This window comes from Salvia miltiorrhiza, chromosome 1, assembly GCF_028751815.1.
Source record: "Salvia miltiorrhiza cultivar Shanhuang (shh) chromosome 1, IMPLAD_Smil_shh, whole genome shotgun sequence".
Classification (NCBI taxonomy): Eukaryota; Viridiplantae; Streptophyta; class Magnoliopsida; order Lamiales; family Lamiaceae; genus Salvia; species Salvia miltiorrhiza.
In genome coordinates, this window is record NC_080387.1 from 29028593 (window position 1) to 29100681 (window position 72089).

The 72089-nt window shown below is 37.0% G+C and overlaps 2 protein-coding genes across 3 annotated transcripts; both read left to right on the forward strand.

Annotated features, from left to right (window-relative positions):
* The first annotated feature begins 20401 nt into the window (after positions 1-20401).
* Positions 20402-23335, forward strand: LOC131018632 (pentatricopeptide repeat-containing protein At2g06000-like). 2 transcript variants are annotated; one of them, XM_057947356.1, is made up of 2 exons: positions 20402-22483; positions 22922-23335. In XM_057947356.1, exon 1 carries the CDS (start codon positions 20739-20741, stop codon positions 22389-22391), a length of 1653 nt encoding a protein of 550 aa, XP_057803339.1. In that variant the 5' UTR covers positions 20402-20738; the 3' UTR covers positions 22392-22483; positions 22922-23335. The 2 variants fall into 2 exon arrangements, with proteins under 2 accessions (XP_057803339.1, XP_057803333.1); XM_057947350.1 differs by having other exon boundaries at positions 20423-22483; positions 22925-23335.
* Positions 23336-24867: 1532 nt separating this feature from the next.
* Positions 24868-27337, forward strand: LOC131018644 (COP9 signalosome complex subunit 8). The gene is made up of 5 exons (XM_057947362.1): positions 24868-25087; positions 25169-25248; positions 25396-25577; positions 26561-26668; positions 26974-27337. Exons 1-5 carry the CDS (start codon positions 25004-25006, stop codon positions 27111-27113), a joined length of 594 nt encoding a protein of 197 aa, XP_057803345.1. The 5' UTR covers positions 24868-25003; the 3' UTR covers positions 27114-27337.
* The last annotated feature ends 44752 nt before the right edge of the window (positions 27338-72089 follow it).

Consider the following 72089-nt stretch of genomic DNA (forward strand, 5'->3'; position numbering starts at 1 on the left):
AAGGTCCTTGAAATCATTGAGGCAGCGTTTTAGACGCCTCAACAAAAATGTAACCTTGTGGGTTGCTGCATATAAGAAAGCATATGAGCGAGGAACGAGCAACTGGTCCAAAGAGGATATTGAGAAAACAACTCAAATAATTTATGGTAAACTAAGTTTATGCACCATGAGATGTTTGAAAATGTTATGCGCAACAATCTGAAATGGGAACTGAACTTGGTTAGTACTGGTTTTATAAGCGTTCTCACCCAGACGACGAAGATAGTGTTGACGAAACTCGCAACAGCTCAAAAAAATCAAGGACAGATGAAGATGCGGATCCTCCAACCGACTCCACTCCAGAAACTCCTGGAAGTGATGCTTCAAGATTTCATCATCCTGTTTAGACATGCCAAGGGCCAACCAGAACCGACGGTTCGACCCTGAACCGGCCCGATGGTCAACGGTTCTGGCCCGGACCGTTGACCACCGGGCTAGTTCAGGGCCAAATCGCCAAATATTAAGGGCCGGTTTAGGTTCACGGATATTTCGACCCTGGCCTGGCGGTTCGACCCTGAACTGCTTGTTCCAACACGGCAACCGAGGTCAGCAGGCGGCAGGCTTAGGGGTGTCGGTTCACCGCCCAAACCGGCGATTTCAGCCGAAAATTCTATTTTTTTTATATTTTTTTAAATTCAAATTCAAATTTCTCCCACCCAATTTCATCTATAAATAGCCCCCCTTCTTCCACCTTTAAACTCACCCCATTGTGTTAACAATTCTACACTTTCTTCTCTTCTACTCGTAATTCTCCTCCATTCTTTAAGTGCTATTGCTCTTGCTCTATAATTCTTTTGCTATTCTCTTGCTTAATTGCTTTACTTTATTGTTCTTGCTTTACATTATATTACTACTTGTACTAAATACTATACTATACCATATATTTCAATTACACTATCACTACACTCACTTGCTCCTTTACTTTATTGTTCTTGCTTTACATTATATTACTACCAGTACTAAATACTATACTATACTATATATTTCAATTACACTATCATTACACTCATTTGCTCCTTTACTTTATTGTTCTTATTTTACATTATATTACTACTAGTACTACTACTAAGTACTAAATACTATACTATACTATATATTTCAATTACAATATCACTACACTCACTTGCTTCTTTACTTTATTGTTCTTGCTTATTATTCTCTAACCTCTATTATCTATATACTCTTCTCCACTTGTTTATTTGTTATCATGTCTCATGGTCGTGGTAACTGTGGCAAGTCTATCAATGTCGACCCCGAAGAAGATATTGATAGCACTCCCACTTCTCCCGTTTTTACTCAAAATGTTCAAGTTCCATCACCATCCTCTAGGAGTAGGTGGAAAGTTCCTGTTGAACGAGGACCTTACTGCGCACGCCGGGAGGCTGCCGATTTGGCGGGTGAAGCATATGCTAGACACCTTCAAGAAGATGAGGATAAAGCCTATGCACGTACTTTACATAGGGAAGAGGCGGAGGAGGAAGCCGAGCAATCACGTCACAACGTGGATGAGGAAATCCCTCCTTCTAGAGGTAAGGGTAAGGGTAAATCACTTACTTCTAACATTTTCACAAAACATTTTAGGAGGGAACCTGCTCCTAAAAAGCCAAAGGATGGTCCAAATGCTCCCGAGAGGTTCGTTGCCTATTGCAACTATTGCAACGCTACTTACCAATGGCAAGCGGGAGGGGGTTATGGCACCCTCTCAAGGTACATGGAGAGTAAGCAAACCGTCCAGTATGAAATCCATACAACTCAAACTCAACTACATCCCGAAGCTTTCCAAGGCCAAGGTAATGAACAAGGTAATGTTTTATGGAAATTTGATCCACAAAATGCTCAAAATTACATGGCTTGTTTTGTTTCTATGGAGCATTTACTTTTTATGTTTGCCGATAAAATATCTTTTGAACATACCATGAAAAATGCTAATAATCCTTCCGCCAAAAAAATTGATCGAACTACTATGTGCAAGGTTATTTAAGAAAAAAAACGCGATTTAAGAAATTAAATCAAAATTTTTCTATATGTTCCGACATATGGAGTGATTCTTACAAAAAAAAAACTCTTATATGGGTGTTACTTGTCATTGGGTTGATGGAAGTTGGTTAATTCAAAAACGTTTAATTGCATTTAGAGATTTTAATGAAATACATAATGCTACTAATATTGCGCAATTGATTATTGTTGTTTTAAATGAGTTTCACTTGTTAAATAAGATATTTTCTGTTGGATTTGATAATGCATCCGCCAACACCGCCTCCATTCCCGACTTAGTTGCCGCATGCTCACCCTCTTTTAATGGTAGGTATTTTCATGTTCGATGTATTTGTCATATTTTAAATAGATGTGTACAAGATGCTTATTCTCTTATTAATGGTGTTGTTGATCCTATTAGACAAGCCGTTAATATTTTGCATAGAAAAGCTAGTATTGGTAAAAAATGGCAAAAATATTTTCGTGTTAAAAAAATTCGATATACGAATTTTGTTAAAGATGTTTCTACACGTTGGAATTCAACATTTGGCATGCTTGCATCTTCCATGGAACATATTGATCATTTATGTGATTTTTTTAGATCAACTCCCGAGGCTAACTTGCTTTTATTACCCTCTTATTGGAAAAGATGTGGTAGTTTATTTCAACTTTTAAAGGTTTTTCAAAATGCTACTACGGATTTATCCGGTGTTTATTATTGCACTAGTATTATAGTTTTAGAACATTGCATGTATATTGGTATTGCTTTAAATGATTATTATAAAAAATCGATTTGAAGGACGTATCATATCAAATGATCCTTAAGTGGCTTAAATATTTTCTTGAAATTCCCGATGTTTTTTTAGTTGCTAAGATTTTAGATCCTACAATGAAAATTGCCGGTATTTATCGCATGTTAGAAATTTATTATGGTACCTAGGATATTTATGAGTCAAGATTAAAAAATAATGAAGTGCTAGAATGGTACCTTCCCACATTAGAATAGATAACACAGTTAGGACCTTGTTTAATGACTATGAACAAAAATATATGCATGCAAACCCCTCATACTTTTCAAGTGGTAGTAGTAGTTCACAAGGTCATTATGGCTCCTCCAGCTTAGGAAGTAGTTTTGATCAAAACGAATGGGCTCAAGCCGCTTATTCATTTATCCATACACAAATAAGTTATACTACTAACGAGTTAGATATATATTTGTCTAGTACATTTGCTTTCAAAAATGTAGGTGGTCAACAATTGGACGTCTTAAGATGGTGGTCTACGCACGAGAGGGAATATCCCATACTCGCCACCATGGCCAAGGAGTTATTCGCGGTCCCAGCCTCCACAGTCTCCGTCGAGCAAGAATTTAGCGTTGATGGGCTTGTCTTGGGCGAAAAAAGAAGCAACATGGAGGCCACCATGTTGCTTAATGATGGGTCCAAAGTCGAGTTGCGAGCTCAAGAGAACCAATGAGATCAAGCCGACGAGAGCCAAACGATGAATTCACCGAATCCGAACGATCCGAGGCCGAGGTGGACTACGATTAGGTAAGTTAAGGTAAGAGAACTACGTGGGCTTTGATTCTTCATTATTCAATGAAGATACGTAGGCCACTCAATTTTAATATTTATATTAAAATTGAGTAATATTTATATTAAAATTGAGCTCAAGCCCTTAATTATTATTTCCCCCCCCCCTATAGACAACTTTCTTTTGGAATTATTATAATGAATTAGTTGTTTAGTTAGTACTTAGTTAGTTTACTTATTCAATTTTGAAGATTGTAATTTGTATCCTTGTAATATTTTTTTTGTACATAGAATAAATTAATAAAGATATCAATTTTTATGCATTATTTTGATTGTCAATGTGTTAGAATTATTTTACTTTTATTGTATTTCAATATTCAACACAAGTCATTTAATTTAAAAAAATATTTTGATTGTCAACTTTATAAGTTTATAACTTGTTATAAATTTAAAAAATAGACATGATATTAATTAGGATGACACAAGTATTACTTAAGATGACATAAAAAAATATTATTTAAAAAATATATTAATTGTCATGTTTATAAATTTTCAACACAAGTCATTTAATTTAAAAATATGACATAAAAAATAGGGTTAATTGCATCAAAATACCTGACCTTTTCCCAAAATTTGGTTTTTTGACAACTTTTTAATTGTAGCAAAAATTTTAGCTACGTTTCAATTTATTGCAATGTCCGTCCCGCGTATATTTCCGGCCAAATCCATGCTGAGGTGGACCTCCGTAAAGCTTAGGTGGCATGTTGTGCCGGGTAATGAAACATTGTCGTCTCAAATCCATTGCAATAAATTGAAACGTAGCTAAAATAAATTGGCCGAAAATGAATGGATTTGACCGAAAATATACGCGGGACGGACATTGCAATAAATTGAAATGTAGCTAAAATTTTTGCTACAGTTAAAAAGTTTGTCAAAAAACCAAATTTTGGGAAAAGGTCAGGTATTTTGATGCAATTAACCCTAAAAGATATTACAGTATTATATTTTCAACACATGTTTATATTTTATATTTTAAGTTGAGTAAAAATTTTGAAATTTCATCACAAATCATTCAATTTCATAAAAAAGAATACAAAAAAAGGGAAAAAGCTTGGAAACCACTAGTTTATAGCCCAGCCCAGAATCGGCGGTTCAGGGCCCGAAAACCGGCCCTTCCACCTAACCCCCGAGCCGGTTCGGGTTCAACATTTTTTCGGCCCGGAACCGGCGGTTTTTGGCCCGGTGGCACCACTAATCCTATTGGTAGAGATAAAGCTAAAGTTAAGGCTAAAAGAAAATAAAAACAAATAGCATCACAATCTTCCATAGTCTCATATGCTTTCACTGCTGAACTACGTGAAGTGAGGATTAAACGTGAAAAAGAGATGAAAACATCTACGTTGAATACGTTCATGAAATAAATCCAGTTATCACTAGAAGAAGAGGCACTCAACCGTCGTCTCATGGAAAAAATTTATGGGATGTAATCGTACTTTATTTGCTTGTTTTTAGTTATTGTGTTATTTAAATTATTGTTCTAGGGTTAATTTATGTTTGTAATGTAAATTAACCCTAGAAACGTTTGCAAATCCGAGTTTGAACGAGAAAGATATGGTCAGAACGAGAAAGATATGGTCAGAACGAGAAAGTCGCGTGCAACAGTGAATAGTGTCCTACGGGAATTTCCGAATTTTTGAAAATTTTGTGGATTTTGCGGGATTTTGAGATTTTATCAGTATTTTCGAGTTCTACACTGTATTTATCTCCTATGCCTATATATAGGTCGTTTTCCTGACCTATTAGACAATTCTTTTTACCTCTTTTCACCTCTCTTCTTTTTATTTTTATTTTTAGACTTAGAATTTTATTGCTTTTATAGATTACATTTCTTTTTCTCAAGATTGAAGAATTCAACATACAAGCTGTTGTTCAGATTTCTTTCCGAATTTTATCAAGTTTATTTATTTTATTTATTATGCTTTTGATTTATTTTTTGATGTCTGGCTAGTTTCTCTATCTGAACCTAGGGTTTGTACATAGTTGATTAAATATGTGTGTTTGATTTATTGATATTAATTTTCCCTCCAGCTTGTGATTCATGATTCCTGCCTTTCTGGTGCTTGATTTCTTGTGAATTATCTGGCCAATAATTTGCATGTCTAGTTGTTCAGTTTGAGTCTTGAATGTGCATGATAATTGTTCAGTCGATTCAGAAATGCATGATATAGTGTTAGCCTTGAGTCTTGAATCCTACAGGTGAAGCTATAGGAAGCTATTCTTTGTGTGCTATTGGGAGTTAATTTATTCCTTTGAGTCTTGAATGCGACAAGGGATTTATTAATCTACGTTCATAGGTGTTCGTTAGAGAAGCTTATGAATAGTGTTGTGATATTTCATCAGGGCTGGATTACATTGGTAATTGAATTAATAAATTGAATGCATGTGTTTGATTAACGATAGTACATCCCTAGGGTCAGAGCTTTTTATTATTTGATTTATTCCCTTGCATGCTTTAGTTACTTTGCGTAGTTTTAATTTTAATTAGTTTATCATTATTTTGCTTGCCTGAATATTGTGATAGTCTAAATTGGAATTACTTAAGGTAGTTTTGCTTATCAGTCCATGTGGATACGATACTCGACTTACTGTTTATTATTACAGTTACACTGCGTCAGTTGCAGTATTTTTGTTGCTAATAAAATAGTGATCAACTTTTTGGCACCATTGTCGGGGATTGTGTAGAACTTACTTTGATAATACTGATAGGACTTAGCAGTACTTCAGGCATTTACTGTTTTAATTTTTTTAGTTCTCGCCGTTTCTATAGCTACTGCTGAAGAAGTTCGTGCTCTATAGGAGTAGCTGCAGAAATTGCTGGATGCTCAACAGCACCTGGAGAATCAAAAGCAGCTTCCGATCGATGAGGCATTTGTTCCTTAATATTAGTTTCAGGAACCTCCCAGAGTCAATGCAAATAATTTTGAGTTGAGTACTGGACTGATTACTGTGGTGCAGCAGAACCAGTATGAGGGGAATGCTGTGGAAGATCCCAATGCACATCTGGCGTAGTTTCTGGAGCTGTGTAGCACGGTGAAGATGAATGGAGTAACAGATGGCATTATTTATCTTCATTTTTTCCTTTTCTCATTACGGGATAAAGCGAAGTCGTAGTACCATACGCTGTAGCTGGGAGCGAATCCTACATGGATGGATATAGCACACCTGTTCATACGCAAGTTTTATCCTCCTGGCCTCACCCTGAAATTGAAGATGGATATTGTGCAGTTCCAGTAGTTCGAGGGAGAAACACTGGCAGAGACATGAGAAAGATACCAAAAGAAGTTAAGGAAGTCTCCATCTCATGGTTTTGATGAAGGCGCGATTGTAGTCATGTTCTACAATACTTGCGGAGAACGCACAAGGATATTTATGGACACAACTGCGAGTAGTTCTCTGCTCAGGAAAGAAAGCTCTGAGGCGATGGACATCATCGAGAGTATGGCTGCCACGAGTTATCAATGGCCATCAGAAAGAGTTCACTTGAAGAAGGTGGCAGCTGATTCCAGCTCTGATCCTATGGTTTTGATTTCTACTCAGTTGGCAGAGCTGAATGCGAAAATCGCTGCTTTAACTGTTGGCAATCCTGAGCCAGCTGTGAAAGACCCGACTATGGTTTTGATTTCTCGATGGACATCATCGAGAGTATGGCTGCCATGAGTTATCAATGGCCATCAGAAAGAGTTCACTTGAAGAAGGTGGCAGCTGACTCCAGCTCTGATCCTATGGTTTTGATTTCTACTCAACTGGCAGAGCTGAATGTGAAAATCGCTGCTTTGACTATTGGCAATCCTGAGCCAGCTGTGAAAGACCCGACATGCGTAGAAGACGTCAATTACATCAATGGTAGAAATTATGGGAATTTCTAGCATGGGTATCAAGGATAAAATCCGCCGTATCATCCCAACAATAGGAATCATCCCAATTTTTTCTATTCCAATCCTAACAATGCTTTGCGGCCTCCACCTGATTTCTCTGTTTCTAGTGGTGGAGTCATCAATGAGCCGAAGAAGGGATCGTTTGAAGAGATGATGCAGCAGGTGTTGGTGAAAGTGACTGGTATGAAAACGAATGTGGGGACCAAGATAACTAATATGGAGAATGCCGTTTCAAGCATGGGTGCGCGGATAGGCAATATTGAGAATCTTATAGTGGTGTGATCTTTCATCAGTGCTGGATTAAATTGATAATTGAATTAATGAATTGAATGCATGTGTTTGATTAACGATAGTACATCCATAGGGTCAGAGCTTTTTATTATTTGATTTATTCCCTTGCATGCTTTAGTTACTTTATGTAGTTTTAATTTTAATTCGTTTATCATTGTTTGCTTGCCTGAATATTGTGATAGTCTAAATTGGGATTACTTAAGGTAATTTTTCTTATCAGTCCATGTAGATACGATACTCAACTTACTGTTTATTACTACAATTGCACTATGTCAGTTGTAGTATTTTTGTTGCTAATAAAATAGTGATCAGATATTATTAGTTAAGAAATAAAGGCGTGGCTGTGTTTGTAACATTATAAAAAAAAAGTAGATCACTTACAGGAACCTTTTGTGGCTTCTCTACCACTTCATTCTTGCAACTCCTTGCATTGTGGCCTACTTGGAAGCACTTCCGACATATCATTCTCACACCTAACTTCATCTTCTCAATCTCATATCTATCCGTTTTTCTCTTTTTCTTTGGCCTTCCTGACATAACTCGAACCTCAGGTGGCTTGACTAGCAATCCCACAGCTTTAGGCCACATCTTCTCACCATTTATGGGTTCCATCCCATATTTATATGCTCTCAAATACTTATCAATGCTATAACATTCATGAACCTAAGCATCTGCATCTTCTTTCATGAAATTAATATATAGCTGACAAAGCATGAACACAAGGAATCCCAGTGATATCCCAGAGTCTACAAGTGCATGACTTATCCCCCAATGTCACTATGAATCTATCATCAAAATGTTGGACCTCAAATTTACCACCTAGTCCAGGATGAGCACGACATAATCTAGAGTCGTATTTGGCCTTCTCTAGTTTTTTCTTGATGTTCGGACACAATTTGTCTCCCACTTTCACATTCTTAATAGACTCCAAAATCTTGTATTGTCTCTCTCTCAATGCAACTCGTATGTCTTCTAACATGTTAATAATGTGCTTTCCCCATGCCTTAACAATATAACCATTAAATGTCTCACTCACATTAGTATCCACCATATCACTATTGCAATGAGTAGATACAAATACCTTGCAGAATCTGTGGTCATATGCTGCTTGATTTTCTTGCCTAATTTCTTCAACTACTGCATCAAACTCTCCTCTATAAGTACTTCTAATTGCCCTCCAAAAGATATTCTTTAATGTCGCACCCTTGAATTGCTTCTTCCAGTTGCAATACACATGCCGAGCATAATTTCCATGCTCAGCAAATGGTGCCAACTCCTTTACTGCATTCTGCAACCCCTATACGAATGCATAACACAAATCAAGGACAACAATTCATATAACAGAAAGTGAAGACCTATATAGTGTTATGATGTTACATCCTTTGTGTACACTGTGGTATCAAAAGTTTACACCGAATGGCATATGGTAAGATACTCTAGAAGGAAAAAGAATTATAAACCATCAACAACTAAACATTTCAAACGATAATAAGATGCCAACAACCAAATCTGAAAATTATTCACTATATCACAAATTACAATTCAGAATCAAACCTCTCAACATTTGTGACAAATTAATGAAAATTAATGGGGATAAAGCATAGGCCTTATCCAAAGCACAAAAAACATTAATTAATGATCATTTTGAAATCCAAAACAAACATATAATCCTAAACAACAACAAGTAAACTTAAAATAAGTTCAAAAATTACAAAGTTACATTTTGCTGATCAAAAATAAAAGTAACTCCTAGACCATCCTCCATTCCCAACTCTTCAAGCAATATCTTTAGAAACCATCTCCAACAGCTTTCATTTTCAACTTCTACCACATCCCAAGCAATTGGAAACATTTGATTGTTTCAATCCTTGGCAATTTCACACAAAAGCTGCCCTCCTAGATGTGTCTTCAAGAAATAGCCATCTAACCCAATTATTCTTCTACAACCCTCCATAAACCCCTTTTTTAAAGCACTAAACCCTATATATAATGCCTTAAAGATTGTGTCCTCAGTTAGTAGCTCATATCTTCCCTCTTTATCCACTCTCAACAATTCACTGATGTAAGATCTCAACATTCCATAATGATGAGTTATAGTCCCCCTCAACATGCGAAGTGCCTCATTCTTGGCTCTATACAATCTCCCTTTAGATGGCTGAATTGCATACTTCAAATTAATGTCATTCTGTAGCTCAATCACATTCATTTGAGGCCTGAACCTGAACACGTTCATGTACTCTTTAGCAATCCACTTATAGTTGGCAAGTTTGTTCTTAATTGCGAAAGAACAACTATGTGGCTCAACTATCTTTTTGATTGCAAAAGTGAGGTGTTTTTTCACAATGCTCCCATAACACCTCCATTTACATGGAGCTTGACAAGATGCCTCAATTTGCACTTTGCTACATCTCTTAAAGTGAATAGGATACCCTTTATAGATAGCCCATGTTCTTAGAGCTTCTCTACATTGATATCCGTTGAGGAATCGCATGCCTAACTTCAATTCCATATCTTTATGATCACATTTGGGATCATAAAGAAGCTTAGGCTGCCTCTTCCTAACGCCATCGGTCTCCTCATCAGTGGAGTCAAAGCACACGTCTTCTGCGCTGTCTACATAATCTGAATTCGGCCCCCTCTCACCTTCAAGTCTGCCTTCTTCATCTATTTCATCTATAAGCGTTGGCTCAGCAAACTTAATCCACTCCACATCATCAATAACATCAAGACTCAATCTTCTGTTCACCCTTGTTTCCTTGTACTCATCATTATTTGACCCCAGCTCACTATCACCCAAGCTATCTTCTGTCTCATACATAACTTCCTCCTCTAACTCATAATCGGCATCTTCAGAATCACAATCACAGATTCCCTCCACTACAAGTTTCTCTTTCCCCATTTTAGAGTTACCCTCCTCGGTATGTTTCTCTTTCCCCTTATCAGACTTGGTACCCTCCTCAAGAGCTTTCTCATTCGCCTTCACAGGTGCATCTGTGTCATCCTCCTCAAAACACACTTCCTTGTTACCCTCATCGACATAGATCTCTAAGAACTTACATTGAGGTGACAAATATTGCAGCAAAAACATAACATCTTTATCATCAAGAACATGGTGGAAATCATGTGTTTTAGGTACCTTAAATTCCAAAGAAGCCCAACTTTTATACCCTAACTTGAAGACTTCATCCTCTAAGTCTAAGTAACCAAACTTGTCTGGATCAAATCCTAATAAAACAACAACCTCACCCCCAACATAGCAGCTAGAAGATTTTCCTAATTTCATAAACTTACCACCATGATGCATGTATATTCCAAACATGTCACTGCAATGAAAAATTACAAAACTTTAATGAAATCATAAGAAAGAGATCGAACACATAACATACACAAAAGACAATGTAAAAGCTTGCATTGTAGCCATGACAGTCAATAGGAAACAATTGGGCGAATTGGAGAGTATCAGCCGGAAACACAAAAACTGTAAATCAAGAGCCAAATACTAATCATCTCAGCGGACACTACATGTAAATATTAACAAACCACTACATAATTACTCAATAAATCATCTGTAGTAGTGTAACTTTCTTCAAACTACTGTAGCTAAAACCATCACCAATAAACTATGGAAACTAGATTAAGAAAATCTAACTAGCCACGTCTTGAAAAAAGGTGGAATTGTTATAGCTTATAGCTTATATACCTTATCAAGAAAAAGGTGGAATTGTTATAGCTTATAGCTTATATACCTTTATCAATAAAATTAGCTACGACCATCACCAATAAACTGTTATAGCTTATATACCTTATCAAGAAAAAGGTGGAATTGTTTGTGTGCGTAGTTAGGGATGACACAAAAATTGTAAATCAAGAATCAAATACTAATCATCTCACCAGACACTACATAAATCACCACATGTAAATATTAACAAACCACTACATAATTACACGTCTTGAAAAAATCTTCTTCTAAGGCATTTTTGTACTTAATTAGCTACAACATTCAAATCAATTATATAGTCTCGTCTTTTTAAATTTGCAGCTTCTTACTGTGGAACCAAAACTTTGAATTTCTTAGGCATTTTTCACAAGTGTAAGTTCAAAGCTACAGAGTCGATAGTTTTCCAACAAAAGTAAATTTTCAACTCGCTGGATTTCTCTGTTTTACAATGGTGCATTCAGAGAATTGATAACCCCTAATTAAAACTCTAATCAAGGCCCTGCAGCTAACCCCAAAAAAAAAAACCAGCAGAGAAATTGTAAAAAAGACAAATCTGGATTTGCTAGGAATGAAGTGTGAAATTGGAAAATAAACAGAAAAGGGGGATATGGAGCGATGAAGAGAAAATCCTCTCAATAAGACAAGGCGGCGCTTCGGCTGGCGGCGCGACGCGGTGGGTGCCGACGGCCCACAGCACCCCGACGGCGAAATGGGCGGCGGCCGGCGAGATTGGGATGGAGGAGAAGAAGACAACGGATTTTTTCCAATTCAAGTGATATTATGGCTTTTATGTGTGATTTTGTTATTTGAGTAATTTTAAATTAATATATATTCCACATCAATGTTATGTGTAAATTTAAATTCACATTAGCGCCACGTCAACTTTTCGGTCACCGGAGCTAAAAATCGTAGGAAAAATGAACGACTAATTCAATATGTGATAAAAAAAATTGGAATTTTTAGGGAAAAAAAATGGAATTTTTAGGAAAAAATGGAATTCGGGCAAAGTTTGTGATATTTGGTGCAATTAACCCTAATAATAATAATAACGTTAAAATTAAATGTACAACGCTGATGCAGGAATCACTCCTCATTAGATTATTTTTTTTATATTTAATTTCGAGTTTGTATTGTTGTAATTTATATTTTTAGTTTGTCGTAGTTTAAATTTTTATTAGTTTGTTATTTTTTTCATTTTAATTTTTTTTGCAATATTTTAATTTTTTAATATTAGTAAAACTATTATGATTAAAAATAATAATAAAATAATTATATATAATGTTGTGATTGGGTGGTTGGGGCGGTCATCGATAAATCAACAAAATTAGAGGTGGTTTAGTTGGGATGAATATTGGTGATGTGTAAGAGAGAGAAATTAATTAGATATTAAATATGGTTGGATGGTTGGGTAGTTGAGTGATTGTTGATAAACATAGTCTAATAGTAATAATGTCACAATTTTTAGTGACAGATAGAGTATCATTTATTATTAAAAGTGTCATTTGTAATATAAATATGTAGTACTCCATCCGTCAATGAAGATTGTGTGTTTATTACTATTTTCGTCCGTTCATAAAGATTGTATGTTTTCATTTTTTAGACACCCTCTTTATACTTTAAACCTCATTCACACTCAATATTTACAAAATATCCACCATTTACTTTTACATTTTGGTGAGCCCAATACTACTCTTTCACGCTAAAATCATATCTTCTAACTTTTTCATTAAAACCTGTGCTCTCCACTCCACACTCTTTGTGGACGGAGGGTCATTTATTAATGCAAATAGTGTTTTTTACTATATTTTACACTATCCTCCTTAATAATCGTGTCGCAAAGACCTAAGCCAAGTGAGGTGGGACGAAGACACATCAATTATTTGAGTTGAATCCATTGTTGTAAAATTAAGTAAATCCAAAACTAATAGAATTGTATTTCAATACTACACTAATTAAAAGTCTATACTAAAGAGAGACAAACTTACGATCACGACAAAGTCAGAGATAAATACTAATACTCATTATATGATAAAGGAGCTCACAAAAATAAATAATTTAAATGCATGCAATATATATATATATATATATATATATATATATATATATAAAGTAACTTATACATCATATTTCATTCAAGATATAATAATTTTTATATTTGATTCAAAAACTAAAATTTTCCAATTAATAAGCTAGTATGACAGTGAAATCTAAACATGGATATGTTTTTAATTCTTATTTTATTTTAAATTTTAAAATATATAATTATATAAATAAATATTATAAATTGATAATTAAAATAATTAGCGGGCCAAAAAGTTTAAAAATTCAAAGCTTTTTAGCCCCTAAAGTCGGATCAAACCAACAAACCGTCTAAATGGGCTTTTTAGATTCAATTTTTTTTTAATCGAGTCTAACCAATCTTAAATTTGGGCGGTCGATCCATGGGGCCGAGCCAACTTAGGTAGCTCCGTGTCTCAACTCTCAAGTGATTTTAGAAGCATACGAATTTGATTCCACTAAAATAAACAAGGGTTAAGGTGCAAATACACCTCTAATGTACACATCTCTAGAGCGTGTACTCCCTCATACTCGACACTGGATCAATTAAGTTCCCGATGTCTCAATTTCGGTGCAATTAAACTCTTCCCCTAACGTTGTTTAACTATGCTAAGTAATTTATTTTTTATTTTTATTTCGTAAGTGGTGAGACCCACCACAAAATTCGGTGCAATCACTACTAGAAAAACGCTCATAGATAACGGATATTTTCCGTTATCTATGACTCGAAAAACCGTTGTGTATAATACCGTTTTCTATTATACGTATCATACATAACGGTAAAAAACCGTTATGTATAGTCGTATAGATAACGGTATGTGTGCTCATACATAACAGTAAATATCTGTTATCTTTACAAGTGATACATAACGGTTCCTACCGTTATGTATTAGAAACATATATTTGTTTTCCGATCATAGTTAACAGTTTTTTGCACTTTTTATAACGGTTTTAACCGTTATCTTTGATAGAAATACATAACGATTTTTTGCACTTTTATAACTGTAATATTTTTTTTTACCTGTTATTTATCTCGAAAATTAAATTAATAATTTTAAAACAACAAAATGACATTACTATCAATAACATATATTATATAACATCCAAAATATTCATACATTATAATTCTAATATAATGAAAACATCACATATATTGTATTTAGCTATATGTTTAATTAAAAAAACATATTACACATGTGCACAACTTTCTAGACATTTGAAAAGATGTTCTCTGCTTCAATCTTCTCGTTAGTGGTAGTCCTCATAGCTTAGTTTTTGGCTGCATTCTCAATTTAAACACGGTGCATCGAGACTGGCTGGCACTTGCGCTCGTGTAGACGCTCTAAGCTGAATAAACCTGATTTTGTAGCCATTTCAAATAGTCATAACAGGAATCAATGATGAGTAAAATAAAATAACCAACAAATAAGCATGTAAATTAAGTTAAGGAAAATCAAATAAGCCCGGTGATTGAGAACCTAAGAGTTATTCTCCAAGAAAAATTAAGTAAACAACAAAGACATATATTCACTAAAAGGCACAGAAATAAAATAATCTGAATCATAACCTCGCTTTATAATAGGTGAAGCCAAGTTCCAAGCGGCTAATTAAAATGGTTGCAAACCTGAAACCAAGTAAATTTGAATGGGTCATTTATAGCTGAATCAAGTAAACTGGACTAATAAGAGACCGAAACATTCAAAATAAACAGTCGTTAGTAAAATTAGATCCAATCAAGGAAGGAAATCTAAGAGAATCAATATTTCCCACCTTAATTTCTAATCATTTGCTCCACGTTAATAGCATTAACCGTAGTTCTGATTAGTAACAATGAAATTGCATTTTCAAAAGCAATTAGAAATTTAGAATAAAAGCATGATGGTTTAGCAAGAAAAACTACAGAGGGGTCTTCAGTTGTCCCTTTATGAGGCCAAGTTGACCGCTAAACATGTCAATAATTAGCTAAATTAAACATATTATTGGTATAATGATTCTAGCTTTTAGCTGCCCAATCTAAATGTTCTTATCAAGTACATATGTCTGATGACTCTAATCACAAATAGCTACTTATCAAACTCTACCCAAATCAAAACCATCACTTACTAACTCAAGTACGATCAATAGCATTACTTACTAACTCAAAGTACTAGTCTATATATATCATGACAACAGACACCTAGCAATTCAAGAACTATGATTACATCAGCCAATATCTTTGACTTCATAAATTTCCTCAGGAGGTTAAAAGTTATTGGCATCAGAAAGGAACACATAAAATTTTAATTACAAGGAACATCTCAAGGCATTCACAACACAACTCTTCTTCAAACAAGTTCATCAAATGGGACACCATTTCAATCGTGCATTTCCTGTAAAAGTTGATATAGTAATTCTTATTTTGATATAATAATGTTTCAACCCTTTAAGGCACTCACGAATTGCAACATCAAACTTCATACCAGTGAAGTTCATAAATCCACATATGCATGCATAACAGCTCTACAATTGCTACATTACCTGAGTTTTTACTAATGTTGCAGATGCCTCAATCGCTCTCTGTTCTAATTCTCTTTTCCTTTCTCTAGTTGCATATTAAGTTAAGAAGTTCAACATGTAAACAACACTAGAATATTTGAAATATTCTTGAGGAACAGCAACAGAAACAACAACTAGTTACAGACAAACATAATTTAAAATCAACCTGTTATAGATAAAAAGATAGGAAATTCATTAATCATCTTCTTAAACTCAAATAAAGATCTTAAAATTATAATCCTTGCTAGCAAGAAACATCAAAGGTGTAGCTATGAGCAACACCTAAACGTTAGATACATGTCCGAGTTAACAAATTAATTTAGCTCAATCCTTATCCAAGGAAGGAGATAACCTTAATAATTAATTACATTCCAAATAAATCATAGAATCCAGCACTCATTTACTTACAAAAGACAAAGTAACTTTCCCATCCCTTTGGCATAATATATTAATGCATTATTAATGGACTAGATTAGATAAAATACATCAGTTAACTCCACAGACCCAAACTCATGATTCACAGAGGTCCATCTCAAGATCCAATCCGAGCCCACGATTAAACACAAGAAAATTCCCACTATGAAACTCAGATCAAATCTACATACATTTGCCAACAAAATCCCACTAATAAATTATTAAAAAAAATGAAAAGTTGTATGCTGACTCAACTAGACCACCTCTAGATTGACTTGCAATAGGACAAGGACATTCTAGCAGTGCTAAGCTAACCCAATGTCGTCTCTCAAGGAAGATCTTTAAGGGCAATTAATTATGTCACGATAAAGCGGTAAACTAGATATTAAACTAAAACTTATAAAGTAAACTTACGTGAAATTAAACATAACTTGAATTAAAACTAGAGAATTAACTAGGCATGTAAAGAACAAAACTAAAAACGTAAGCATAAAGAAACTATAAAAACCTAGGCAAGAACTTAAACGAACTTAAAGAATTTAAACGCTTCTAACTAAGAATTTAAAGACTCGTAAATTAAAGCTTCTAATCTACTAGGCATAAAACTAAAGTGCATAATTTAAAGGAAAGCTTGAAAACGCATAATTGAAATTGCATAATTAAAATTGCAGAATTTAAAGTGCATAATTTAAAGGAAACAAGTAAAAGCAAATAAATAAACTTGATTAAGAAATACCGTAAACGTCTCGAGAAGCAACTTGTCACGTGATTAAACTCTAAACGGGAACTAACTAAAACTTGAATTGAAAGAACTATAATAAACTAACTAAGAACTATGAAAACAATAAAAACCTAAACTTTGGCTACCTAGGCGGAAACTAAAAATTAGGGCAAAGATTAATCTAACTAAGTCTAACTAAGTGCCGGAGGCAGATGGATTTTTCTTCATTCACGTTCATGCCCCCTTTTATAGACTTCAATCCAATCCTAATCATCATCAAACTCGCCTTGCAAAACTGGACTCTTAAGGAAATAGAATCGTGCATTCAAAGGTAAGTCCAGCTGTATCGTGCTCTGCAAGTAACATCAACTCTGGCGAAGATTGGCTAACTCTGGAAGTTCGGCTCTGGAAAGGTATGACAGAGCTGAAAGTCAGCTCTGGAAAGTTCAAAGCTGAAAGTCAGCTCTGGCAAGTATGGCAGAGCAGGGATTCAGCTCTGGATATGTTGACTCTAGCAAAATATGTTGACTCTGTCGATCTTTAGCTCTGCTCTGTCAAGTTTACTTTGGCGCGTAAGTCAGCTCTGTCGAGTTTAGCTCTGCTTTGACGAGTTTGTTCTACTCTGGAGATTTCAGCTCTGATAGTGAAGTTCAGCTCTGGAGATAGGAGTTCTGGTTTGACGATGTGAGCTCTGCTCTGTCATGCGCCTTTTCAGCTCTGCTCTGACGCGAGCTTTTCAGCTCTGGCGCGGGCTTTTCAGCTCTGGACACCAGATTGCGCCTAAAAACGCCTTTCTAACCCAAAATCTCCAAAATCACACTCTTCCATCTATAAAACCTAAATCTCCTGCAAAGCATAAAACAAACCCATAAACGCACCAATTTCCAGAATATTTAACTTAAAATATGCACATGCAAACCCCCAAAATACGAACAATGAAGCATAAATCATATACCTTTTGGCACGCTTGGGATCAATAGCGCAGAGCTCAGCAAGCTTATCAGGTGGCATAGCCTTCTTAGCTTCGATGTTGTTGTCGTTGAACAAGAAGCTCAAGTTGTCCACCGAATTGATGTGGCGATGGCGAGGCCTCGACCCACCTCCTTTCTCTGCATCGTCGTCAGTGGCAGCAACATTGTCGAAGGCGGAGTCGGCAAGTCCAGATCCAGGTCCGGCGCTGAGCTTCTCTATGTCTATGTAGGTGGAGAAGATATCGTCCTCGGATCCCATCTCCTCGAAACTCCCCGCCGGAGATGACGACGGTGGCACGGCGCTGCTGTTCATCCGACGAAAAGAGAAAGGTGGACCGGTGGCGTCGTTTTTGCCGCTGCTCGCCGGGAATTGGAGGAGAAAGAGAAATGATTAGGGTCTGGAGCGGCGGCGGCCATGGTGTTGCCTTGGTCACCAGAAATCAAGGGAATCGGTGGTTTGGGGATCTAGGGCTTAGGCGGCGGCGGATGTCGGCAGATGGTGGGGGGCGGCGGTTCTGGAGTGGGTCGCGGTGGTGTTGCGTTAGGACGAAGGCGGCTGGGCCGGTGCCGTGGTGGTCAGACAGGTGGTGCGGACAGGTGGTACGGCCGGAAGTGGGAGTTCAGCGGCGATTTGGGTGGAGTGGAATGGGGGGAAACTAAGTTGAGGGTATTTTTGTGTATTAGGTAATTAGGGTTTTGATTTTATATAATATTATTAAATTTAATAATAAATATAAAAAATTAATATATAAGAATATATAACAGTTTTGAGGTGCTCATATATAACGGTTAAAACAACCGTTATAAAAAGATGCTCATAGATAACGGTCGGCTTAACGGTTTTGTAATACCTTTATGTATGCAACTAATAGATAACGCATAAACATAACGAATTAATTCAAACCGTTATCTATTCATATAGACAACACTACATAGATAACGAATTTTTGCCAAACCGTTATCTATTCTTAAAAGTGCGCTCATAGATAACGATTTTTCAAAAAAACCGTTATGTATACACTGTTATGCATGTAAAATTTTGTAGTAGTGAATTAAGCCCTTTTCCCATTGGATTTCAGTGCAATTAAGCCCTTGCACCATTTCTTCTACACCAAGCTCGCCGAAAAATTTCAAGAATTGCAGATATCTCATCTTTTCAAATCTGCCATTCGTAATCTCCTCCACCGCCACGTTGCTTTCAAATCTCATCATCAACAACTCTTCCAATCACTTCCCCAAATTTCTGCAGGCGTCGGCAGAAACTTGGAGAGCGAAGTGATTGGAAGACGAAGGGGGGCGATCGTGGTGTTCATGCGGGGGTTGGCGTTGCAGCTAGCACAGAAGGGATACGGGTGAACGGGGTGGCGCAGGGGCCGATTTGGTTTGGACTCCTCTGATTCTGGCGTTGTTCACGAAGGAGGAGAACATCAGCTTCGGGCAGTAGACACCGATGCTGAAGGCGGGACAACCTTGTAAGTGATTCGAAGAGTTGTTCCTGAGTGAGATTTGAAAGCAACGTGGCAGTGGGGGAGATTACGAGTGGCATATTTGAAAGGATGAGATATCTGCAATTTTTGAAAATTTTCGACGAGCTTGGCGAACAAGAAAGGATGGAAGGACTTAATTGCACTGAAATCCAAGGGAGAAGATCTTAATTGCACTGAATTAGGTGGTGGGTTCCACCACTTATAAAATAAAATAAAAATAAATAAATTACTTAACGAAGTTAAACGATATTTGGGAGAAAATTTAATTATACTGAAATTGGGATATCAGAAATTTAATTGATCAGATATAAAATATGAAAGGTATACGATGTAAGAGCACTCCCAGCAAATCACCTAAATGCATCACTAACTCTAAATTTAGGTTAAAACAATTGAAAATGAGATAAAAAAAATGCATCCATCAAATCCCCTAAATTGGATAGGGCCCACAAAATTTTTTACATCTACTTAAATTCAATCTTAAATTTACACCCACCCTAAATTTATTTTAAGCTTATAATTAGTAGGGCCCACACATAATTATTATTTTTATGTAGAATATAGGAGATTTGGTGTATGTATTTATAAAATTGAGATCCTAAAATTAAATAGGGAGTTTTAAAGATGAATATGGAAGCATAATTTTGAGATTTCTGCTGGAAGTGCTCTAATAGTGTTGTGTATATTAGGGGTGCGATTTGGAGTTTAACCCAATTAACAATATAACGAGTTGCGAGGAGAATAGGGTGGGAGAATCGCAAGTTTGCAACTGTAAAAGAGGTCTTTCAGGCTAATATTGACCAAACAAGTCTTGCTTTTGATTGCTTCAAAAAAAAAAAAAGTCTTGCTTTTGATATATACCTTCATCTCTCCGCCGCGCCTTCGCCGCCGTCAACTAACCCTAGTTTCTACACCAGCATTTGCAGATCTGCACGCTCTCCAAACTCAACGGCCCCATTTTTTTATTCCCTCCGATTCCAAACCCTAAATCCAGAGCTTTTTTCCACCAATGCGAGAACTCACCGATTGAAAATAGAAACATCCGATTATATAATCGATAAGCATGGAGTTTTGGCATCAGCGGACAATGATCTCGAAGGCCCTATCGACGGCGTTATTCCACAGTCAGCCGCGCTCGGAATCCCCCAATCCTTCCCCTTCATCAACTCAGTGGTTCGTAAAAGTGGTCTTCACACTCTGCGCTCGTCACCCCCAGTCGCTTGCTATTCTTAATTCTGATTATTTTCGAAATAATTTGGATCCTTTCGTTGCATATGGTGTGATTTATCTATTGAACAGTAAATTGGATGAGCCTAATTTGGCCTGTAGTTTCTTTAGCTACTCACGGCTGAATTTGAATGTTATGCACACCGAATCAACTTTCGATTTGCTGCTGAGGTCACTGTGTCGAGCAAACCTTGTAGATTTTGCTAAAACAGTCTATGATTACATGAGAGCTGACCGGATTGTCCCGGACAAATCTCTGTTAGATTACCTAGTTACATCGTTTTCGCATGCTGGGAAGTTTGGGGTTGCTGAAGACATTTTAATTGCGAGAGCTGAGCTGTGTAATCACAGAGATGAAACAGTTAATCCCTTTGTGTATAACAAATTTTTGAGCTTATTAATCAGCAGAAATCAGGTGGACAAGGCAGTTTTATTCTTTACAAGTCGTATGTTGAAGTTACGAGGCTTCCGCCCTGATAATTTTACGCTTAACATAGTAATGCGGGGTATGTGTTTGACAGGTAAGGTCGATAAGGCTTTCGAGCTATTCGATGTCATGAGGAGTCTTGGTTGCCATCCTGATCTTGTTACCTATAATACTCTTATTAATGGGTTGTGTAGAGTTGGCAATGCAGATAGAGCACAGGAATTGCTGAGAGAAATCCAATGTCGGTGTGAGTTCTCTCCGGATGTTGTGAGTTACACCTCTGTCATTTCTGGATATTGCAAATCAGGTAAGATGGAGGATGCTGCTACACTTTTTCATGAGATGATTGATCGTGGGATTAGACCGAACTTGTTTAGTTTCAATGTTGTTATTGATGGTTTTGGAAAAAAGGGTGACATAGCTTCAGCATTGAAGATTTATGAACGGATGGTCAGCAGTCATGTCCGTCCTGATGTTGTGACCCTCACCTCTCTCATTGAGGGTCATTCTCGGGTTGGAGACATGGACCAATGCATGAAGCTTTTGGATGAAATGAATAAGAGGAATGTGTCTCCTAATGCATATGCATTTTCCATCATTATTAATGGCCTGTGCAAGGGGAATAGATTGAATGAAGCTTGTAGTTTGTTAAGGCAGCTGAATGGGAGGAAAGATATTGTACCCCAACCATTTATTTACAACCCTGTGATTGATGTGCTTTGCAAAGCCGGAAAAATAGACGAGGCAAATGCAATTGTCTTGGAAATGGAGGCGAAGGGGTGCACCCATGATAAAATGACCTATACCATACTGATTCTGGGGCATTGTATGAAAGGGAGGCCGTCTGAAGCTATAAAACTTTATAAGAAGATGTTGTCAACGGGTTGTGCACCAGATAGTATCACTATAAATTCTTTGGTGAGTTGCCTTAGAAAAGCTGGGATGAGACATGAAGCCAATGAGATAGAGAAAAATGCATTAAACAATGTGCAGACGTGTTCATTGTCATCTGAGAGAACTACAGAGTTTAGAATCAACTTCAAAATTCCCGCGGCTGCTTAATTTAAAGTTTTCTTGGCTGGTACTTTGTCTTGGCATAGCACTCACATGAGGATCCTCCGCAAATCCCTTTCTCTGCTGATGGACCAGAAAAGGTAACGAGATTTATTGCTCTCTTTAAATATTCATGTTTGTCTAGCTTATGTTGTATCATTCACAATGGTCTATACTGGTCACTGGTGCTTTCAACATCTTTTGTGACTGATGATTGTCCAACAATGGTAAAGTTGCCTGAATAGAATGTGTGCATTCGAATAAGAACGGGAAACTATACCCGGAGTCACTCTAATTAGGGGGAAGCGCCATGTACTTTTGATGTATGATGTCAAAACACAATGTTTTATGTTTTGAATCATCAAGTTTGGGATAAACTCATACTAATAATTAAATTGGGAAGCCTTTTTCTTCCATGACATTGGGTAGTCTGTATTGTTTAGGATAGGAATGAAGCTATAACTCAGAGGGATTTTGCACGATCATGTATATTGTTACCACTGCCAACAAATACTGATTTTTCTTGCCATTGTTGCCAGTAGTTTGTTGACGTGCTGCGAAGAGAAAGAGTCCCATTATCAGACTGGCTAGGGTTTGGTGTACTAGATCCTCGAGAAATTACTCTAGATGAATCGGGGAATTCAAGGAGGCGAAGTGAATGACGCCATTGAGCCTGCCAAGAGCAACCAAGTTAGGACCATCTCTCAATTGCTACAACAAGATTGAGCATCTCCCTCGTAAACGGGCAGACTTTTGGGGGTAGAAATTTTGAGGCTCTTGCAAATACATAGGCCGTGTAAATGTCTATGTTATTTTTTTTCAACATGACAGTTTAATTGTAGGCGTCTCTTGATTTGCGTTTGGCTTGCAGTTGTATGTGCCACCACTTTCTTCGTTTTCTCCTCAACCGGATTTCTCAACCGCGGAGCTTAGCTACGCTTTTTGTTGATAAATTATACCCGCATATATGAGCTTCTTAATATTGGTGCACTGTACTAAAACTAATTAAATAGATCGAGCTCTGCTTAATCTCATGTACAAAAGTTAATCTAGATAGGACGAGTTTGGTTTGAGTGATAGAGTATATTAATAAAATAATTTAATTTAAGGGTGAAAGACATAACTAACCAAAAGCATATAGTTTGAGACTTATATAGCCATCACTTTTAAACTATGGCTTTAGGGGTTAAAATGCTATTAAAATTTAAAAGACAAAGCTACCCTTACTAATTAGTCAATAAAAATAAAGTAAAATTGAAATAGCATTTGACTTAAAAAAATTAAATTATTTTTCCTCTCTTTTTAAATAGAATCGAGAAATTTTAAATAGAATCGAGAAATACATTTACAATATTAATTATCTTAGATAATAATTAATGAAGAAGATAAAACAAAGGTATTAATTCATCAAATGAATAAATAAAATATTAGAGTTAAAATAACTCTACCAATAATATTATCAAAAGAAATATACTCCCTCCGTCCATGAAAGAACTTCCTAGGAGGGAGTGGCACGGATTTTAAGAAAAAATATTGTTTAGTGTATTGAGAGTGGATAAAAGGTAGTTGAGTGTATTGGGAGTGGTGAAAAAGTGTTATAATTAATATTGAGAGTTGTGAAAAGTGAAAAGTAAGAGGATTATAAGTGGTGGGGTATAGTCCATAAATAGGTAGGAAGTTCTTTTGTGAACGTCCTAAAAAAGAAAGATAGAAAGTTCTTTCGTGGACGGAGGGAGTATTAGTTAATTTTTTTAATAAATTTTTGAGTCCGACTAGCCCGATGGGCTAGATCAAAAATCGAACGTTTAGGATTAGTTGAAAATTTCTAATCCGAATTTTTTTTAATCCAGTTAACCCATACACGAATAACTCGACAACTTGATAGGATTAGCTCGAAATTTGATGGATTAGCGTGGTTGACATCCCTAAAAGCAGGTCTGACTTCAGAAGAGAAGGTAATGTTACTCTGTACACGCAAGTTAATTATCTGAGCATGCTATTTCCTTCTAAGATTTAGAGGTGTGGTGGTGATTTTTATTTGAAAAGGAGATTTTGTCACAAATGATTAATTGATAATTTGGTAGTTCTGTTCATATGGTTTTCATAATTTTGAGTTGGAGGTTATACAATTTTTTTATAGAATTTATATCTTCATAAACCTATTTCTTTATCAAATTATGATAAGGGCTATGGATATTTTCTTATTATGATTAAAAATTATATGTATTGATTCTTTTAAATTTATTTAAATAAACTTGTAGACGTATTACAAATTCAATTTAGTTTGAGGGATATGAAGTATAAAGTAAAATAATAACTTATTAATTATTTTAGATAAGAGTTATAAAAAGTAAAGTGGGGGCTGTAAAATAATAAATTGTTAATTATTATTATTAATTATTAATCATTTTTTGTAATAAAAACCGACTAACTCTATATATTAGCCCAAACAAAGAACGTAAAAAAAAATCATGATATGCGGCCCACTATTATCGACAATCTTCGGCCCATTAGCCCAAAAATAAGGTAGCAGTTTCTCATACCGGTGGCACCACCGCACCACAGTGAGAGAGGGGAAGAGGAAAAGAGCTCCACCAACTGCTGCAGCGGCGCCGCCATCAATGGATTTCTCAGCTCTGAATGAAGCACTCGCGTTCAAGTCCTACGACAAGGTCGCAGACATATGCGATACTCTCATGCTCCAGGTAATGTACGCGCATTCCCTATTATACCCTGCAAACCCTAACTTTCTCTCACTACTCTCTTTCATCTTTTACTTATCACAGGCTGCATCTGAGGGCGTCTCTTTTCAGGAAGATTGGCCCTACGCCATTCATCTAATCGGTCACATCTATATCAATGACATGTAATTTTCGTCGCATGGATAAAAATTTAAGCATTCACGGAAAAAAATTGTTACAATTGTAGTGCTTTTATTTGATTATGTTATTTTGGTTGCTCTAGCATGCTTGCGATGGTGTTGTTTGTGATGGTGCTGTTTGGATTGTTATAGTAATAGCGCAAGGTTTTTGTGGAAGAAGATACCGTTACCAGTGAAAGAGAGCCAGCCAGAGGTATCGGCTGCGTGGAAAATTGGGCAGAGGCTGTGGATCAAGGATTACCCTAGTGTTCATGAAGCCATTCGTGAGTTTATTTGGAGTCCACAGTGTCAGGGAATTATGGCAGCTTTCTCCGGTGAGTCTGTAACTCCTTTTGTATTAAAGTATTGTTTGTGCTCTTGGCAACTTATTGGAGACTCCATTGGTTCACCTCGATTCATTGAGTAGTCTTCAAAACGTAGCCTAAGTCAGTGCAGCTTTGCATCTAACAGCAATTGTGTGCACCATGAAATGCTGCATCGAAGCATGTAGCTGTAACGAGGAAAATTCTATCAATTCTAACTTCTTGGTCTGTCATAATAACTATGTTTCTATGTTTTCTTATGCCATTGATTGATCTACATTAGAAATATATGCTTTATTACTCAATTGAGATACATCTTGGTCTTGTAAAGATTTCAACTATATTACCTACCTTCAGTTATTGGCATTGGCGGTTGTGGTGCATAATCGTGACTTGTTCATGGTTCATTTTTTTTGCTTACTCATATAACTTATAGTCCTTATCTGCTTAAGAATAGGACTTCCTCATGTCTTTTAAATGATTCTTGTAGCACTTATAGAAGATTGGCCCGGACCTTATATGTGAATTTGTTTATGTTGGGATGTCTTCGTCTAGCTTTACTGGATGTTTTCTTCAACTTATATACTTTTTGGTCTCCTTTTGTGTGGGAAAATGGTAAGTTGAGTTATCTCTTAAACTTTTAAAAGGAAATAGGTTCTTAATCTTGCATCAAGAGTCAAGATCTTTGTTACACTCTCGCTCCTTGTTGATTCCTGTACTAGTGTAGATGAGGTTTTAGAGGACACTTGGCACTTTTCTGTATGGTTTTTATAGTTTCGCTGCTTGTTAATTCTTGTACTTATGATCAAACAGAGACTTTAATCTTGCATTAAGAGTCAAGATCTTTGTTACATTCTTGCTTCTTGTTGATTCTTGTACTAGTGTAGAGGAGGTTTTAGAGGACGCTTGGCACTTTGTTGTATGGTTTTGCTGCTGCATCGACGAAGATTGCAGGAACATGCTTTTTGTTAATGTTTATGTTGAACTTATTGCAGAGCTGTACACCAAAAGGATGTTTGAACTGCTGCAATCTGCTTATTCAACAATAAGTATTCAAGATACTGCGCTGTTCCTTGGAATGAACGAGGAGGATGCAACAAATTGTAAGCCCCATTCCTCGCTTAGCATGTTAAGACGATCATTTATCTAACTGGCTGTTCACGTAGTGCTGTTTTGCATTTGTTGGTTAGATGAACTTCCATTTAAAAATGAAAATGGTCTGATATATTTCTGTGAGCAGTGACTTTACATTGAGTTGGACTTGGACCTGGCACGCAGCTTTCAACACCCTCCTGCCTTTTTTCTACTTGATAATCCTTTTCTAGAAGTTTAGGGATTGTTGAAATAGGATAAAGAAAAATTGGTGATGTTGAGTTCTGTTAATAGTGGGTGACTGCTCTCTCTGCAGACATAGTGCAACACGGCTGGATTGTGGATCCTGCGTCCCGCATGCTCACCGTGAAGAAGCAGGCCGTTGCGACTGAACAGAAACTGGACCAAAGCAAATTACAACGGCTTACTGAATATGTTTTTCACCTTGAGCACTGATACACCAAGTCAGATGCATCACTGCATCAGATGGCACTTGATTTGCTGTGCAGGGCTTGAGCTGCTCATATGTGTCTTCCTTTAATTGGCATGGATGTTTTAGAACCTCTTCCATGGACCAAAGTCGATCTTCTGTCATTAGTTATCGGATAAAAATATTCACTTGTATGTGATATCAGAATATATATAGTAGATATCAAAGCCGGATTTCAGACTGGTCTCAAGTGATTGTGCATACCAAGTTTGATGTTAATTGGTAAATGTCTTATTACATATTCACATATATAAAAGTAGAGTGGTTGACAAAGTCACATACTGTATTTGTGAATGGTGTCAATCTTGTCTGCAATGCTGTCATTAAAAAGGAGCTGGTCTCATGTGAGACGGGCTGTACCATACGGACTGGGTTAACATGCACCCGCCACTGCAGCCCCACATTATCTTGTTCTATTAGGAGGTGGGGTGTGATGGAATGAAATGGAGGAGGAATGTAATGAATAGATAGATATGATGGAATGTAATGAGGGATGAATGAAATGAAGAGGGAAAAAGAATGGCAATCATTAGGTGATTTTTATGTTTGGTATCCATAAGGAATACAAAATAGAATTGTGATTCTTTGTTTGTTAGTATTCTTATGATTGGTAGCTAGAAATAAAGTGTAAGAATGGAATGAAATTATTTTATTTTACTAAATTACTCTTTACATCACTTTAAAAGTGTAAAAGTCATAAATATAATTGAGTAGATAAATAGTACTCCGTTCGTTCCAATTCAATAGGCCACAAGATTTAAGCACAGATATTAAGAAATGAATAATTTATAATAAAATTAGAGAGAGAAAATAACTTTTGTTGATGATATATTTGTCCAAAAAGTAGGAGAGAGAAATAAGAAAAAAATAATTATGTGTGAAATACAATGACATTTGGTGTAAATAATGAGTTATGTGAGGATATTTGTTATGTATTGACTTTCCATTTTAAGAAGTGGCCTATTGAATTGAGACGTTCGAATAGGAAATATGACCTATTGAATTGGGACGAATGGAGTATTTTATTGACGCATTTCATAAAAAACATTTGCAAAAATTTAAATTAAAATGGTAATTTTGTGAATGTAATATATAGTTATAGGCGATATATATTTTTTCTTAAAATTAAAAGAATTCATTGTTAATTCGAAAATATCGTCGTTTTGAAAAATAATAAAGCATCATTGTTAGATCGATTTCTGGATTTCTACCTCAAGAAAACGAAGAACCCTAGTGTTCTAAGGATGAACCCTAATTTGTACCGTACAATCTGAATGTCTAACTTAATGGACGAATTACACCATAAATAACGACGCTTTACTTTAAACTAAACGACGTCGCAGACCTCAGAGGACGGCGTTGCCATGTTGACATCTCCGGGTGCCATGTAAAAAAGTATCACTTCTACTTTTAAACATAACTCCACAATCAATTCGATCGTAACCGTTTATTTCCACTCAACACATTATTTATCAACCTAATAGAAAACTTGTGTCATCCCATATGTGATACTCTCTTATAGGACGAGAAGAGTATTTTTTATAAAAGTAAATAATATTTTGTATAAAAATAAATGACACTCCTCCATCAGCGAAATTTTTTTCTAGAAGGATGTGACACGAGTTTTAAGAAAAAATGTTGTTGAGTGTATTGTGAATGATAAAAATGTGTTTTAATTAGTATTGAGAATAATGAAAAGGGCAAAAGTAAGGGTAAATAATATATTTATAAATGGTGGTGGGATATAATTTAAAAATAGGTAGAAAGTGATGTCTAAAAAAATTAGGAATTTTTTTTTATTGACGAATAAGGTATGTTACAAATAACATAATTAAAACAAAAGAAATGCTATTGTCATATGAACCGAAACAGATCAAGACAAAAGAAAAGAAAATAAGATGGTACAAGCGTGGATGGATGTTGGGAAATGAAAGATATATCCAACCCTTATTTTTTGATGATACCAAAATTGTTAGAAGGCACATTCTAGCTAGAGGTTATCTTTTTGGACTTAAATGTTTTAGTCCCTCTAGTTAGGCTGAAGGCTGAACGTCTTGAAGACTGAAGATGTCAACTCAACTGAAGAGCTGTTCGACTGAAAGTTTCCTACAAGTTCTAAACGCATCAAGTTGCAGATTCAACTGAAGTCCTGACTGAAGGAAATTACACTAGAAACGCCTGAAGAATCCACGAGTCATATATAACAAGCACTTCAACTGAAGACAAGTTCAGTTAAACTAAAGACTATGACGGACTGAAGAAAGAAAGGTTGTCTTACTAACTCCAGCCACGTGGATAGCTTTCAAGACACGCCGCATTTAATGCCCAAGTCAGAGCATTGACTTTAAAAGGACAAAATTTCCTCTTTCATGTAATATTATGCAACATCAATTCTGAAGGACAAAAAGACCTTATCTCCATTCATCAAAGCAGAATGAAGACAAAGAACCTGAGCAGATCTGGACCACATCTCCCAACGACAGAATTTGAAGAAGGGATCTCCACCAACGGATCTATTCTTCAGATATGCCTATAAATAGCTCAGGAAATCACCCTAATAGTGGGGGAGAGGAGAGAGAGAAAATCCGATTCAATCATCAATACTGAAGGTACATCGAAAGATCCACTTGAGCTTAATCTCCATAAGCATTGAATCGAAGAAGAGAGCAATTAGAGACTACACAATCAGTGCAACTGATTACATAAACTCTCTTAGAATATCTAGGCAATTAATCAAGATATATCATTTGCCTAGTTTCTAATTATTGAGAGCTTGTTCTCATTAATCCTAGTTGGTATTTTACTTTACCCTTTTCTAAAGAGTGAGAAGAGTGATTGTAATCGAGTTTGAGACAGAGACCGAACTCAGTGATTGTTTAGTACCAGTAAACTAAACAGTTAGGTTACTTAGCACCCGCAAGCTAAGTGAGAGAAATCTAACTTAGTGTGTTAGTTGCTGAAAGGTGAAGCCTTATCAGCATTGGGTTTGCTATGTACCTGTAAGCATTAGCAGTTAGGTTCGCTATGCATCTGTATGCACTAGCCCAAAGTGATTGTCGGACTGATCATCTGACCGTGGATGTAGGAACCAGTTTTCGAACCACGTAAAAATTCCTTATGTTCTTTATTCACTTTATATTTTCTTTATCTGCGCGCAATTCATTTTCAACTGAACTGACTAACTGGAAAGCGAAACTAAAGATTTCTCTAAGTGTCAAAATCTTTCATAAGGCTATTCGAACTAAGTTTAAATTTCCGATGCTTGAGTTATCAATCTAACTGACAAATCATCTGATAGTCAGTAAGATTTGTAACTCTACTCTGTTTTATAAATTCACTGAAACCTTATTTGGACTGAAGTTCATTATCTTGTACAATTAACTGAAGTCATCTAGTGAGCCATTACTCAGTATCAGTCACTTCCCTTTTGTCAACTGAAGCGCTCGTTAATTCAACAGTCAATTCTGTTTCAGTTAGCACCAAAGATGTTTTCGCAAAAATAATCTACAAGTCTATTCTTCTCCTCCCAACACCTGTTTAGTAAACCCTCTGAGACCCAACAATGGACCCAAATCGCACGGTATATCCGTCTTGACATACGGATTTGCCATTAAAAAGTGGGATCGAGTCAAGATGACTAACGTGTGATGAACGTGAATTACATGTAACCAAAAACTTCACTGTTCCATACTATAAACGTGGAAACAAAGACTATTGATAAATGTGCTCATCATTTCTTATAAACAATCATTTGATTGATCAAGTAACAACTTTTACGCCTAACCCATACTCCAAAAAATAAAAAATATAAACGGAATAAAAGAAAGCAAAATCCAACATAATGACAAAATTGGAGGGAGTTCCAGTCTACCAATTTGATTACACTTTTGAATGACTGAAAAAAAAATGCTACCATCTAAAGTTGTATAAATTTGATTTTTTTTATATTAAGAAAATCAATTACTACCAAAGTGTTCATGGGGTAAATCTCGTTCCTGACTTCCTGAAAGCCCGACTCTAATTTTAGAGCTCGATTCGAGCCTTGCGAGTGTGCCAACATGGGGGTGGCTCTGGTGGCAGGGCTTGAGGTGGCAGCTAGAGCTGCGCTAGAGGTACTTAAATCAAAATACTACTTCCTCCGTTCTTCAAATATCTTCCTAAAAAAGGGTGACACGGGCTTTAATAAAAATTAATGGGTAAACATCACTTTATATTCCAACGTATTAGCGTTTTAACGAATATGTCTCATCGTTTGGATAAGTACAAAAAAGTATCGAACATATGAAAATTTCATTATTTTTGTCCCGTAAAAATTTTTCATTGACGGAATAGTGACGTGGAGAGACGGAACAGTAACATGACTTTTATGGCCCAAAATTTTAAAATAATAACAATAATAATAAAATTAGGGTAAATATCACTTTATATCCCAACGTATTAGCGTTTTAACGAATATGTCTCATCGTTTGGATAAATGCAAAAAAGTATCCAACGTATGAAAATTTATGGATTTTAAGTTAAGGACTTGAATCATCAAATTTTGGTCATTTAACATGGAATAATTCTAAAACATGGATAAGTGAACATTACAATTCAAATTTATAAGTTAAAAACAACTGCAATCCAATTACTCATAATTTCACCATAGTATAGGGCCCCTATGAGGCATGATTTATGATGCATATTATGGTGAATTCATGAGTAATTGGATTGCAGTTGTTTTTAACTTATAAATTTGAATTGTAAATTTCACTTATCCATGTTTTAGAATCATTCCATGTTAAATAACCAAAATTTGGTGATTCAAGTCCTTAACTTAAAATTCATAAATTTTCATACGTTGGGTACTTTTTTGCACTTATCCAAACAATGAGACATATTCGTTAAAACGTTAATACGTTGGGATATAAAGTGATATTTACCCTAATTTTATTTATTTTTTTAAAAAAAATTCGGGCCATAAAATCCATGTCACTATTCCGTCTATCCACGTCACTCATCCGTCGTCGAAAAAAATTTACGGGACAAAAATGATAAAATTTTCATACGTTGGGTACTTTTTTGCACTTATTCAAACGATGAGACATATTCGCCGAACCGCTAATACGTTGGGATATAAAGTGATATTTACCCAAAATTAATTATGTATTAGATAAGTGGAAAATGAGTCCCACAAAAAATAAAGATTGTAAGAATAATAGTGAGCGCAATTATTTTCAAAAATAGATTAGAAAGATGTTTTGGGGACGGACCTAAATAGAAAGAGAGGAAGATGTTCGAGAGATAGAGAAAGTATTATTTATCTCATTCAAAGTTTTCGATGGTGGAATGTATAGTACAAAACATTATTCAAAATGTGAGACGACAATGAAAATACGAAGAACATTCTAGACAAACAAAATTCATTCTGTATACATCAACCACCAAAAATTGATACTATTAATACGTACAGAACTTTCTAGAACCATCCTTTTTTTTCTCTTTTTTTTTCTTTTCTTTTGAAATAGTACAGTTATATATATATATATATATATATATATATATATATATATATATATATATAGGACATATAATAGGGGCGCACTCCAATGAGACCCCCTATTTTTCGTGTAACACTGAGGACAATGAATAAGACATATAATACTAATGAACAAGATGTATATACTGACGAAAAATAAAATTTTAAAAATTGGTAATGAACAAGACATATATACTGATGAATAAGGCAGTATATACTGTTGAACAATGCAGTATATACTGATGAATAACAAAATTTAAAATATTCTGCTCCCTCCAGGATTCGAACCCTGCAAAAAAAAATTCTCCCTCCAGATACAATATCAACAATAGGATTGATAAAATAAACGCATCAGATTGTGCCCTAGATCTCATTAAAATTAGGGGGTCTCATTGGAGCGGCCCCCTATATATATATATATAGATTTCATCTTTACGAAAGCACCAGTAATTTTTTTTTAAAACAAGTTGCATCCACATTGATATATATGTATGTCTATATGTAGGTTAGGGGTGATCAGAAATCGATCTGGCCGAAAAAACTGACTCGATCGGTTTTCGATTGATTTTTTTATAGTGGTCGGTCAGTTCGGCCCATTTTTTATAAAAATTTTAATTTTATCGATCGGTTCGGTTTTTTCGAATTTGGTCGGTCGAAAACCGAACCGATCGATTATATTTAATATTATTAAAAAAATTCCCCTAACCCTGACCCTAAACTAATGTCTCTATTCTGCCTTCAACAATACTCAACAGCGTCGCTCCCCTCATTCCAGATTTTCATTTTCTGTAACTCCTCCCCTCATTCTCTTAGTGTGTCTAGGCAAATATTTCTACCATCCTTAGCCTAGAAATCGATTACTTGAGAGCCTGTTCTCAGTAATCCTTGTTGGAGATTCGAACCCTTTTATAAATAGTGAAAAGAGAGTTTGAGAGAGAGAGTTCGAGACGGTTGTCCGAATCATAAAGTACTTAGTCCCCGCAAGCTAAATAGTGTGTTGTCTTAGCATCTGCGAGTTAAGAAAGAGAATTCCAACCAGTGTATTGGCACTTAAACGAGTGTTTCAGTAGCAAAGTTTGATGTGCACCGCACCCGTAAGCACGAGTCGAATCGATTGTCACTGTGATCAACTGACCGTGGACGTAGGAAAGTGTTTTCCAAACCATGTAAAAATTCTCTGTGTTCTTTACTTTTCAGTATTTTCTTTTCTATTAATTACTTGTGCACAAACATTGCTATTAATCTTCTAGAAATTGGTGTGTTTTATGGTGTATTTTATGCTTTGCAGGAGATTTAGGCTTTCGAGATGGAAGAATGCAGTTTTGGAGAATTTTGGATGAATTTGGCGTTTTCTAGGTGTTCTGGTCTCCAGAGCAGAGGAACCGACATCTCCAGAGCAGAGAAATCACCATTCCTCTGGCGTCAGAGAAATCAAAGACCAGAGCAGCGAAGTCAACTCACCAGAGCAGAGAAACCAATCGCCAGAGGAACCGACATCTCCAGAGAAGAGAAGCGCCAGCGTCAGAAAAGCGAAGTTCCAGTGCAGCGAAATCAAGAAGCCAGAGCAGAGGAATCACCCATTCCTCTGCAGAGAAGCGCCAGTATCAGAGAAGTAAAGTCCAGCGCTCAATAGTCAGGGAAGTGAAAAGTCAGAGAAATCACCATTTCTCTAGCGAAGACAGAGCAGAGAAATCACCATTTCGCTGGCGACCCATTTCTCCGGCGAGGTCAGAGAAATCATCCGTTCCTCTGGCGAGAGCTGCGAATTCGGCAAGAGTAGGAGTATTTTCCAGAGCACGCATCCAGCTGGAGAGTTGCCTTATTTTACACGATTCTATTACCATTAGAATTCTACTTTGCATGGCAACTTCCATGGTGATCGAAGGAAATCTGAAAACTATAAATAGGTCATCTTTTGACCTATTCAAGGAGGCCCGAACCCGAACATTCATATTTCAGTTTTATAACTTTAGAATATTTTAGCTTTTTAGTTTTCATGGCTTGGATCAAGATTGAAGATTCAAGCCGCTACATTCGTTCTTATTCAGTTTTTATACAATTTAGTTTTTATAATTGCTTTCTTCTTAATTATGTTTATGTTTTATTTTAGCATGTCTGGCTAGTTTCCTTTCGCTGATTCTAGGGTTTGTAAATAGTTGATTGAATTTATGTGATTTATTTGTTAATACCTTTGTGCCTTCCAGTTTATGATTCATAATTCCTGGTGCTTAATTTCTTGTGAATTATCTGATCAATAGTTTGCATGTTTAGCTATTCGGTTTGAGACCTAGCGGAGATAACTGTTTAGCGAATTCAGGAATGTATGATATGATTTTAACCTTGAGACCTAGCGGAGATAGGTGGATCATAGGGAGCTATTCTTAGGAGCTATTGGGAGTTAGTAGATTTTCTTGAGACCTAACGGAGATAGAGAATTTACTAATCTACGATCTATGCTGCTCTAGCGAGAGTAATTGATTAATTAAGTGATCTCTCATCATAACTGGATTAAACTGGTACATAGGATTAATAGATTGATTGCGTAGATTTAGTTAATAAATTTACTACTCTAGGATCAGTTGTCTTTCATATTTGAATTCGTCTACGTGCTTTTATTTATTGCTATTTGCGTTTTAGTTCAAGTAAATCAATCTCTACTTTCGTTCGCCTGTTTACTGTTATAGTTTGTTTAGGAGATAGCTAGAGTGATTTCGTTGTGTCAGTCCCTGTGGATACGATACTTGGTTACCAATTTGTGCTACAATTGCACCGTGTTAGTTGCGGTATTTTGTTGCTAAGAAATTAGTGATCAATTTTTTGGCGCCGTTGCCGGGGACTGATTAGAAGTTTCTTTAATATTTCCGATAGGACTTAGTAGTACTTCAGGCGTTTACTGTTTCTTTTTATTTTTATTTTTTTAATTCTCGTTTTTTTTCAGGCACTGCATACGATGGCTACTAATGAACAGATTCGTGCTCTACAGGAGCAGCTGCAACAGCTGTTGGACGCTCTAGCTGCTAAAGAGGCTCAGAAACAACCAGCCATCAATGAAGCGTTCATTCCGCAGTATGTGTACCAGGAGCCCCCACGAGTGAACGTAAACAACTTTGAGCTGAAAACGGGTTTGATCACGATGGTCCAACATAGCCAATATGGTGGACAAGCGATCGAAGACCCTAATGCGCACCTGGCGCATTTCTTGGAGCTGTGTAGCACGGTGAAGATGAATGGTGTCCCCGACGACATTATCCGTCTTCGTCTTTTTCCCTTCTCACTGCGGGATAAGGCGAAGTCGTGGTATCATACGCTGCAGCTGGGAGAGAATATCGTGTGGGAGGATTTGGCTCATGCATTCCTACACAAGTTTCATCCGCCTGGCCTTACGTTGAAACTGAAGATGGACATTGTGCAGTTCCAGCAGTTTGAGGGAGAAAAGCTGGCAGATACATGGGAGAGGTATCAAGAGAAGTTGAGAAAGTGTCCGAGCCACGGATTTGATGAAGGCACGCTCATTATCATGTTCTACAATGCTGGTGGAGAGCGTACAAGAATGCATTTGGACACAGCTGCAGGAGGTTCGCTGCTTCAGAAAGGCAGTTCAGAGGCTTGGAACATCATAGAGAGTATGGCTGCTACGAGTTTTCAATGGCCATCCGAGAGAGTACAATTGAAAAAGGTGGCAGCTGCGTCCAGTTCTGATCCTATGGCAGCAATGGTTACTCAACAGGCAGCGATGGCTACACAGCTGGCAGAGCTGACTACTAAGATCAATGAATTGAATGTTAAATATCCTAAGCAAGCTGTGAAAGACCCATCTGGCGTGGAAAACGTCAATTATATCAATGACAGAAATTATGGGAACTTTCAGCAAGGACAACCAGGAGTATATAGCAGAGGTCAGCAGTATCAGCCGAGTCAGCAGCAGCTCCAGCCAGGAGGACGCCCGCATCCGAATCTTTCTTATTCAAATCCCAACAATGCTGTGCAGCCTCCACCTGGGTTTTCTGTGTCTAGCGGATGAGTTATAAATGAGCCGAAGAAAGTAACACTGGTGGATATGATGCAGCAGATGTTAACAGAGATGTCTAGCATGAAGACAACTGTTAATTCAAGGATAACTAATTAGGAGTCTCAAGTGGGAAATATTGGGAATTATTTTTCATCACTGTCCAAGCAAGTGCAGATGTTGGAGACTCAAGTTGGTCAGATTGCCAACCAAGCAGCTGCGCAGCACAAGTCGGGCCAAGTCCCGAGCAACACTACTGTCAATCCAAAGGGCCAATGCAATGCTATTTTCGATGGCACTCTGTCTCCAAAAGACAGGAGGATGAGCAAGGAGAACGAACAACCAAGTGAGGAACCATACAAATCTCCTATTCCACTTAGGGAGTACATCCCAAAAGCTCCATTCCCCCGTAGTCTGATGAAGAGGGAGGTGCTTGAAGAGCAATGTGCTGTAAAGCCGAGCAAAAAGTGTAACGCAATTCAATTGAGAAGCGGGACAGAGCAGCGGGATCATCCAGAGCAGCTGGACGGCAATGATGCCAAGGAAAACAAGCTGGAGATCTCCCATTGCAAGAATGAGAAAAAAGTTGTCAATCCCGAGGAGACAGAGCATAGATGTATAGTGGATGAACTATAGAGACTTCTTGAAGAATCGGACCGACGTGCACAGCCTCAAATTCTCTCACAATTGCAGGATCCCAAGGATAAAGAAGAAAAGGCAATTGTTCACACCAAGAAGATGGGGGATGATGATAAGAAAATCTCGCAGGCGAAAGCTGTGTGCACTGAGATGCCAATGAAGCTACTTTCGAAGAAGAAAGATCCGGGTAGCTTCACCATTGAGTGAAAGATTGGAGGAGAGCTCTTTCCCAAGGCTCTTTGCGATTTAGGGGCTAGTGTCAATGTGATGCCCATCTCTGTTTTCAAGCGGTTGGGAATTGGAGATCTCAAGCCGACCTCGATGGAGATTCAAATGGCGGATAGATCAAGAGTGAAGCCGAGAGGAAAGCTTGAAGACATCTTTGTGAAGGTTGACAAGCTAGTCTTCCCTACGGATTTCTTGGTCCTCGATATTCCTGAAGATACAAATCCACCGTTGATTCTTGGTCGATCATTCTTAGCTACGGGGAGGGCTATGATAGATGTGCCCAATGGAAGCGTCGTCTTTCACGCAGCTGATGCACATGAGTCCTCTGTCTCTGTTCGTGTCAGGCGATCTGTCACGCCCGCTGCGTTTGATGTTCATTGAGATCATGAGGTATCGTCGAGCTCTAGACGTTAAATTAAGCACTTGTTGGGAGGTAACCCAACCGTTTTTGTTTTGTCTTTCTTTCTTTCAGTTTCGTTTTGTTTCTTTTTGTTTTGTTGTTTTGTTTGGGTTTTTAGTGCGGTGTTGAGCTTGGAAGTTGCGAGAGATCGCGCTTTGTTCATACCACCGCCGTGGAACAGGTGTTTTCTCTGCCAGATTTCTGGAGGTCTGCCTGTCCAGAGGAGCCGCTCTCTTCGCTGCCTGTCCAGAGGAGCCGCTCCCTTCGCTGCCCTGTCCAGCGCAGCCGCTCTCTTCGCTGCCCTGTCCAGCGCAGCCACTCTCTACTCTGCCCAAGGTCACAAACCTCCCTTTTCGCCGCCTCTCACGATGGTTCAGCTTTTCATTGCCGATAATCAGGGATGTTTTATACACTCTTCGTAATTCTTTTATGCCCTGAGGACATGGCATGCTTTAAGTGTGGGGGGGGGTGTTTTGGAGCTTATATTTTTCAAAAATTGGGTGAGATCAATCTTTCTACGCTTAGTTTTTGGTCTCGAATCTTGCTAATTTTTATGAATTTGTGGAAGAGAATATGGTTTTCAATGTGCATTTCGGGTTTGTGTTTGTTTGGTGGTTATTCGTACTTTACTTTTGATATATGTTTCTTGATTGTGCAAAGAATTATAAGTTTTGTTGCAACACTTTTGTAAGTTAGTAAAACGTGATTTGTCCGGTAGATGCTAGAATGAGTGTTGTCATTGTGATTGCCTACGATCATATCTTATCTGTGAAAAATGAAAAAGTTGGACGAATTGCCAACTCTGAAATTGCCAGCTCTGAAACATCTGGCCTGTTCTGAAAACGTGGCAGCTCTGAGTCTCTGCTCCTCTAGTCTAACTATGAGCATGGGAAACCACGTGAAAAGACTTTGGATTGCATCCAAATGGTTTTATTTCATGAATTATGGCTCAACTGTCGAAAATTCTAAGCACAAAAGGTGTGAAAAAATGGTGATATTGATTATAAAGGCGATCACATTAGGGAATTCACTTCTAGCGGAGAATTGGGTCTGATCGAATTACTTGCATTACTCTTTTGTTGCTTCTTAAACTTTGAGTAACTTGCATGATCGAGAGATGTATGTTGATTGTAAAGTTTTGAATTGACTTTGTGAATGTTTGGATGGAAATTAACATTATTGAAATCAATCTCTTCCTAGGATTCATATAGATTTTGCTTGAGGACAAGCAAAAGGCTAAGTGTGGGGGAGTTGATTTATGCTTAAATTGCTCTATTTTTAAGGGTTTGTATGTGCGTATTTTAAGATAATCTTCTGGAAATTGGTGCGTTTTATGGTGTATTTTATGCTTTGCAGGAGATTTAGGCTTTCGAGATGGAAGAATGCAATTTTGGAGAATTTTGGATGAATTTGGCGTTTTCTAGGTGTTCTGGTCTCCAGAGCAGAGGAACCGACATCTCCAGAGCAGAGAAATCACCATTCCTCTGGCGTCAGAGAAATCAAAGACCAGAGCAGCGAAGTCAACTCACCAGAGCAGAGAAACCAATCGCCAGAGGAACCGACATCTCCAGAGCAGAGAAGCGCCAGCGTAAGAAAAGCGAAGTTCCAGTGCAGCGAAATCAAGAAGCCAGAGCAGAGGAATCACCCATTCCTCTGCAGAGAAGCGCCAGCATCAGAGAAGTAAAGTCCAGCGCTCAATAGTCAGGGAAGTGAAAAGTCAGAGAAATCACCATTTCTCTGGCGAAGACAGAGCAGAGAAATCACCATTTCACTGGCGACCCATTTCTCTGGCGAGGTCAGAGAAATCATCCGTTCCTCTGGTGAGAGCTGCGAATTCGGCAAGAGTAGGAGTATTTTCCGGAGCGCGCATCCAACTGGAGAGTTGCCTTATTTTACACGATTCTATTACCATTAGAATTCTACTTTGCATGGCAACTTCCATGGTGATCGAAAACTATAAATAGGTCATCTTTTGACCTATTCAAGGAGGCCCGAACCCGAACATTCATATTTCAGTTTTATAACTTTAGAATATTTTAGCTTTTTAGTTTTCAAGGCTTGGATCAAGATTGAAGATTCAAGCCGCTACATTCGTTCTTATTCAGTTTTTATACAATTTAGTTTTTATAATTGCTTTCTTCTTAATTATGTTTATGTTTTATTTTAGCATGTCTGGCTAGTTTCCTTTCGCTGATTCTAGGGTTTGTAAATAGTTGATTGAATTTATGTGATTTATTTGTTAATACCTTTGTGCCTTCCAGTTTATGATTCATAATTCCTGGTGCTTAATTTCTTGTGAATTATCTGATAAATAGTTTGCATGTTTAGCTATTCGGTTTGAGACCTAGCGGAGATAACTGTTTAGCGGATTCAGGAATGTATGATATGATTTTAACCTTGAGACCTAGCGGAGATAGGTGGATCATAGGGAGCTATTCTTAGGAGCTATTGGGAGTTAGTAGATTTTCTTGAGACCTAACGGAGATAGAGAATTTACTAATCTACGATCGTTGTTGCTCTAGCGAGAGTAATTGATTAATTAAGTGATCTCTCATCATAACTGGATTAAACTGGTACATAGGATTAATATATTGATTGCGTAGATTTAGTTAATAAATTTACTACTCTAGGATCAGTTGTCTTTCATATTTGAATTTTGCGTGCTTTTATTTATTGCTATTTGCGTTTTAGTTCAAGTAAATCAATCTCTACTTTCGTTCGCCTGTTTACTGTTATAGTTTGTTTAGGAGATAGCTAGAGTGATTTCGTTGTGTCAGTCCCTGTGGATACGATACTTGGTTACCAATTTGTGCTACAATTGCACCGTGTTAGTTGCGGTATTTTGTTGCTAATAATTTAGTGATCACACGCCAGATCCAATTTTATCTGAATTGAATTTTATGAGAAATTCCAAAAATTATGAAAGTTCACGTATTTAGAACAAACTTTTATTTATTTTGGGAAAACCTAAAAATAGTATAAAGTTTATGGATTTAAAACAAATTAACTCAAAAGAAAAAGGAAAAGCGAGGTGGTGGGTCCACTCAGTCCAAAATCAGTTGTATTTCAAATCTATCAAAACGAACTCACTCTAAACCTAAGCTTTGAATGATTATTTGCCCGAGGAAGTTGCAAGAAACAGAGCCAGGCATCAATGTCACAGGAAATTTATATAATATACAAAACATCAGTTTTACAACTAATATTTTGCCGCCAAATTAGTGTTAAATTTGCAATTATAATCATAAAATAAGGGCAATTTATAAACAAATAATTATACAGTTTTCTATTACATGCCCACTAACTCACCCACTACTAAATACTATTTTTTAATTGTTATATAATACTAAAATATTATTAAAACAAAATTATGGCTCACGTTTCTTAATTTAAGAAGATAGCATACTATTATTCTAATATTAAATAGTATATTATACTTTATTTATACATAATATATAAAAAAAATAAGTGTAACCTTTTCCATTTAATTTCTCTTTCTTTTCTTATCCTCTATTGTTCTAATATTAAATGGTATATTTAATATACTTTAATAATACATAATATAAAAAAACAAAAAGAGGCAAATCTTTTTATAGCCCATTTTTTATGAAACATAAGTTATATAGCCCCTCCTTATGAAACATAAGTTAAACAACCCTTTTTTGCTGAAAGTACTATTATACCCTTATTTATTTTTTATTTTTTTCTCACAAAATAGACAAACAATTACAATCCTCTCTTCTCTCTCTCAATTGAATTTCACGTTTTTTCATCTTCAAAGAAAAAGAAGAAGGGGCGGCGACTGTGAGCATCTTCACCACCCATCGTCGTCGCCGCCGCCGCTACTCCGCCGTCGCCGTCGAAGCCCAGCCAAGCCCGCCGTCGCGACCTCCTTCTTCTTTAAACACGCTGCGATTTCCAGCCAAACCCGCCGTCGCGCGCCGAACGCCGTCAGCCCCCGACCCGACGCGAACTGGGGCTCAAAGCCCAGCCCTTGTTCGCCGACGAAGCCCGTCGAAGCTGCCAAAGCCCAGCCGCCGATTTAATCGAGAACTAGGGCTCGAAGCTCAGCCGTCGAAGCCCAGATTTTTCACAAACTTGGGCTCGAAGCTGCGCCGCCGCCGTTAACTTCGTTGAAATAAGCAAAACGAATTCCGACCATCCCCATGATGAGGAAACACTACCTCCATTACTTCCACCGGTACGAAAACTAGAAATTTGCTATTGAATTCATATTTTTATTTAGAAATATGTATATAATTAGAGTTTGTATGTTTTAGAATTTGATGTTTGTTTTTTGAACGACCATTGTTGTATGCTTGATTGTTGGTTTGAAATGAAGTATGTTTGATAATGTTGGAATTCATGACAACACGATGATACGTTGAAATAGTGCACGATATCGGATCGAGTACTCCATCGAGTACTCGACCGAGTACTCGGTGGAGTATTCGATCGAGTTCTCCGCCGTGTACACCATCAAGTAGTTGGCATTGGGTTTAATTTGATTTGAGGTTTTTGTTTAGGTTACTTGATCGAGTACTCGGTGGAGTACTCGATGATTGATTGAGTACTCGGACTTGATGGCATTGGGTTTAATTTGATTTGAGGCTTTTGTTTAGGTTACTTGATCGAGTACTCGGTGGAGTACTCGATGATCGAGTACTCGATCGAGTACTTGACCGAGTACTCGGTCATCGAGTACTCCACCGAGTACTCGACCGAGTACTCGACCGAGTACTCACCATATTATGATTTTTTTTTATGTTTATTCTTCTGTATTTTTGGTTTATTGATGCTAAATCTTTTTATTTTGATATTGCAGGCACCTTATAGGTGGTAGGTTGATTTATATGACTCATTGATGGATAAGTATCGAAAGGGTTCAGTGCGGAACACACAGCTGAAGTGTGTCACTCATCTTCTTCCTCGTCTATTGGACGCTGCAGGCTATTGGACACAGAGGCCGGATCTGATGAAGAGAACCGATCCACTGACACTAGTGAAAGTGGAAAGTAGGCACCAGTTCAAGCAATTGGACTCGACTAGTTGTGGTCCATACTCATGCATGTATGTGGATCGTCTCATTTGCAGCATCAATGATCATAGGGGACAACCAATAGATGCAGCATATATTATTAAGTACAGGTGGATTGTAGGATCCAGAATATTTCATTTGACATGTGATTAGATTACTCTTTTAGATGTTTTGTTTGAAAATTGAACTATTCTGATTTTAGTTTTAGTTGATTTGTGGTTGGCTATAATATTTGATGATCGGATAATTTAGCTGATTATTTACATTTTATGGTTCGAATAAATTTCAATACAAAATGGTGTTTATTTCTAAATAAGCAAAAATGGTGTTGTCATTTAAATAAGCGACGGAACGCTTCGTATCATTAAAATTCAGGAAAGAAATAGCGAAATTGAAGATCATTCTTCACTACTCGATGGAGTACTCGATGGCGTTCACCATCAAGTACTTGACCGAGTAGTGAAGAACAATGGTAATTTTTTTATCAATTATTGTGATTTCAACCCACATTCCTTGTTTATAACGTCAACGGGAGTATATTTGGATATTATATAACATGGGGTGTGATAATCGTTGAAAACGTGGCACATATCCTAAGTTTGAACATAAAAGTCCACACTATGTCTTATGAAGTAGATATTCTACACTTCAATCATTTACTCTAGTGCAATAGTAAAATACACTTAATATGTTTATTTTTCACCATATTTAGCATAAACGCGTTAGTTAAGAGCGACGGAACGCTTCGTATCATTAAAATTCACGAGAGAAATAGCGAAATTGAAGATCGTTCTTCACTACTCGATGGCATTCACCATCGAGTACTCAACCGAGTAGTGAAGAACAATGGTGATTTTTTTTATCAATTATTGTGATTTCAACCCACATTCCTTGTTTATAACGTCAACGGGAGTATATTTGGATATTATATAACATGGGGTGTGATAATCGTTGAAAACGTGGCACATATCCTAAGTTTGAACATAAAAGTCCACACTATGTCTTATGAACTAGATATTCTACACTTCAATCATTTACTCTAGTGCAATAGTAAAATACACTTAATAAGTTTATTTTTCACCATATTTAGCATAAACACGTTAGTTAAGAGCGACGGAACGCTTCGTATCATTAAAATTCAGGAGAGAAATAGCGAAATTGAAGATCGTTCTTCACTACTCGATGGAGTACTCGATGGCGTTCACCATCGAGTACTCGACCGAGTAGTGAAGAACAATGGTGATTTTTTTATCAATTATTGTGATTTCAACCCACATTCCTTGTTTATAACATCAACGGGAGTATATTTGGATATTATATAACATGGGGTGTGATAATCGTTGAAAACGTGGCACATATCCTAAGTTTGAACATAAAAGTCCACACTTTGTCTTATGAAGTAGATATTCTACACTTCAATCATTACTCTAGTGCAATAGTAAAATATACTTAATATGTTTATTTTTCACCATATTTAGCATAAACATGTTAGTTAAGAGCGACGGAACGCTTCGTATCATTAAACTTCACGAGAGAAATAGCGGAATTGAAGATCGTTCTTCACTACTCGATGGCGTTCACCATCGAGTACTCGACCGAGTAGTGAAGAACAATGGTGATTTTTTTATAAATTATTATGATTTCAACTCACATTCCTTGTTTATAACATCAACGGGAGTATATTTGGATATTATATAACATGGGGTGTGATAATCGTTGAAAACGTGGCACATATCCTAAGTTTGAACATAAAAGTCCACACTTTGTCTTATGAAGTAGATATTCTACATTTCAATCATTTACTCTAGTGCAATAGTAAAATATATTTAATATGTTTATTTTTCACCATATTTAGCATAAACATGTTAGTTAAGAGCGACGGAACGCTTCGTATCATTAAACTTCACGAAAGAAATAGCAAAATTGAAGATCGTTCTTCACTACTCGATGGCGTTCACCATCGAGTACTCGACCGAGTAGTGAAGAACAATGGTGATTTTTTTTTATCAATTATAGTGATTTCAACCCACATTCCTTGTTTATAACGTCAATGGGAGTATATTTGGATATTATATAACATGAGGTGTGATAATCGTTGAAAACGTGGCACATATCCTAAGTTTGAATATAAAAGTCCACACTATGTCTTATGAAGTAGATATTCTACACTTCAATCATTTACTCTAGTGCAATAGTAAAATACACATAATATGTTTATTTTTCACCATATTTATCATAAACACGTTAGTTAAGAGCGACAGAACGCTTCGTATCATTAAAATTCAGGAGAGAAATAGCGAAATTGAAGATCGTTCTTCACTACTCGATGGAGTACTCGATGGCGTTCACCATCGAGTACTCGACCGATTAGTGAAGAACAATGGTGATTTTTTTTATCAATTATTGTGATTTCAACCCATATTCCTTGTTTATAACGTCAACGGGAGTATATTTGGATATTATATAACATGGGGTGTGATAATCGTTGAAAACGTGGCACATATCCTAAGTTTGAACATAAAAGTCCACACTATGTCTTATGAAGTAGATATTCTACACTTCAATCATTTACTCTAGTGCAATAGTAAAATACACTTAATATGTTTATTTTTCACCATATTTAGCATAAACGCGTTAGTTAAGAGCGACAGAACGCTTCGTATCATAAAATTCACGAGAGAAATAGCGAAATTGAAGATCGTTTTTCACTACTCGATGGAGTACTCGATGGCATTCACCATCGAGTACTCGACCGAGTAGTGAAGAACAATGGCGATTTTTTTTATCAGTTATTGTGATTTCAACCCACATTCCTTGTTTATAACGTCAACGGGAGTATATTTGGATATTATATAACATGGGGTGTGATAATCGTTGAAAACGTGGCACATATCCTAAGTTTGAACATAAAAGTCCACACTATGTCTTATGAAGTAGATATTCTACACTTCAATCATTTACTCAAGTGCAATAGTAAAATACACTTAATATGTTTATTTTTCACCATATTTAGCATAAACACGTTAGTTAAGAGCGACGGAACGCTTCGTATCATTAAAATTCAGGAGAGAAATAGCGAAATTGAAGATCGTTCTTCACTACTCGATGGAGTACTCGATGGCGTTCACCATCGAGTACTCGACCGAGTAGTGAAGAACAATGGTGATTTTTTTTTATCAATTATTGTGATTTCAACCCACATTCCTTGTTTATAACGTCAACGGGAGTATATTTGGATATTATATAACATGGGGTGTGATAATCGTTGAAAACGTGGCACATATCCTAAGTTTGAACATAAAAGTCCACACTATGTCTTATGAAGTAGATATTCTACACTTCAATCATTTACTCTAGTGCAATAATAAATACACTTAATATGTTTATTTTTCACCATATTTAGCATAAACGCGTTAGTTAAGAGCGACAGAACGCTTCGTATCATTAAAATTCACGAGAGAAATAGCGAAATTGAAGATCGTTCTACACTACTCGATGGAGTACTCGATGGCGTTCACCATCGAGTACTCGACCGGGTAATGAAGAACAATGGTGATTTTTTTATCAATTATTGTGATTTCAACCCACATTCCTTGTTTATAACATCAACGGGAGTATATTTGGATATTATATAACATGGGGTGTGATAATCGTTGAAAACGTGGCACATATCCTAAGTTTGAACATAAAAGTCCACACTATGTCTTATGAAGTAGATATTCTACACTTCAATCATTTACTCTAGTGCAATAGTAAAATATATTTAATATGTTTATTTTTCACCATATTTAGCATAAACATGTTAGTTAAGAGCGACGGAACGCTTCGTATCATTAAACTTCACGAGAGAAATAGCGAAATTGAAGATCGTTCTTCACTACTCGATGGCGTTCACCATCGAGTACTCGACCGAGTAGTGAAGAACAATGGTGATTTTTTTTATCAATTATTATGATTTCAACTCACATTCCTTGTTTATAACGTCAACGGGAGTATATTTGGATATTATATAACATGCGGTGTGATAATCGTTGAAAACGTGGCACATATCCTAAGTTTGAACATAAAAGTCCACACTTTGTCTTATGAAGTAAATATTCTACACTTCAATCATTTACTCTAGTGCAATAGTAAAATACACTTAATATGATTATTTTTCACCATATTTAGCATAAACACGTTAGTTAAGAGCGACGTAACGCTTCGTATAATTAAAATTCACTAGAGAAATAGCGAAATTGAAGATCGTTCTTCACTACTCGATGGCGTTCACCATCGAGTACTCGACCGAGTAGTGAAGAACAATGGTGATTTTTTATCAATTATAGTGATTTCAACCCACATTCCTTGTTTATAACGTCAATGGGAGTATATTTGGATATTATATAACATGGGGTGTGATAATCGTTGAAAACGTGGCACATATCCTAAGTTTGAACATAAAAGTCCACACTATGTCTTATGAAGTAGATATTCTATACTTCAATCATTTACTCTAGTGCAATAGTAAAATACACTTAATATGTTTATTTTTCACCATATTTATCATAAACACGTTAGTTAAGAGCGACGGAACGCTTCGTATCATTAAAATTCAGGAGAGAAATAGCGAAATTGAAGATCGTTCTTCACTACTCGATGGAGTACTCGATGGCGTTCACCATCGAGTACTCGACCGATTAGTGAAGAACAATGGTGATTTTTTTATCAATTATTGTGATTTCAACCCACATTCCTTGTTTATAACATCAACGGGAGTATATTTGGATATTATATAACATGGGGTGTGATAATCGTTGAAAACGTGGCATATATCCTAAGTTTGAACATAAAAGTCCACACTATGTCTTATGAAGTAGATATTCTACACTTCAATCATTTACTCTAGTGCAATAGTAAAATATATTTAATATGTTTATTTTTCACCATATTTAGCATAAACATGTTAGTTAAGAGCGACGGAACGCTTCGTATCATTAAACTTCACGAGAGAAATAGCGAAATTGAAGATCGTTCTTCACTACTCGATGGCGTTCACCATCGAGTACTCGACCGAGTAGTGAAGAACAATGGTGATTTTTTTTATCAATTATTATGATTTCAACTCACATTCCTTGTTTATAACGTCAACGGGAGTATATTTGGATATTATATAACATGCGGTGTGATAATCGTTGAAAACGTGGCACATATCCTAAGTTTGAACATAAAAGTCCACACTTTGTCTTATGAAGTAAATATTCTACACTTCAATCATTTACTCTAGTGCAATAGTAAAATACACTTAATATGATTATTTTTCACCATATTTAGCATAAACACGTTAGTTAAGAGCGACGTAACGCTTCGTATAATTAAAATTCACTAGAGAAATAGCGAAATTGAAGATCGTTCTTCACTACTCGATGGCGTTCACCATCGAGTACTCGACCGAGTAGTGAAGAACAATGGTGATTTTTTTATCAATTATAGTGATTTCAACCCACATTCCTTGTTTATAACGTCAATGGGAGTATATTTGGATATTATATAACATGGGGTGTGATAATCGTTGAAAACGTGGCACATATCCTAAGTTTGAACATAAAAGTCCACACTATGTCTTATGAAGTAGATATTCTACACTTCAATCATTTACTCTAGTGCAATAGTAAAATACACTTAATATGTTTATTTTTCACCATATTTAGCATAAACACGTTAGTTAAGAGCGACGGAACGCTTCGTATCATTAAAATTCAGGAGAGAAATAGCGAAATTGAAGATCGTTCTTCACTACTCAATGGAGTACTCGATGGCGTTCACCATCGAGTACTCGACCGATTAGTGAAGAACAATGGTGATTTTTTTATCAATTATTGTGATTTCAACCCACATTCCTTGTTTATAACGTCAACGGGAGTATATTTGGATATTATATAACATGGGGTGTGATAATCGTTGAAAACGTGGCACATATCCTAAGTTTGAACATAAAAGTCCACACTATGTCTTATGAAGTAGATATTCTACACTTCAATCATTTACTCTAGTGCAATAGTAAAATACACTTAATATGTTTATTTTTCACCATATTTAGCATAAACGCGTTAGTTAAGAGCGACAGAACGCTTCGTATCATAAAATTCACGAGAGAAATAGCGAAATTGAAGATCGTTTTTCACTACTCGATGGAGTACTCGATGGCATTCACCATCGAGTACTCGACCGAGTAGTGAAGAACAATGGCGATTTTTTTTTATCAGTTATTGTGATTTCAACCCACATTCCTTGTTTATAACGTCAACGGGAGTATATTTGGATATTATATAACATGGGGTGTGATAATCGTTGAAAACGTGGCACATATCCTAAGTTTGAACATAAAAGTCCACACTATGTCTTATGAAGTAGATACTCTACACTTCAATCATTTACTCTAGTGCAATAGTAAAATACACTTAATATGTTTATTTTTCACCATATTTAGCATAAACACGTTAGTTAAGAGCGACGGAACGCTTCGTATCATTAAAATTCAGGAGAGAAATAGCGAAATTGAAGATCGTTCCTCACTACTCGATGGAGTACTCGATGGCGTTCACCATCGAGTACTCGACCGAGTAGTGAAGAACAATGGTGATTTTTTTTTATCAATTATTGTGATTTCAACCCACATTCCTTGTTTATAACGTCAACGGGAGTATATTTGGATATTATATAACATGGGGTGTGATAATCGTTGAAAACGTGGCACATATCCTAAGTTTGAACATAAAAGTCCACACTATGTCTTATGAAGTAGATATTCTACACTTCAATCATTTACTCTAGTGCAATAATAAATACACTTAATATGTTTATTTTTCACCATATTTAGCATAAACGCGTTAGTTAAGAGCGACAGAACGCTTCGTATCATTAAAATTCACGAGAGAAATAGCGAAATTGAAGATCGTTCTTCACTACTCGATGGAGTACTCGATGGCGTTCACCATCGAGTACTCGACCGGGTAGTGAAGAACAATGGTGATTTTTTTATCAATTATTGTGATTTCAACCCACATTCCTTGTTTATAACATCAACGGGAGTATATTTGGATATTATATAACATGGGGTGTGATAATCGTTGAAAACGTGGCACATATCCTAAGTTTGAACATAAAAGTCCACACTATGTCTTATGAAGTAGATATTCTACACTTCAATCATTTACTCTAGTGCAATAGTAAAATATATTTAATATGTTTATTTTTCACCATATTTAGCATAAACATGTTAGTTAAGAGCGACGGAACGCTTCGTATCATTAAACTTCACGAGAGAAATAGCGAAATTGAAGATCGTTCTTCACTACTCGATGGCGTTCACCATCGAGTACTCGACCGAGTAGTGAAGAACAATGGTGATTTTTTTTATCAATTATTATGATTTCAACTCACATTCCTTGTTTATAACGTCAACGGGAGTATATTTGGATATTATATAACATGCGGTGTGATAATCGTTGAAAACGTGGCACATATCCTAAGTTTGAACATAAAAGTCCACACTTTGTCTTATGAAGTAAATATTCTACACTTCAATCATTTACTCTAGTGCAATAGTAAAATACACTTAATATGATTATTTTTCACCATATTTAGCATAAACACGTTAGTTAAGAGCGACGTAACGCTTCGTATAATTAAAATTCACTAGAGAAATAGCGAAATTGAAGATCGTTCTTCACTACTCGATGGCGTTCACCATCGAGTACTCGACCGAGTAGTGAAGAACAATGGTGATTTTTTTATCAATTATAGTGATTTCAACCCACATTCCTTGTTTATAACGTCAATGGGAGTATATTTGGATATTATATAACATGGGGTGTGATAATCGTTGAAAACGTGGCACATATCCTAAGTTTGAACATAAAAGTCCACACTATGTCTTATGAAGTAGATATTCTACACTTCAATCATTTACTCTAGTGCAATAGTAAAATACACTTAATATGTTTATTTTTCACCATATTTAGCATAAACACGTTAGTTAAGAGCGACGGAACGCTTCGTATCATTAAAATTCAGGAGAGAAATAGCGAAATTGAAGATCGTTCTTCACTACTCAATGGAGTACTCGATGGCGTTCACCATCGAGTACTCGACCGATTAGTGAAGAACAATGGTGATTTTTTTATCAATTATTGTGATTTCAACCCACATTCCTTGTTTATAACGTCAACGGGAGTATATTTGGATATTATATAACATGGGGTGTGATAATCGTTGAAAACGTGGCACATATCCTAAGTTTGAACATAAAAGTCCACACTATGTCTTATGAAGTAGATATTCTACACTTCAATCATTTACTCTAGTGCAATAGTAAAATACACTTAATATGTTTATTTTTCACCATATTTAGCATAAACGCGTTAGTTAAGAGCGACAGAACGCTTCGTATCATAAAATTCACGAGAGAAATAGCGAAATTGAAGATCGTTTTTCACTACTCGATGGAGTACTCGATGGCATTCACCATCGAGTACTCGACCGAGTAGTGAAGAACAATGGCGATTTTTTTTTATCAGTTATTGTGATTTCAACCCACATTCCTTGTTTATAACGTCAACGGGAGTATATTTGGATATTATATAACATGGGGTGTGATAATCGTTGAAAACGTGGCACATATCCTAAGTTTGAACATAAAAGTCCACACTATGTCTTATGAAGTAGATATTCTACACTTCAATCATTTACTCAAGTGCAATAGTAAAATACACTTAATATGTTTATTTTTCACCATATTTAGCATAAACACGTTAGTTAAGAGCGACGGAACGCTTCGTATCATTAAAATTCAGGAGAGAAATAGCGAAATTGAAGATCGTTCTTCACTACTCGATGGAGTACTCGATGGCGTTCACCATCGAGTACTCGACCGAGTAGTGAAGAACAATGGTGATTTTTTTTTATCAATTATTGTGATTTCAACCCACATTCCTTGTTTATAACGTCAACGGGAGTATATTTGGATATTATATAACATGGGGTGTGATAATCGTTGAAAACGTGGCACATATCCTAAGTTTGAACATAAAAGTCCACACTATGTCTTATGAAGTAGATATTCTACACTTCAATCATTTACTCTAGTGCAATAATAAATACACTTAATATGTTTATTTTTCACCATATTTAGCATAAACGCGTTAGTTAAGAGCGACAGAACGCTTCGTATCATTAAAATTCACGAGAGAAATAGCGAAATTGAAGATCGTTCTTCACTACTCGATGGAGTACTCGATGGCGTTCACCATCGAGTACTCGACCGGGTAGTGAAGAACAATGGTGATTTTTTTATCAATTATTGTGATTTCAACCCACATTCCTTGTTTATAACATCAACGGGAGTATATTTGGATATTATATAACATGGGGTGTGATAATCGTTGAAAACGTGGCACATATCCTAAGTTTGAACATAAAAGTCCACACTATGTCTTATGAAGTAGATATTCTACACTTCAATCATTTACTCTAGTGCAATAGTAAAATATATTTAATATGTTTATTTTTCACCATATTTAGCATAAACATGTTAGTTAAGAGCGACGGAACGCTTCGTATCATTAAACTTCACGAGAGAAATAGCGAAATTGAAGATCGTTCTTCACTACTCGATGGCGTTCACCATCGAGTACTCGACCGAGTAGTGAAGAACAATGGTGATTTTTTTTATCAATTATTATGATTTCAACTCACATTCCTTGTTTATAACGTCAACGGGAGTATATTTGGATATTATATAACATGCGGTGTGATAATCGTTGAAAACGTGGCACATATCCTAAGTTTGAACATAAAAGTCCACACTTTGTCTTATGAAGTAAATATTCTACACTTCAATCATTTACTCTAGTGCAATAGTAAAATACACTTAATATGATTATTTTTCACCATATTTAGCATAAACACGTTAGTTAAGAGCGACGTAACGCTTCGTATAATTAAAATTCACTAGAGAAATAGCGAAATTGAAGATCGTTCTTCACTACTCGATGGCGTTCACCATCGAGTACTCGACCGAGTAGTGAAGAACAATGGTGATTTTTTTATCAATTATAGTGATTTCAACCCACATTCCTTGTTTATAACGTCAATGGGAGTATATTTGGATATTATATAACATGGGGTGTGATAATCGTTGAAAACGTGGCACATATCCTAAGTTTGAACATAAAAGTCCACACTATGTCTTATGAAGTAGATATTCTATACTTCAATCATTTACTCTAGTGCAATAGTAAAATACACTTAATATGTTTATTTTTCACCATATTTATCATAAACACGTTAGTTAAGAGCGACGGAACGCTTCGTATCATTAAAATTCAGGAGAGAAATAGCGAAATTGAAGATCGTTCTTCACTACTCGATGGAGTACTCGATGGCGTTCACCATCGAGTACTCGACCGATTAGTGAAGAACAATGGTGATTTTTTTATCAATTATTGTGATTTCAACCCACATTCCTTGTTTATAACATCAACGGGAGTATATTTGGATATTATATAACATGGGGTGTGATAATCGTTGAAAACGTGGCATATATCCTAAGTTTGAACATAAAAGTCCACACTATGTCTTATGAAGTAGATATTCTACACTTCAATCATTTACTCTAGTGCAATAGTAAAATATATTTAATATGTTTATTTTTCACCATATTTAGCATAAACATGTTAGTTAAGAGCGACGGAACGCTTCGTATCATTAAACTTCACGAGAGAAATAGCGAAATTGAAGATCGTTCTTCACTACTCGATGGCGTTCACCATCGAGTACTCGACCGAGTAGTGAAGAACAATGGTGATTTTTTTTATCAATTATTATGATTTCAACTCACATTCCTTGTTTATAACGTCAACGGGAGTATATTTGGATATTATATAACATGCGGTGTGATAATCGTTGAAAACGTGGCACATATCCTAAGTTTGAACATAAAAGTCCACACTTTGTCTTATGAAGTAAATATTCTACACTTCAATCATTTACTCTAGTGCAATAGTAAAATACACTTAATATGATTATTTTTCACCATATTTAGCATAAACACGTTAGTTAAGAGCGACGTAACGCTTCGTATAATTAAAATTCACTAGAGAAATAGCGAAATTGAAGATCGTTCTTCACTACTCGATGGCGTTCACCATCGAGTACTCGACCGAGTAGTGAAGAACAATGGTGATTTTTTTATCAATTATAGTGATTTCAACCCACATTCCTTGTTTATAACGTCAATGGGAGTATATTTGGATATTATATAACATGGGGTGTGATAATCGTTGAAAACGTGGCACATATCCTAAGTTTGAACATAAAAGTCCACACTATGTCTTATGAAGTAGATATTCTACACTTCAATCATTTACTCTAGTGCAATAGTAAAATACACTTAATATGTTTATTTTTCACCATATTTAGCATAAACACGTTAGTTAAGAGCGACGGAACGCTTCGTATCATTAAAATTCAGGAGAGAAATAGCGAAATTGAAGATCGTTCTTCACTACTCAATGGAGTACTCGATGGCGTTCACCATCGAGTACTCGACCGATTAGTGAAGAACAATGGTGATTTTTTTATCAATTATTGTGATTTCAACCCACATTCCTTGTTTATAACATCAACGGGAGTATATTTGGATATTATATAACATGGGGTGTGATAATCGTTGAAAACGTGGCATATATCCTAAGTTTGAACATAAAAGTCCACACTATATCTTATGAAGTAGATATTCTACACTTCAATCATTTACTCTAGTGGAATAGTAAAATATATTTAATATGTTTATTTTTCACCATATTTAGCATAAACATGTTAGTTAAGAGCGACGGAACGCTTCGTATCATTAAACTTCACGAGAAAAATAGCGAAATTGAAGATCGTTCTTCACTACTCGATGGCGTTCACCATCGAGTACTCGACCGAGTAGTGAAGAACAATGGTGATTTTTTTATCAATTATTATGATTTCAACTCACATTCCTTGTTTATAACGTCAACGGGAGTATATTTGGATATTATATAACATGGGGTGTGATAATCGTTGAAAACGTGGCACATATCCTAAGTTTGAACATAAAAGTCCACACTTTGTCTTATGAAGTAAATATTCTACACTTCAATCATTTACTCTAGTGCAATAGTAAAATACACTTAATATGATTATTTTTCACCATATTTAGCATAAACACGTTAGTTAAGAGCGACGGAACGCTTCGTATAATTAAAATTCACTAGAGAAATAGCGAAATTGAAGATCGTTCTTCACTACTCGATGGCGTTCACCATCGAGTACTCGACCGAGTAGTGAAGAACAATGGTGATTTTTTTTTTATCAATTATTGTGATTTCAACCCACATTCCTTGTTTATAACGTCAACGGGAGTATATTTGGATATTATATAACATGGGGTGTGATAATCGTTGAAAACGTGGCACATATCCTAAGTTTGAACATAAAAGTCCACACTATGTCTTATGAAGTAGATATTCTACACTTCAATCATTTACTCTAGTGCAATAGTAAAATACACTTAATATGTTTATTTTTCACCATATTTAGCATAAACGCGTTAGTTAAGAGCGACAGAACGCTTCGCATCATTAAAATTCACGAGAGAAATAGCGAAATTGAAGATCGTTCTTCACTACTCGATGAAGTACTCGATGGCGTTCACCATCGAGTACTCGACCGAGTAGTGAAGAACAATGGTGATTTTTTTTATCAATTATTGTGATTTCAACCCACATTCCTTATTTATAACATCAACGGGAGTATATTTGGATATTATATAACATGGGGTGTGATAATCGTTGAAAACGTGGCACATATCCTAAGTTTGAACATAAAAGTCCACACTATGTCTTATGAAGTAGATATTCTACACTTCAATCATTTACTCTAGTGCAATAGTAAAATATATTTAATATGTTTATTTTTCACCATATTTAGCATAAACATGTTAGTTAAGAGCGACGGAACGCTTCGTATCATTAAACTTCACGAAAGAAATAGCGAAATTGAAGATCGTTCTTCACTACTCGATGGCGTTCACCATCGAGTACTCGACCGAGTAGTGAAGAACAATGGTGATTTTTTTTATCAATTATAGTGATTTCAACCCACATTCCTTGTTTATAACGTCAATGGGAGTATATTTGGATATTATATAACATGGGGTGTGATAATCGTTGAAAACGTGGCACATATCCTAAGTTTGAACATAAAAGTCCACACTATGTCTTATGAAGTAGATATTCTACACTTCAATCATTTACTCTAGTGCAATAGTAAAATACACATAATATGTTTATTTTTCACCATATTTATCATAAACACGTTAGTTAAGAGCGACAGAACGCTTCGTATCATTAAAATTCAGGAGAGAAATAGCGAAATTGAAGATCGTTCTTCACTACTCGATGGAGTACTCGATGGCGTTCACCATCGAGTACTCGACCGATTAGTGAAGAACAATGGTGATTTTTTTTATCAATTATTGTGATTTCAACCCATATTCCTTGTTTATAACGTCAACGGGAGTATATTTGGATATTATATAACATGGGGTGTGATAATCGTTGAAAACGTGGCACATATCCTAAGTTTGAACATAAAAGTCCACACTATGTCTTATGAAGTAGATATTCTACACTTCAATCATTTACTCTAGTGCAATAGTAAAATACACTTAATATGTTTATTTTTCACCATATTTAGCATAAACGCGTTAGTTAAGAGCGACAGAACGCTTCGTATCATAAAATTCACGAGAGAAATAGCGAAATTGAAGATCGTTTTTCACTACTCGATGGAGTACTCGATGGCATTCACCATCGAGTACTCGACCGAGTAGTGAAGAACAATGGCGATTTTTTTTTATCAGTTATTGTGATTTCAACCCACTGACTCATCCTAAAACACCTAACGGATGGACTCGAATTTATACGAGGTCGTCCTAGGGTGGTAAGGTGACTCAAGTCGTCTCTCAAGGAAGACTTAACAGGGCTTCGATTATGCTACTCACAAGTACAGAAATAAAACCTAAACACTCTAATCAGATAATTGGGGCTGGCACTGACTAACGCTCTAACACCGGTACGTAATTGAAATGAAGCAATAAACATTAACTAATGCAGAACAAGTACGAACACATATAAGAACTAAGAACACGCATTTAAACATTAACGGAATCAACTAGGGTTTCAATCTTGAGCTATGAACCAAACAATCATGAAACTCATAAGCATCAACAATTAATTAACACCTAGGCAAGAAACTAAATCAAGGATCAAATTCAAACTTAAGAAAGCTTCAAGACCATTAAAAAGATTATTAAACATCCACCAAAAAGATAAATCTGAAAGCAACAATAATAATCCAACGATTTTAACAATTACTCGAGATCAAGCGTTATCAATCACAAACATCACATGCACCATCATCACAATCATCAAGCATAAACCAAGGGAATTTAAATAAACCAAAGGATCCAAATTAACTAAATAGAATAAATGAGTTCTTACAAACGTAGCAATTCAATGGAATACAATCCGATGAAAGGGGAATGGAAATCACAAGCGATCCGATGAATCCGAAAGCGAAGTAAACGTTTAGCAACTCTAAAAACAGTGGAAAAAGGTAGAAATTCGCCCAGGAGGCTGTGCTGATCGGAACTATGGTGAAAAAACCCTAAAAATGGGTTTTTATACGAAAATCCGTAACTGCCGGATTTGAACAGGCACGGCGGCGGCCGTGAGACGGCGGCGCCGTGGACGGCGGCCGCCGTGGGACGGCGCCGCCGTGATGGCCTTTCGCAGAATCTCCAAAAACAGACACGTCCCGCGCCGTGGGGCCGCGCTCGCAGTCATAACGGTGGCCGCCGTGGGACGGCGGCGCCGTATACGGCGGCGGCCGTGGGACGGCGGCGGCCGTGAGCTTTTCCTCCGAAACTGCTCCAAACGATGCCAACACGCGCGGTAACTCCAAATTCCTGCATTCGACAGTAGCATACCCAAAAAAGATCATCGAGCACGTGAAATACAAGGCAAAAGTCATGAAAACACGCTCGAAAGCACAGCAGAACCTACGCAAAAACTGCCCAAAAACGAGGTAAACAACCCCCCCACACTTAAATCCTTGCTTGTCCTCAAGCAACAAACACAAAATCGAAAGAAAAACCCACAGGCGATTCTTCTTACCAATCAAACTCAAACCAATCCAAGCCCTTCAAGAAATCAATGTCCCCCTATCAAGTGTTCAAAGCTAAGATTTAAAAGTGCAACAACGAGGTGATACAACTCAATCCGATCAGACCCAATTCTCCGCTAAGGGTGAATTTCCTAATGCAATTTCCTTTACAATCATGTCTCATTCCTTTTTCATATTCTTTCATTACACTTCCCTCTTTTTTTTTTTTTTGGGGCCATGTTATTTTTGCTCATAATAGATGGGCCAAAATTCACGAGATTGCACTTTTGGAGGTGATCCAAAATGTTCTCGTGTGGTTTCCCATGCTCATAATGACAACATTAGAGGAGCAGAGACCCAGACTATCAGAACTCAACAACCAACCAGACAATTCAAAACAGAGACAGATATTAGGAATTGCACTGAAAACACTCCCCTTAGCATCTACCGGACAAATCACGTAAAGAGTTGCTCATCAGGGTGTTGCACCAAAACCTTAAACTAATTGCACTTCATTGGGAACAAATCAATCAAAAAGAACGAGGACAACAATCCAAACAGACACAATCCAGAATCGCCAATGAGCTACCATCAATCATGTGATGCACTTAAGAACAGGCAAGAAAACAAGAGAAGGGGACCATTCGCCCCAAGACAAGCAAAACAGGGCATCACAACCAAGCATGCAACGCAAAGATAAGGCATCATAAAAACTGCATGCGGCACAACCAACAACGCAACCAAGGCAGAACCATAAAACCCCCAAAACTCATAAATCACGCCCCTCCCCCACAGAGAAAAACAAGCACTGTCCTCAGGGCACAAAAAGAGAAAGTTTAAGAACATCCCTGGATAGGAGTGCAGCCAACACGGCGACGGCGGTAGAGAGGGCGGCGACCACAACCTGTAAAACGAGCAACCAGCAAAACCCCACAAAAGAAGACAGCAAAAAACAAGAAAGAAAAGAAAACAAAGTAAAAGGAAATAAATCAAAATGTACAAAGGTGGGTAAAAGGAATGCTCAGTTGGGGCCCCGAGGGGGGCCCGGAGGAGGGTGCCAGAACTGGTCCTGGTTCTGCAACGAGAAGGCGGCCCACTGTCTCTCTAGGTCGGCGAGGTAGTAGTTGGTGTCGGTTAGTCCGTGGTTGGCGTCAGTGAGGCCCTGGTTGTATTCGCCAAACCGAGCATCAAATGACGACACCTGTTCACGCAGACGCGTGACCTCTCCGCCAATGGTGTTCACCTGACCGTAGACGTCGCCCAACTGTGCATGCATGGGCGTCACATAACCACCAAGATGGTCCAGATGACCAGAAATGTCGTCGATCCTAGCATAGAGGCCGCCCACCGAGTCCTCCACTGAGTCAAAACGGGAGGAGACCTCCTGGCGGAACTGGCCAAAGGACTCGTCAAAATGGGCCTGAAACTGCTGAAAGGCACTTGACGGGCCGTCCTCAGGATCATAAACGAAAGCAGGTGGTGGCACAGGTTCTTCGTACTCCGCCTCATCATCGTCCTCATCATTGTCATCTACGACATGGCGCGCCGCGGATGACGTGCCCTCGCCCCGTTGGAGCTGCTGCAAAATGGAACGGACGTTTGGGCGTTTGGCCTGTGGAATGATGGTGAAGTCTTTGGCCACAAAAGTCTTGAGCTCAGAGTGATCAATGGCCCTTGTCTCAGAGGCGCGCAGGTGTGAGGGAACCTGGGTCGGCGGGAAGAGGCCGAAATGGAGGGCCAGGGCGGTAGAGATGGGGCTCAGGGAAGGCTTGAAACCCCCATGCCGGGCCATGCTGTGAAGCTGGTTCCAAATGATGGTCGTGGCGTCAATCTTCTTCTTTCTCTTTGCACACCAAAGCATGTAGAGTTCGGTCTCATTGACTTTGTTCGCCTGCTCCTTGCCCAGAATGCAGAATGACAGGAACTTGTGGAGCACGCCGATGTCGGCGTCAATGAGTTGGTTGCTTGGGGCACCCTGGCCGGTCCAAGTGGGCAATCCAGTCAGTTCTTTCCAAGCATTAGCCGGTACCCACGTATCTGGGAATCCCTTCAATCGCTTCGGGTGAAACCCAAAGGCTTCACTCATGATCCCGTAGGTGACGACGCATGGCGTATTGAGCATGCGGCAATGTAGCTGGGACTTGTCGGCGGTCATGTTGAGAGTGCAAAGGAACTCCAAGTGCAGTGGAAGCAGACCCGGCGGCGTGGTTTGGGAAAACTTAAAGAGGCCCAAACTCTTCAAATGTGACGTTATGTCTTTGTCAATCTGCACCCTTCGGAGTAGTGGCCAATCGAGACATCGAGGCTGAGTAACTTTCTTCCCTTTAAGGGCCGTCCATCGAGTGCCCTCCCAGTCCTCAAAGATAGCAAAAGGAGCATTATAGACATGCCGGATGTCCTTCGGTGGCGAGGGAGGGCGGGGGAGAGGCGAGGCCGGCTGCCGGCTAGAGGAGGCCGGCTGGCGGCTAGAAGAGGCCGGCTGGCGGCTCGGGGAGGCCTGAGGACTAGGCGGGGCCTCGTCCTCGTCTTCATCGACTATGACATGGTGGCAGCGGCGCTTGTAAGTGGTGAGAGGTGCCATGGGACGAGTTGGATGGAGGTGAACAGCAGAGGTGGTGCAGACGGCGGGGGCGGTCCGGACGGCGGCGGCCGTGAAGAAAGCGACGGCTGTGGAGCAAGGCGGCGGCCGTGTGGACGGCGGCGGCTGTGGAGCACGGCGGCGGATGTGCGGACGGCGGCGGCCGTGTTCTGCTGAAGATGGTGGCGGGGCAGCTCGGCGTCGGCGGTTGTGGTGGAGACGGTGTGGTAGCGGCGGCTGCAGTGGCGGTTGGGAAGGAGACCGGGAGTTGTTGAGACGGTTTAGTGGTGGTGGAGTTCGGTGGGCTGTGAGGGAAAGGTAGGGTGGTGGTTGGCCGTGGATAATGGTGGTGGTCGGAGGTGATGGGGGTCGTGTCTGTGGTGGTGGTCGGAGGTGGGTTGTGGGCGATGGGGGTGGGGGTGCGGCTGACGGGGGTTGGAGGTGGTATTCAGGTGGTGGCGAGGGAGAAAGGTGTGAGAGGGGGGGGGTGGGCGGCTGAAGGTAGGAGGGGAAAGGTAGGGTTTAGGTTTTAAAAGGGGTGAAGCGGGCTGGGCCGGGCTGGGAGGAACGGGCTGGGGGTGATTCGGAGATGCATCCCGGATGTGGAGCAACAACAAGTGTTGAGGCTCTGCCATGAAGCCCATTGTGGTGGACATTTTGGTGGACAAAAGACGGCTCATAAGGTCCTCCAATCCGGTTTGTTTTGGCCCACTCTTTTCAAAGATGCTCATTCTTTTTATCTTGCTTGTGATCGGTGCCAAAGCGTTGGTAACATTGGGCGTAGGAATGAAATGCCTCTCACAAGCATTCTTGTGGTTGAGATTTTTGATGTGTGGGGCCAAAATTTGACTCATCCTAAAACACCTAACGGATGGACTCGAATTTATACGAGGTCGTCCTAGGGTGGTAAGGTGACTCAAGTCGTCTCTCAAGGAAGACTTAACAGGGCTTCGATTATGCTACTCACAAGTACAGAAATAAAACCTAAACACTCTAATCAGATAATTGGGGCTGGCACTGACTAACGCTCTAACACCGGTACGTAATTGAAATGAAGCAATAAACATTAACTAATGCAGAACAAGTACGAACACATATAAGAACTAAGAACACGCATTTAAACATTAACGGAATCAACTAGGGTTTCAATCTTGAGCTATGAACCAAACAATCATGAAACTCATAAGCATCAACAATTAATTAACACCTAGGCAAGAAACTAAATCAAGGATCAAATTCAAACTTAAGAAAGCTTCAAGACCATTAAAAAGATTATTAAACATCCACCAAAAAGATAAATCTGAAAGCAACAATAATAATCCAACGATTTTAACAATTACTTGAGATCAAGCGTTATCAATCACAAACATCACATGCACCATCATCACAATCATCAAGCATAAACCAAGGGAATTTAAATAAACCAAAGGATCCAAATTAACTAAATAGAATAAATGAGTTCTTACAAACGTAGCAATTCAATGGAATACAATCCGATGAAAGGGGAATGGAAATCACAAGCGATCCGATGAATCCGAAAGCGAAGTAAACGTTTAGCAACTCTAAAAACAGTGGAAAAAGGTAGAAATTCGCCCAGGAGGCTGTGCTGATCGGAACTATGGTGAAAAAACCCTAAAAATGGGTTTTTATACGAAAATGCGTAACTGCCGGATTTGAACAGGCACGGCGGCGGCCGTGAGACGGCGGCGCCGTGGGATGGCGCCGCCGTGATGGCCTTTCGCAGAATCTCCAAAAACAGACACGTCCCGCGCCGTGGGGCCGCGCTCGCAGTCATAACGGTGGCCGCCGTGGGACGGCGGTGCCGTATACGGCGGCGGCCGTGGGACGGCGGCGGCCGTGAGCTTTTCCTCCGAAACTGCTCCAAACGATGCCAACACGCGCGGTAACTCCAAATTCCTGCATTCGACAGTAGCATACCCAAAAAAGATCATCGAGCACGTGAAATACAAGGCAAAAGTCATGAAAACACGCTCGAAAGCACAGCAGAACCTACGCAAAAACTGCCCAAAAACGAGGTAAACACCCACATTCCTTGTTTATAACGTCAACGGGAGTATATTTGGATATTATATAACATGGGGTGTGATAATCGTTGAAAACGTGGCACATATCCTAAGTTTGAACATAAAAGTCCACACTATGTCTTATGAAGTAGATATTCTACACTTCAATCATTTACTCTAGTGCAATAGTAAAATACACTTAATATGATTATTTTTCACCATATTTAGCATAAACACGTTAGTTAAGAGCGACAGAACGCTTCGTATCATTAAAATTCACGAGAGAAATAGCGAAATTAAAGATCGTTCTTCACTACTCGATGGAGTACTCGATGGCATTCACCATCGAGTACTCGACCGAGTAGTGAAGAACAATGGTGATTTTTTTTTTATCAATTATTGTGATTTCAACCCACATTCCTTGTTTATAACGTCAACGGGAGTATATTTGGATATTATATAACATGGGGTGTGATAATCGTTGAAAACGTGGCACATATCCTAAGTTTGAACATAAAAGTCCACACTATGTCTTATGAAGTAGATATTCTACACTTCAATCATTTACTCCAGTGCAATAGTAAAATACACATAATATGTTTATTTTTCACCATATTTATCATAAACACGTTAGTTAAGAGTGACAGAACGTTTCGTATCATTAAAATTCAGGAGAGAAATAGCGAAATTGAAGATCGTTCTTCACTACTCGATGGAGTACTCGATGGCGTTCACCATCGAGTACTCGACCGATTAGTGAAGAACAATGGTGATTTTTTTTATCAATTATTGTGATTTCAACCCATATTCCTTGTTTATAACGTCAACGGGAGTATATTTGGATATTATATAACATGGGGTGTGATAATCGTTGAAAACGTGGCACATATCCTAAGTTTGAACATAAAAGTCCACACTATGTCTTATGAAGTAGATATTCTACACTTCAATCATTTACTCTAGTGCAATAGTAAAATACACTTAATATGTTTATTTTTCACCATATTTAGCATAAACGCGTTAGTTAAGAGCGACAGAACGCTTCGTATCATAAAATTCACGAGAGAAATAGCGAAATTGAAGATCGTTTTTCACTACTCGATGGAGTACTCGATGGCATTCACCATCGAGTACTCGACCGAGTAGTGAAGAACAATGGCGATTTTTTTTTATCAGTTATTGTGATTTCAACCCACATTCCTTGTTTATAACGTCAACGGGAGTATATTTGGATATTATATAACATGGGGTGTGATAATCGTTGAAAACGTGGCACATATCCTAAGTTTGAACATAAAAGTCCACACTATGTCTTATGAAGTAGATATTCTACACTTCAATCATTTACTCTAGTGCAATAGTAAAATACACTTAATATGATTATTTTTCACCATATTTAGCATAAACACGTTAGTTAAGAGCGACAGAACGCTTCGTATCATTAAAATTCACGAGAGAAATAGCGAAATTAAAGATCGTTCTTCACTACTCGATGGAGTACTCGATGGCATTCACCATCGAGTACTCGACCGAGTAGTGAAGAACAATGGTGATTTTTTTTTATCAATTATTGTGATTTCAGCCCACATTCCTTGTTTATAACGTCAACGGGAGTATATTTGGATATTATATAACATGGGGTGTGATAATCGTTGAAAACGTGGCACATATCCTAAGTTTGAACATAAAAGTCCACACTATGTCGTATGAACTAGATATTCTACACTTCAATCATTTACTCTAGTGCAATAGTAAAATACACTTAATATGTTTATTTTTCACCATATTTAGCATAAACACGTTAGTTAAGAGCGACGGAACGCTTCGTATCATTAAAATTCAGGAGAGAAATAGCGAAATTGAAGATCGTTCTTCACTACTCGATGGAGTACTCGATGGCGTTCACCATCGAGTACTCGACCGAGTAGTGAAGAACAATGGTGATTTTTTTATCAATTATTGTGATTTCAACCCACATTCCTTTTTTATAACATCAACGGGAGTATATTTGGATATTATATAACATGGGGTGTGATAATCGTTGAAAACGTGGCACATATCCTAAGTTTGAACATAAAAGTCCACACTATGTCTTATGAAGTAGATATTCTACACTTCAATCATTACTCTAGTGCAATAGTAAAATATACTTAATATGTTTATTTTTCACCATATTTAGCATAAACATGTTAGTTAAGAGCGACGGAACGCTTCGTATCATTAAACTTCACGAGAGAAATAGCGAAATTGAAGATCGTTCTTCACTACTCGATGGCGTTTACCATCGAGTACTCGACCGAGTAGTGAAGAACAATGGTGATTTTTTTATAAATTATTATGATTTCAACTCACATTCCTTGTTTATAACATCAACGGGAGTATATCTGGATATTATATAACATGGGGTGTGATAATCGTTGAAAACGTGGCACATATCCTAAGTTTGAACATAAAAGTCCACACTTTGTCTTATGAAGTAGATATTCTACATTTCAATCATTTACTCTAGTGCAATAGTAAAATACACTTAATATGATTATTTTTCACCATATTTAGCATAAACACGTTAGTTAAGAGCGACGGAACGCTTCGTATAATTAAAATGCACGAGAGAAATAGCGAAAATGAAGATCGTTCTTCACTACTCGATGGCGTTCACCATCGAGTACTCGACCGAGTAGTGAAGAACAATGGTGATTTTTTTATCAATTATAGTGATTTCAACCCACATTCCTTGTTTATAACGTCAATGGGAGTATATTTGGATATTATATAACATGGGGTGTGATAATCGTTGAAAACGTGGCACATATCCTAAGTTTGAACATAAAAGTCCACACTATGTCTTATGAAGTAGATATTCTACACTTCAATCATTTACTTTAGTGCAATAGTAAAATACACTTAATATGTTTATTTTTCACCATATTTAGTATAAACGCGTTAGTTAAGAGCGACAGAACGCTTCGTATCATTAAAATTCACGAGAGAAATAGCGAAATTGAAGATCGTTCTTCACTACTCGATGGAGTACTCGATGGCATTCACCATCGAGTACTCGACCGAGTAGTGAAAAACAATGGTGATTTTTTTTTATCAATTATTGTGATTTCAACCCACATTCCTATTTGATAACGTCAACGGGAGTATATTTGGATATTATATAACATAGGGTGTAATAATCGTTGAAAACGTGGCACATATCCTAAGTTTGAACATAAAAGTCCACACTATGTTTTATGAACTAGATATTCTACACTTCAATCATTTACTCTAGTGCAATAGTAAAATACACTTAATATGTTTATTTTTCACCATATTTAGCATAAACACGTTAGTTAAGAGCGACGGAACGCTTCGTATCATTAAAATTCAGGAGAGAAATAGCGAAATTGAAGATCGTTCTTCACTACTCGATAGAGTACTCGATGGCGTTCACCATCGAGTACTCGACCGAGTAGTAAGAACAATGGTGATTTTTTTATCAATTATTGTGATTTCAACCCACATTCCTTGTTTATAACATCAACGGGAGTATATTTGGATATTATATAACATGGGGTGTGATAATCGTTGAAAACGTGGCACATATCCTAAGTTTGAACATAAAAGTCCACACTATGTCTTATGAAGTAGATATTCTACACTTCAATCATTACTCTAGTGCAATAGTAAAATATACTTAATATGTTTATTTTTCACCATATTTAGCATAAACATGTTAGTTAAGAGCGACGGAACGCTTCGTATCATTAAACTTCACGAGAGAAATAGCGAAATTGAAGATCGTTCTTCACTACTCGATGGCGTTCACCATCGAGTACTCGACCGAGTAGTGAAGAACAATGGTGATTTTTTTATAAATTATTATGATTTCAACTCACATTCCTTGTTTATAACATCAACGGGAGTATATTTGGATATTATATAACATGGGGTGTGATAATCGTTGAAAACGTGGCACATATCCTAAGTTTGAACATAAAAGTCCACACTTTGTCTTATGAAGTAGATATTCTACATTTCAATCATTTACTCTAGTGCAATAGTAAAATACACTTAATATGATTATTTTTCACCATATTTAGCATAAACACGTTAGTTAAGAGCGACGGAACGCTTCGTATAATTAAAATGCACGAGAGAAATATCAAAAATGAAAATCGTTCTTCACTACTCGATGGCGTTCACCATCGAGTACTCGACCGAGTAGTGAAGAACAATGGTGATTTTTTTATCAATTATAGTGATTTCAACCCACATTCCTTGTTTATAACGTCAATGGGAGTATATTTGGATATTATATAACATGGGGTGTGATAATCGTTGAAAACGTGGCACATATCCTAAGTTTGAACATAAAAGTCCACACTATGTCTTATGAAGTAGATATTCTACACTTCAATCATTTACTTTAGTGCAATAGTAAAATACACTTAATATGTTTATTTTTCACCATATTTAGTATAAACGCGTTAGTTAAGAGCGACAGAACGCTTCGTATCATTAAAATTTATGAGAGAAATAGCGAAATTGAAGATCGTTCTTCACTACTCGATGGAGTACTCGATGGCATTCACCATCGAGTACTCGACCGAGTAGTGAAAAACAATGGTGATTTTTTTTTATCAATTATTGTGATTTCAACCCACATTCCTTGTTTATAACGTCAACGGGAGTATATTTGGATATTATATAACATGGGGTGTGATAATCGTTGAAAACGTGGCACATATCCTAAGTTTGAACATAAAAGTCCACACTATGTCTTATGAAGTAGATATTCTACACTTCAATCATTTACTCTAGTGCAATAGTAAAATACACTTAATATGTTTATTTTTCACCATATTTAGCATAAACGCGTTAGTTAAGAGCGACAGAACGCTTCGTATCATAAAATTCACGAGAGAAATAGCGAAATTGAAGATCGTTTTTCACTACTCGATGGAGTACTCGATGGCATTCACCATCGAGTACTCGACCGAGTAGTGAAGAACAATGGTGATTTTTTTTATCAATTATTGTGATTTCAACCCACATTCCTTGTTTATAACGTCAACGGGAGTATATTTGGATATTATATAACATGGGGTGTGATAATCGTTGAAAACGTGGCACATATCCTAAGTTTGAACATAAAAGTCCACACTATGTGTTATGAACTAGATATTCTACACTTCAATCATTTACTCTAGTGCAATAGTAAAATACACTTAATATGTTTATTTTTCACCATATTTAGCATAAACACGTTAGTTAAGAGCGACGGAACGCTTCGTATCATTAAAATTCAGGAGAGAAATAGCGAAATTGAAGATCGTTCTTCACTACTCGATGGAGTACTCGATGGCGTTCACCATCGAGTACTCGACCGAGTAGTGAAGAACAATGGTGACTTTTTTATCAATTATTGTGATTTCAACCCACATTCCTTGTTTATAACATCAACGGGAGTATATTTGGATATTATATAACATGGGGTGTGATAATCGTTGAAAACGTGGCACATATCCTAAGTTTGAACATAAAAGTCCACACTATGTCTTATGAAGTAGATATTCTACACTTCAATCATTTACTTTAGTGCAATAGTAAAATACACTTAATATGTTTATTTTTCACCATATTTAGTATAAACGCGTTAGTTAAGAGCGACAGAACGCTTCGTATCATTAAACTTCACGAGAGAAATAGCGAAATTGAAGATCGTTCTTCACTACTCGATGGCGTTCACCATCGAGTACTCGACCGAGTAGTGAAGAACAATGGTGATTTTTTTATCAATTATTATGATTTCAACTCACATTCCTTGTTTATAACATCAACGGGAGTATATTTGGATATTGTGTAACATGGGGTGTGATAATCGTTGAAAACGTGGCACATATCCTAAGTTTGAACATAAAAGTCCACACTTTGTCTTATGAAGTAGATATTCTACACTTCAATCATTTACTCTAGTGCAATAGTAAAATACACTTAATATGATTATTTTTCACCATATTTAGCATAAACACGTTAGTTAAGAGCGACGGAACGCTTCGTATAATTAAAATTCACGAGAGAAATAGCGAAATTGAAGATCGTTCTTCACTACTCGATGGCGTTCACCATCGAGTACTCAACCGAGTAGTGAAGAACAATGGTGATTTTTTTATCAATTATAGTGATTTCAACCCACATTCCTTGTTTATAACGTCAATGGGAGTATATTTGGATATTATATAACATGGGGTGTGATAATCGTTGAAAACGTGGCACATATCCTAAGTTTGAACATAAAAGTCCACACTATGTCTTATGAATTAGATATTCTACACTTCAATCATTTACTCTAGTGCAATAGTAAAATACACTTAATATGTTTATTTTTCACCATATTTAGCATAAACACGTTAGTTAAGAGCGACGGAACGCTTCGTATCATTAAAATTCAGGAGAAAAATAGCGAAATTGAAGATCGTTCTTCACTACTTGATGGAGTACTCGATGGCGTTCACCATCGAGTACTCGACCGAGTAGTGAAGAACAATGGTGACTTTTTTATCAATTATTGTGATTTCAACCCACATTCCTTGTTTATAACATCAACGGGAGTATATTTGGATATTATATAACATGGGGTGTGATAATCGTTGAAAACGTGGCACATATCCTAAGTTTGAACATAAAAGTCCACACTATGTCTTATGAAGTAGATATTCTACACTTCAATCATTTACTTTAGTGCAATAGTAAAATACACTTAATATGTTTATTTTTCACCATATTTAGTATAAACGCGTTAGTTAAGAGCGACAGAACGCTTCGTATAATTAAAATTCACGAGAGAAATAGCGAAATTGAAGATCGTTCTTCACTACTCGATGGAGTTCACCATCGAGTACTCGACCGAGTAGTGAAGAACAATGGTGATTTTTTTTATCAATTATTGTGATTTCAACCCACATTCCTTGTTTATAACGTCAACGGGAGTATATTTGGATATTATATAACATGGGGTGTGATAATCGTTGAAAACGTGGCACATATCCTAAGTTTGAACATAAAAGTCCACACTATGTCTTATGAACTAGATATTCTACACTTCAATCATTTACTCTAGTGCAATAGTAAAATACACTTAATATGTTTATTTTTCACCATATTTAGCATAAACACGTTAGTTAAGAGCGACGGAACGCTTCGTATCATTAAAATTCAGGAGAGAAATAGCGAAATTGAAGATCGTTCTTCACTACTCGATGGAGTACTCGATGGCGTTCACCATCGAGTACTCGACCGAGTAGTGAAGAACAATGGTGACTTTTTTATCAATTATTATGATTTCAACCCACATTCCTTGTTTATAACATCAACGGGAGTATATTTGGATATTATATAACATGGGGTGTGATAATCGTTGAAAACGTGGCACATATCCTAAGTTTGAACATAAAAGTCCACACTATGTCTTATGAAGTAGATATTCTACACTTCAATCATTTACTTTAGTGCAATAGTAAAATACACTTAATATGTTTATTTTTCACCATATTTAGTATAAACGCGTTAGTTAAGAGCGACAGAACGCTTCGTATCATTAAAATTCACGAGAGAAATAGCGAAATTGAAGATCGTTCTTCACTACTCGATGGAGTACTCGATGGCATTCACCATCGAGTACTCGACCGAGTAGTGAAGAACAATGGTGATTTTTTTTTATCAATTATTGTGATTTCAACCCACATTCCTTGTTTATAACGTCAACGGGAGTATATTTGGATATTATATAACATGGGGTGTAATAATCGTTGAAAACGTAGCACATATCCTAAGTTTGAACATAAAAGTCCACACTATGTTTTATGAACTAGATATTCTACACTTCAATCATTTACTCTAGTGCAATAGTAAAATACACTTAATATGTTTATTTTTCACCATATTTAGCATAAACACGTTAGTTAAGAGCGACGGAACGCTTCGTATCATTAAAATTCAGGAGAGAAATAGCGAAATTGAAGATCGTTCTTCACTACTCGATGGAGTACTCGATGGCGTTCACCATCGAGTACTCGACCGAGTAGTGAAGAACAATGGTGATTTTTTTTATCAATTATTGTGATTTCAACCCACATTCCTTGTTTATAACGTCAACGGGAGTATATATGGATATTATATAACATGGGGTGTGATAATCGTTGAAAACGTGGCACATATCCTAAGTTTGAACATAAAAGTCCACACTATGTCTTATGAAATAGATATTCTACACTTCAATCATTTACTCTAGTGCAATAGTAAAATGCACTTAATATGTTTATTTTTCACCATATTGAGCATAAACACGTTAGTTAAGAGCGACGGAACGCTTCGTATCATTAAAATTCACGAGAGAAATAGCGAAATTGAAGATCGTTCTTCACTACTCGATGGAGTTCACCATCGAGTACTCGACCGATTAGTGAAGAACAATGGTGATTTTTTTTATCAATTATTGTGATTTCAACCCACATTCCTTGTTTATAACGTCAACGTGAATATATTTGGATATTATATAACATGGGGTGTGATAATCGTTGAAAACGTGGCACATATCCTAAGTTTGAACATAAAAGTCCACACTATGTCTTATGAACTAGATATTCTACACTTCAATCATTTACTCTAGTGCAACAGTAAAATACACTTAATATGTTTATTTTTCACCATATTTAGCATAAACACGTTAGTTAAGAGCGACGGAACGCTTCGTATCATTAAAATTCAGGAGAGAAATAGCGAAATTGAAGATCGTTCTTCACTACTCGATGGAGTACTCGATGGCGTTCACCATCGAGTACTCGACCGAGTAGTGAAGAACAATGGTGACTTTTTTATCAATTATTGTGATTTCAAACCACATTCCTTGTTTATAACATCAACGGGAGTATATTTGGATATTATATAACATGGGGTGTGATAATCGTTGAAAACGTGGCACATATCCTAAGTTTGAACATAAAAGTCCACACTATGTCTTATGAAGTAGATATTCTACACTTCAATCATTTACTTTAGTGCAATAGTAAAATACACTTAATATGTTTATTTTTCACCATATTTAGTATAAACGCGTTAGTTAAGAGCGACAGAACGCTTCGTATCATTAAAATTCACGAGAGAAATAGCGAAATTGAAGATCGTTCTTCACTACTCGATGGAGTACTCGATGGCATTCACCATCGAGTACTCGACCGAGTAGTGAAGAACAATGGTGATTTTTTTTTATCAATTATTGTGATTTCAACCC

Bases quoted from the DNA above. Each gene is read 5' to 3' on its own strand.
- LOC131018644 (XM_057947362.1), top strand. From the start codon at position 25,004: ATGGATTTCTCAGCTCTGAATGAAGCACTCGCGTTCAAGTCCTACGAC. The intron at 25,249-25,395 runs GTAATTTTCGTC...GGATTGTTATAG, and splicing joins CACATCTATATCAATGACAT to TAATAGCGCAAGGTTTTTGT. The intron at 25,578-26,560 runs GTGAGTCTGTAA...AACTTATTGCAG, and splicing joins AATTATGGCAGCTTTCTCCG to AGCTGTACACCAAAAGGATG.
- LOC131018632 (XM_057947356.1), top strand. From the start codon at position 20,739: ATGGAGTTTTGGCATCAGCGGACAATGATCTCGAAGGCCCTATCGACG.